Below are 72089 nucleotides of genomic sequence, written 5' to 3' on the forward strand. Positions count from 1 at the left end.
CTGCAGGGATGTAAGCCAGACTCAGGCAATATTCCAGCTGAGTCATTACCAAGCACTGAGTAGAGAGAATGGTCATTTCTTTTGCCTTGCAGTCTATAGATTTCATTATATATATACAAGAATAATATTTGCTTTATTTCTACCAGAACAACACTGTTGATACAAGTCCATCTTATTAAATTAGCTTATTAATCCTCTCATATCCTTTTCTAGAGTATGCTGTGTAACCTTTCATTGCCAGCTGTGATTTTTGAGTCTAGAGACCCACGTACTTTTTAGTAACAGAGCAAATCTAGAAAAGATTCCAAAGAAGACATCTCTCTATATTTTACATGTTAACAGTGGACCATTACTTTGTGGGCACATCAGTGCAACCAGTTTTGCACTGGCCCTATAGTAGCTTCATACAAACCAGTAATTTGAAATTATTGTCTTTAGGCTTTGATATGGGTTGTTTGATAGGGTTTAGACTTGATAAGGTTTAGGCTTGATACGGGGTTCTGAAATGTAGCAAAGAAAAGCAGACATATTTTCTGTAATTTAAATTTGCTACAGAGGAMTGTGAGCCTCCTCAGGGAAGAGAAAAGATTAGAAAAGATTGAAACCCACCCATCTTGGCCATGTTTCCCTGCCTTATAATGAGAATGTCATATGAAACAGCACTAACAAAGGCCTGGCTAGAATCATGGTATGTGGAAATCCCTGCTTTTGCCATCTATACAAGGCCTGTTATCCCTGTTGCAGAAGGAAAGCAAATTGGTTTGACGTTATTTATACTCGACAAATCCATGTTAGCTGATACTCTTTTTCTCTGTCTTCCAGATACCTGCAGTTTGTTCAGCTACTTCCCTTAAGACTTTTTCAGGGACAACTTCTTTTGTTCAGCTGATAATTTCCAGGCTCCTTTCTACACTTTTTAAAGTTAGCATTTAGTTAACATTTAACATTAACGTAGTTAACATTTGACATTTCCCATTTTCTCATCTTCAATCATCTTGTTTGCCTCCCGCCGGTCTGTGAGGTGGCTCATGGTTCTGAGGTTACTCTTGCTAGTTCTTCAGGATCTCAGGTTGAAGTCTGTCAGTTCCAGTCCAGCTGAAAACTTCTAACTTATCTGCATAATTTCTGACCCATTCCTTGCCTATTTTAGTGTGAAAATGTTCCCGTTTGTGGTTGATATTAATGTCTTTAGATACTTGCTTATGCTTAGCCTTTTTTAGTGAAAACTAATTAAAAAAAATTAATATTGTGACTTTCTCAATTCCATATGACAATAGCTTTTTGCCTCCTTTAGTAGACTGATGCTTTGATTGGTCTTTCCCTTGCTACTGATATGTGTCTGCTATCCTTGATGCTTCTTGCTAGTTACAACTCATCTTTACCCTTGTCCTTTCTAATTTTATCACTATAAACTTGTGCTATTGGTTTGTACTGACCCACAGTAACGTGCTCCACTGTCCACTTTCTGCATGCTTCTTTCTTGTGTTTAGGACAAGCAAAGAGCTCATGTTTTAGCCATATTGGTCTCTTGCTATATTTTCTAGCTTTCCTCCAGATTGGAATACTTTGGCTTGTGTCCTTCATGATATTTTTTAAGGAACTACCAGTTTTATTCAACTCTTCTCTCCTAGACTTGCCTCCAAGGAGAGCTCATCTATCAGTTCCCTGAGTTTACTGAGGTCTGCCTTCTTGAAGTTCGTTTTTTTTATTTTTCTGTTTTATTTCCTCCTCATCTTAAGGAACATGAATGATGTTTAGTTGCTTTCCCCACCTGCCAGATCAAAACATTTTTTACCATTCCCAGAAACTCAGAAAAGAGGGAATCCTATTCGCCAGCATATTCATCAACTGATACCTCAAAAATAAATTTACAAGCCACCTTCTAAATCATATATCAAGAGCGAGGCTGTACCCAGAGCAAAAGGCAAAGGAAAGGGAGCATGCAGAGAAGGCTTGTTCAAGCAGGCAGCCCTCCAAATTAGTGATAACAGACATGGGGAGTGACAGTTTCACCTACAATGAAAAATGTAAGGGATGAAATCAAAGCTTAACAGCAAGGCTGTCCTCAGAATTTCATGAGTTATGGTAAAATAAATGGACTATTGTTAAGAAGGGAGATGTTGCATTTCTGAAAAGAAGAGTAGGACTCCTTATTGCAAGACTGCAAGGAAAGAGCTGCAACCTGAGGCACATGGAATAGGGTTTTTACGGCACAGAGGGGATGACCGAGGGCTCAGCTGCTGCTGCAGGGAGTGCACCCTTACACACTCCCACTGCCTCCCCTGTGCCAACATTGCTGCTCAGCTGATCCCATGTGGGGAKCAGGATCAGGAAATGGCAACAGCAGAACCGGCAGAACCCTGACCACAAAAAGAAAAAAATGAGGTGGTTCTGCTAGTATAGCTTCCTACACTGGCTCTCTATGGGATTAGATGAGCACCAGGCCAGCGTAAGGTGATGGGGGAGGAGGGTGAGGCTTGAGGGGGCAGGACTAACCTTTTTGGCAGCAGTTTAAGGTTGAATTAGTTTAGCTGGATTATGAAATACAGTCCCTGAGGCCCAGTGGCTATCTTGCTGTCTCAGCTGGGAAATTCAAAGTCCTCTCATAAAACCAGCTCAAATATCAGTCCAGCAAGAAAAGTTTCTAGCCAAATCCTCTACATAACAATGAAAAGGAGAAACAATGGAAGTGACAAGGAATGCTAAGCCAGGGAAGGTGGAATGGGGAGGAAGCCAAGCAATCACCAGCATATTCTTGCAGGATGAGACTGCAAACTGAAAAAGACTGCTCAGGAGAACAGTGCGGTCAGGTGAGATGGAGACAGCACATTTGTGAGTAATGATCCTGTTGCACTCTGCAAAATGAAACTTTCACTAATTTGCATGCAGCCTAATATGAGCAAATTGAAAAGACCAGAAATGCAATTTCACAATATTCTTAACTAAGACTAAGTTAAAAGAGACTGTAATAACTCAGTGAGGGCCAAGCCCTGCCTCATTTCCTAGRCATTATGCAATAACTGAATATAGGAGACAAAGGCAGCCTTTACTCCAAGAGTGCCTGGAATATAGACCAAGGATCTTCAACCCACATAATCAAAAATCATCTCCCAGTCAACAGAAATCAACTCTGTGGGGGAACCACACGTTTTTTAGGCAAAAGTTGCATGTTTCACAGAGAATAAAGGAGGAATGACAAGGGTTCATAGCCAAAACACACACAATTTGCAATCAATTTACCAAATTCTTCGCCTAACACTGACAGCCAGAGAAGGGACAAAACCCTGCACTGCTTCATCCCCCAGAGGTTCCTCTTTCTCTCCTTAAGCCTCAGGATAAAGTCCTGGTGATAACTGAGTGGCAAAACTTTTCCCCACGTCTCTTTCAGATGGCCTGAAAAAGGGACTAAAAGACCTCGTGAAACTCAAGCAGCAAACATAGTGCTGGGTGCCATCCCGGGAACACAGCTGCTTGAGTTAGGAATCAATGGAGAGAGAATCAAGTCCCGTTCAGTCATTCCAGGTCCAAAGCTGAGATACTGTGAGGATTTTCATAGAATTTGGTGAGTCACTAGTGGACACACATTCTGCAAAATGTAGTTCCAAGAAGAGCTGATCACCAAAGGCCCTTGACAGACCTACTTGCCTCATGCCTGGAATGAGGCAGACAGGAGCTGTCATAGCCATTCAGGGGGACTCAGGAGCCAAGTCCAGACCACTGATTTCAAAAATCCGTCATCCCACATCTCCTACAAGATTGTTTTTCACTCTTTGGTACTCTTGTCAGTGCCTAAGATTCATGAAGGTTTTTTGTCAGCTCCAAGGCCCTCCAACCTTCTCCACACTGTGGCAAAGACCCAGGGCCRTCTGCTCTGTGTTGCTTACAGAAAATGAATATTAGTTTTCCTACTTCCCAGCATTGCTTAACTAGAGGAAAAACATCCCTCAAAGCAAACTCATCTTTTTAGGAGAAATCCCAACAGTACCAAAACAAGGTATTTATATAAGGGGAATCTTTAAAATGTCATGGGAAGAAAGGTTTGGAAAAAAAAGAAAAGCTATCATGTACCAGTCCAAACTTTTATCTACAGCTCTGTTGAGACAATAAAGCTAGAAAATAAATTATTTACAATTGCTCTAAAACCTATGCAATGCACAACAAACGGAGTGGCACTAAAACTCAGTGAGTTATACTGTCTTTCCTCAGGGTTGAAATGTCACCAAACATCAGCCAAGACTAAATCACCGAGAAGAGAGGATGTAGTTCCAAATGTTTCCTGTGTAACATCTACTTAAGAGTGTTTCAAATCACTCCCCCAGAATAAAATATCAGTCATTAAACAATTTGCCAAGAGAACAAATTATCCCTATGGAAGGAACATAAACATTAATTAAAGAAAAGATGATGATCAAAAGAGGAACTCAAAACACCAATAAACAACCTGGAAAAACTTCCTGAACAGTAATCAAATCAAGCCAGAGCTGCAAGCTCCACACCACAATAAAGAAAAACTTCCTTTCCCTAGTCAGTAAACCAGTCAGTTCAAATGTCTTTACTCAAGTGCACCTCTGGCACAAAACATAAATCTATCGCCTCTCAGAACAGGCACTATGAAAGTAAGAACAGTCTCTCTGAAAAGACATATGTGCAGAGACCCAAACTTTGTACTGCTCACAAGAGTGACACTTATTACAAAAACTGAAAAGGAGCCAACTACCAAACCTCAGACAAAATACTGAAACCAAAACTGCTGATAGTCACTAATCTCTGGCACCATCACTGGTCCAACATGCACTGCTGCCATCACCCTCTTTAGTCTGTACCATTTCCATTTGTCAGGCTTTAGGCCCATGATATACTGATGAGAGAACAAAAATAGGGTAAAATCCAGAAACACCTCAATCCTACCTTCAAATTCATCCAAAAACATGGTTGGCGATATTTGGGCATATCTTCCTCATGGCAGAGTGGGACCAAAAGCAATCCCAAGTCCCTGCTCCCATTCTCAGAGGTGTAATCCCTTGCCAATACAGACGTTGCTCAGACCAACAACWTGCAGCTCACAAAAAAATTAGATGCTTACAGAGTGGACACGTGGAGAATATTTTCATTAATATTAATTGCAAGAAAATTTTCAGAAATGGCAACCCTTGGCCTTGCCATTAAAATCAGACCTCTCACTTCTCACATGTCAGGACAAGCTGTGGGGGTTGGAGGGGTGCTGATTGCATGGTTTCTCCGACATACCCAGCACCAGCTGCTGTCAGAGGCCAAGGGACCTTGGGCCTCCTCCCATGCAGCAATTCTTGCACTGGAAGTTTGCCTTGGAGATCTAGGCAGGACATAGCACCAGTTGTTGGTTAAAGCAATGATGCTGATGTGTTGGTGCAAGGATTTGCTTGAGTAAACTCATTTTAAACCTTATCATCACAGCAGCAGATAAATGAACAGCTCTTAAACCCACACTTAGTGTAACTGCTTTCCTGAAACAGGGCTGAGAATAACCACGTACTTCAAGGTAAGCACTCAGAAACACCGAGGTGGGTTGGAAAGAGAGAAATGCAAGTGGTAACACCAAACACTATTCTTTGTGCCAGCCACTACCTCTGTTTGTTGTTTGGATGATGACATTTGGCAGATAAGCCAACRTGCAGAAAAGTTTGATCCAATACAGACAGGGAGTTGGATCAAGGAGTATCTGCTCTGGCACCAGAAGGCAGTTATCACTGTTGGAGGATTCACAGGGTGAAAGCCAGGTGGATGACATGGGGCTAGAGTTTGGTCCAGATGGATTAAAGTCACATGCTAAAAGGATTAAAACTGTTCATGACCTAAAGGCACTCAAGAACTACAAAGCGGCTTGGAACTGGAGATATTCCACRCAACGTATTTCATGCCATGCTAATAGAGCAAGGCCATCTCATAAATTGCCTGGATCTTGACTGTGGCATGCAGATGTGATATACACCAATAATCATCAGACCACAAATGAAGACGGCTTCTAAAGGAGAGAGAGATGGAAGATGAATTTGCATCAGTCTCAGGTCCTTCCACTGAAGTGTCCTGCTTCCACATGATATAATTCTTACTGCATATTAACTAATAGGACAAAACTTATTATCTAGTTCTGTTTAAAAATGTGCTAAACACATTGCATATTAATGTGTATCACTGTTCATTTGAACACATCTGTATTGCATACTGTTTTGGTGGGTACTGTCTCACATTACTTTGCATCCCACCAGGACCAGCTCTCTGTGTCATACCAGGGACATGCTGATCCAGTTCACCTCCTTGTTTACACGCTGACACACAGTCAGGTTCAAGCCACTACTGGATAAGTGCTATGGGGATCAAACACAGTGCTGTACTACAAGTGGTGCAGGATACAGCATTGGTCCATGCGTTGTTCCCCTTGGCGCTTTGCAGAGGTCTGAGGTCTCATCCTGCAGCATCTGAGAAGAAGCCACACAACAAATCTAGCAATACATGGGTGAAAAGGCAGAGCCTCTGGCAGGGCTTCTGCCAGTTGTCTGTGCTATCAGGAGGATTTACCAAGGGCTGTGACTGTTGAGCTGTTGTTTATGTATGTCAGACAGAGCTGGGTCAGTCCAGAACAGCTGACTGGGACTGACAGACACGCTAGGGAGGGAGAGAGTCATTTAAAATCCAAATTCTCTTGGCCATGCAAAAGCCTGTGTAGGTCCTATGGCAGTAGACACCTATGTTTAGGGATCTACAACACAATATTCTTGTGCTTCGCCATTTCCTCTAACCTCAAAATGATACCCTGACTCAGGGTGGGGAAAGAGCTCAGAAATGCCAGTACCAGTGTTGCTCCACCTCTGGGCATGGCTGTCCCTCCCAGCAATCCCATCTCCCTCCTGGCTGCACACTGTGGCAGCCCCTATTCTGCTTACATTAGTGTGTATCACAGTTTAATCAAGTCTCTTCCTAAGGCTATAGCTGTCAGGACAGCTAACAAGGTGCATCTGACAGTATTGCCTTCACAGGACTTTACAAGGTGTTGTTAGGCTTGTTTCCTGCCACAAAAAACAGTATTCGAGCAGGACATCAACTCTTCTGACAAAACCTATGACAAACTACAGAGGTATTGAGATGCCAGTAATAAAAGAGATGTGGGGCACAGTCAAACCCTGAGGGTCTGACCAGTCATTGCAGAACTCCATTTACTTCACAGTGAGCTTGTGCATGTCCATAGGGCACATAAGCGTGACTTCATGGTACAGTGAGTTCTCTATCACAGCTCTTGCAGTTGGGGCCTGCAACTTCTGCCAGCGCAGGGAGCTCTGCTCTTGCCACCATGCAGAGCATTTGAGGGGATGACAGTGTGACTTGTACCAGTGCCAGGGTGAGGCATTCCTGCAGCGGGCAAGTGCCTGTTCCAGATATCTGTGCATGACTGATAGAAGGGGAGGAAACCATACCTCAGAAGATTGTCTTGAAGATACATTAACCTCATTGCTTCCACACTTCCAAGGCAAGAGTGAGACCAGAAGATCCATATCCCATAAAAACCCTGGGTCCTATCAGTTAATGTTTCTACTTTGAGCATTTTGGGGGTATGAGACCCTGAAAAAAACCAGCAAAATCTATACACACTGTCTTGTGAGGGTAGGGTTCTCCCTAAAGGAAAAGTGTTCTTCTCAAGTTATGCCACAACCTCATTTTGAAAAAGAACTTCCAAAAAGTGTGAAGCTAACCTTTTTTGTCAAGGAATGAATGTAAGATGAGTGATTTTTGAAAAAAGACAGAAACTCTCCTAAAAGACATAAAATTGTGCAGTGCCACTATGATACATAGGAGAATTCATATTTCTTAATTTTTAAAAAGAGCAAAACACTTTCCATGACAAAATCAGGAATCACGAATATCACTTTTAATATAATCATTTTGTTTTCCTTATTTTTAAAGCAGTCAAATCATACTCATTCCTTCCATTCATGATTTTTTGTTTTTTGAGGCTGTTTCCAAAGAGAGAAGCTTAAATTTATAATAGTGAAGAAATAGATGAAGTGCTTATAACATAAAGATCAGACAAGGTGTAGTAGCAGCAGGTTAAACYAAGGTTGGTCTGCAGGCTTCTCAGATAGCAATGGTAGATGGCTCAAAGCAGACATCAAATCTTATCATATCCATCTAGTTCAATAAAATGAATTCAAGTGATCAGCACCCTAACCACTATCATGTTTTCCAGAAAAGATAAAAGAACAAAGAATCTTTAATCAATATGGAAAGAATGGCAGATGTTTAGACTTAAGCAGAGACAAGACACAAAGTCTTACAAGGGAAATGTGATGATTTCCAGGCTGTTCTCAAGGTCAGCTGGATAAGATTTGTGATAAGGAAGTTATGTAAAAACAGGGCATTTAAAACATTTGTATCTGTCTTGTACCCATGGAAGCCCTGCTGGCAAAGATTAGTGTCCCTACTTCCGTAATACAAAAACTAACGGGGGAATTTCTCAAAGAATTTGTCTGGCTTCCTAAAGTAAGGACATCTGAGAAAACAAGTAATTACCCTAAAGGAACCTAGCCCACATGCTGGGAGGTCTCAATGCATGAGGGCACAAAATCTGGTCAGTCTCTCTGAGCCTTATCTCATCTGAGCAGCATCTCCACTCAAAATGTGGAGTCCACATTGTAGTAGGGCCTCCATTTTTAGGTCTCATCTATGCTAAATGCAGTTTTAGACCTATTCAGACCAAGAATATTGAAATGGATTTCAGATAGAGCCTTGATTATAAAAATGACTTGAAATGTGCTGAGGGAATGTCATGAGATGTTCAGTCTGGAGCTAATCGGCTAACTTCAGCTGATTTTCAAGCCCAACCCATGCTGCTCTGGAACAGGGGGATTTTGCAGATCTCTCTGACCAAAGGGAAGGACTGAACATTTCCAGCTGATTGTGCAGCAAATGAATATACAAGAGTCACTTGAGAAATGTGGTGCTCTCAGCAGGTGCCCCAGAAGGGCGGTGATGAAAAAGAAGTCAAGAGGAGCTCTACGCAGCCTGAAATATCTCAGACTTACAGATGGGGATGGAACCTGCTGTGGGAACATTAGAGCTCAGGATACTTTTGTGTATAATTCTCAAGGATATTGAAGTGGATAAAGTTTTTTTTTGTTGCACCCATGTTGCTTTCTTTCCTACTCTGTTATCCTGGAGGAAGTAAGTGATGAGCTGCAAGTTGCCATGCATAAGTGGATCTGAGAAATGCAACTAGGTAACCAGAAGGCCACTGGGCAACCTGTGGCACTAATTTCAGTATCTGGGAAAGCTTGTGGGGTTTCACCTCCTAAAAAAAGGCTGGCAGAAGGCACCCTATCCATTACAGCTGAAATCAGTGACAAGCTGTAAATGCACCCTGTCTGCCTAGAGGCACACGGGCCCTTGCTCAAAGTTCTGGGAATGGCGGGTGGATACTAACCCGGGTTCAAGCAGTCCCTGATGAAGATAGTTCATCCATCCAGAAATGAAGATGAACTGCAATCAGTTCCTTGGTATCTGAGGTGTGATAAAAAAATCAATTAATGGAACGATTCAGCCAGCTTTATGATCAAGTTCAGAGCTAGTCAACAAAGAAATTTCCATTCCAAGAGAAATTCTTGCATTTTGAATCTTGTTTTCATTCTAACTTAGGATGAAAAGTCAAAAGTTAAAACAAACAAAAAAACCTTATAATAAAAATTCCTTAAAAAAGAAAAATTGATTCAAAGACATAGAAACCACCTTATAATAGCATTTCTGACACTGTCAAAATTTGTAACATAATAATCAAAGAGAAATGAGATGACTGAAAAGAAATTGAGAGAGTTGAGCTGCAGTCTCCAATTTTCATTTTAAATCATTCTAATATTAATATTTCGAAATTTTGCATCAGAACTGATGCATTCCCATTAAACACTGAAGTTTCAGGGAAATTAATTTCCATCTGTTTTCCAAATAGTGGAGGGATTCACAGCCTTTAGTYAGCAATAACTGATAAAAAAGATGCTCTTTAAACATGCATTTAAAAATATTGTGAGGATGAAACAAACTCTTTGGAAGCAATTGATTTTCATTGAGCAAATCCCTGCCCTGCCAGCTGAAGCCATAATTTGGATCAGATGTCTGGACAGTTTGTAGCTAGGGGACAGACAGAGAATTGTTGAGATTTGCTTTGAAACACATGATGGGGTGAATTTCAATTGTCAAAATTCTTGTAAAGTTGAAGCAGGGTAGATTCCTGCTGACTAGATATTCATGAAAAATTGCTAATTGTAGAGGAATGGAAAAAAAGAGTGGCAAAATGTAAACCAGGGAATATAGCAAAAGCTGGAACAGGAAACTGAGCCATTGAGGAATGTTTTGACACCCAGAGTATGAACCCATCTTTAGTGGAATCTGGTGTCCCCACATTGCAGGCCACAGATGCCACCAGAGCAGCAAAGGTTTTACTTTAGAACATATCAGGAACCTGTTGCTCTTCCCTGAAGCAGCACTGTTCCAGTGCTAAAGAGAGAGACACAAATTGTTAGAGACAGTCGGGAGCCTGCAAATGAGAGATGTACAGCCTTCACTGGAACGTGTGATGACAGCTGAGTGTCGCTTGATTTCATAATTATCTGGGCTTTTCAAAGGCACCTCAAGCAGTTAGGTACCCGCTTCCCACTGATGTCCAAGGGGCTCGGACGCCTTGCTTTCCTACACTCCTTTGAATCATAAATAGTGATGAGTGGAAGAGACGATTCTTTTTTGAGGGGAGGGGGAAACCTGTTTCATTCTGACATGGGAAAAATGTTGCCTTTTAAAAATTCTCATCAAGGGAGGTAAAACAGCATGGCTCTGGAACAGTTTGGCCACCAGGGTGCCCTGGATCCAAAAGCTGCTGTGTGCGTCGGTTGGCGTGGAGGGCTGCGGTCACTGCATTATCCCAGAGCTGTCCCTGTGCCTTGGGTCTGGGCAGCCCTGGGCCCCCCACAGCCTCCTGGCAAGGCCCCCAACCAAGGTGCTTGTGGGGAGGGAGCCAGAGGCATTTCCACAGGAGCCAGCATGTCATACCTGTATTTCGTGAGTCACTGCTCCAAGCAAGAGAAATATGAATCTGAGGTACACTGACACCTCCTCCTGCACACATAGCCCTGCTGGACTCAGGTTGGACTTCCTCAGAGTTTGCCGAGAACACAAAAGAAAATGCTTTTAGAAGCACTGTTAATTTCACAAACAAACAAAAGACTTAAGGCATCCTGTGTTTAAAATCTGCTAGAGCTAGAAAATCTTCCCTACAGYTTACTTTAGCATCCTACCATACACATCACAGAAATTACTAGAGAAGAAGAAACTGTGGCTACAATTAGGAAAATTAAACTTATATTTAGAGGAGGAATTTCTTTAACATTTGACCTATAACAGTGATTGTTAGATGCCAGTCACTCAAGAAACGAAATTTATTTGCCACTTTTCAAATGAGAGAAAAGTATGGAAAATGCAAAAAGAAGATGATAGCAAAGGAAACCTTATTCAGTCCATATTGGTAGTGCTATGCTAAGAAGAAAAGTCTTCACAGATTCAAAATCCTTTTCCAACGTGGACCCACTATTACTAGCCATGGTCACATTCAGCCAAGTAATTATGCCCTGAAATTTCAATTAAATTTTAAATAAATTTGAAATCTGAAATAAACAACAATTTAGATGACTTTTGCAGAATGCCTGTTCTGGTTTCCATCCAGCTATAATTATCTTATGAATTTTTCTACAGCAACATTTCTTTACAGCTGAACCTGCTTTTTGCCATGAACATAAATGCAAGAAGGTGGTGAGTGTTTCAATTGATTGTACTACTGATGGAAAAAAAAATTCAGTGACACCATGGTAGAATGTCTGTCTAACTTGGTCATGTAGGAAATGAAAATAAAACACAAAACATAATTATTCTAACAAACAAAACACAGCAGGTGCTTTAGATCTACAATGATTTTATTAAGTATTGCACCAAGAAAAGAACCACGATTATTTGCCAACAGATCCACATTTTAAAATTAATGAGTTAATGGTAACATTCACCTTTTTTTTAATAGAAAAATGTTTAGAGTATTTTTGTGACCTCTCAATAGCTTAGAACATAAAATCAACAACCCACACTGGCTGAAGTTAGTAAATACAATAACATAGTATAGAACAGATTGGTGTGTTTTTAAAACTTGTTTTTGGTAATACAGAATTAATTTTCAGTGCTGACTTATATGATGCTTTTTTATACAGAATTCTGTACCAAGAACTGTTGTTAAAGAACATAGCTGAGAATGATATATCTCTGCTGTCTGATCAAAAAAAAAGAAACAAACTCATACCTATATAAAATATATTCTTCATATCATCTTTCATTGCTAAATTCAAAGTAATTAAGAAAAAAATCCATTTTTCATCCAAAAGGAAAGATGCAGAATAAGAAGAGAAATGGGCCACAGATAATTTTCAAAGCAAAAGCAACAATAGAGTGTGAAAAAGGATAAAAATGGTATTAAAACTGAACCAAAGAGAGCAGGAAATGTCATGCAGCAGCCAGTGCTATACAAATAATTGGTTAGCAGCTTTTTTCTTTTTCAACAACACAAAAACTAGTGAAAATGAGTTTTTTATGCTTTGTAGTTTTTAGCAGCTTTAATATTAATATCTTTCCGTTTTTTAAATGAGAACATGCTTTTGAAATGCATAACTGGTTTATTTTGACTAATTATTTTTTCTTCATTTGCTTCTCTTTTGCTGGAATGCTGAATTGAATCTGAAAACATGTTTCTATACTGCTCTCCCTGAATTGTTTTAAGCTAAAAGATCAACAAACTACTGCAATAGTCCCTGATGCCAAGATTTTTCAAAACTCTAGTCTAGTTTCGTAACTATTGCATCCCCCCACTTTCCCCAATCCCATATTGTAGACATTAAATGGAGTGTTAATAGTGCTGTTACCTTCAGAAACCTGATTTTCTCTGCTTTCAGGGAGATAAGGTTTTCATTAAGTAGAAGTTTGAGGAAAATATTTTCTGAGCTACAGTACCAATGTCTGAAGAATGACCATGAATTGTGGAAGACAGAAGGAAAAATGGAAACGTGTCAGGACATGGCTTGAAGCATTTCAGAAATTTCTGCTTTGTGTTACCAATACATATTGCGTTTTAGAAGTTTCTAAAGGCAAATGCCTACTCGGTGGGTGGCAGAATAACAGAAAACTCCTTCCCAGCAGAGTACAGGAGAGAAGGAGAGGTGATTGCTCAGGGCCTCCATCAGTCAGGGAAATGTGTGAAGATGTACTTTTATCTTCAAAAGCAAGGCGCAGGGGCGTTGAATGTGCCACAGTACTTCTTCATGAATCAGTTTGCAAAAAGCCTCCAACCCATTTTATAAACTTTAATAGATTGTTATGGCACATTATCAATTTTGAAGCTGCTGTACATGTGTTGTTAATATGCTATGGTATTTGTAATTGAATATGACCTCCTATGACATTAAAAATTTGACTGTCCATCCCAAAAGACATCCACATGTTTTATGAAGGACAAGTGTGCTTCAATAAACCTTCTAACCAAGAACACATGCTCAATAAACAAAAAGCTTTTATTGATTTCATAAATAGCAAGACAATGTCAACACTGAGCCAAACAAGCTATTGCACAGATTACTAAAGCACTGTGGTACATGTGTAATGGGGAATCGTAGATATGTGCCAATGGGACCACTGCTGGACTCCTTGTCTTGGGATGGGACCAGTGAGAATGCTGTTGCTCCCCCCACTCCTGTGCAGGCCTGCGGGGAGCTCCCTGCACAGGAACAGCAACTAAGGAGGAACAGGAGTAAAAGGCTCTTGTGATCTCTAGTGATCATGTCCTGCGTCTTTCCCCATGTCTCTTTCCCTGTATACTCACTGCATAGATACTCCCTTGACAGCATTTCAAATCCTCCTCCAGTTCTTCTGGTTTTCATCCTGTAGCATGTATCTTGTCCTCCAGTCTTTTAGTCATGTTTGTCATCTCCTGGGAATGATTTGTGAGATCAACAAGCTTTTTTATATAGGCCATGCACAGTCAGAGGTTACCAGAACAGAGAAACCACACAGTTACATAGCATAACAATGTTTGCCAACTGCCAGCATAGATAAAATGTTATTTTCCCTTAATTTTTTTCAGTTTTGGAATTTAATTGCTTTCTGCTCTTGCCATTGTGAGGAGAGCTTGAAAATGGAAAGGCATTTTTCCAGTTAAATCTCCTGGCAAAGCTTCTTGTACCATTGTGTTATGTGCCCTAATTTAACACTCCTTTTTAAGATGAATTTTACTGGGGATGTTCTGATGATGATGACTAGATGACATTATCCTTACATTTTTGTACAGATCTAATGCAATTCACTGGCTTTGTCACAACACCTGGTGCATTTCAGCAGTTTTTTTTTTTCTTTTTCTACATATGCTCTAATGCTCTTGATAGAAGTCAACATTCTGTGAATGCTGGGAAGAAACCAACAGGTGGGCCCCTTCTCCATGGAAAGACCCCTTGACAAATTTTTACAATACAGTGTGATCCTCCATAAGTTCCTCTATGAGCTCTTTGGCATATGCCAACAACATTCAGAGAAAAGTGGGACATTCAGCCCAGGTAGTGCCAGAACAGCATAATAAGGCAGGCCCGTCCTTGTAGGATGGCAGAGGGAAGATCAATCACAGCACTTACTCAAGCTTGGATATACATCAGCATGACATTCTTACCTATTTTGCTTTCAGCTCCTAAAAAAACAGCAAAGTTCTTTCCAATTATTTTGATAGAAAAGATGGGGTAAATTGAAAAAAAAAAAGACATAGGGGCAGGGGTGAGAGGAAAGTAAAAAGCAGGAAGAAGGTGCAAAGCCAGGGAAAACAAGAGCAGAGAAAAGTGGGAAGGCTACTTAGAGATATATTAGCAGGCCCCATAGAGAATGAGACAGAAGCCAGTCAGAGGGAATAGAAGCCGCAGAAGAGGGCCGGGCTCTGCAAGAAGGCTCTCAAAGCAACAGAAAACACATCCCTATAGACCATGGGGCTGACCCCCCTGTTCGTCTTTCTTCCCGTTCTCGTGGGGTCTTACAAATATCTGTGGAGTGTACGAGTAGCGTGGGTCCTCCCTCCCTACTCAGCAGGCAGCAGGTCTGCATGGAAAATAATCTGACAGTTGTATCACTAGTACTGCTAACTCAAGCAGCAAAGGCACGTTCATTTACTGTGGCTCTGTATACCCCAACTGTGCTGATGGCCTCTGCTTCAGCTATCTTAGCTCCACTTGAAAATGCTAGTCTTTTTCAGTGTTTAAATTAGAATGTGATGCTTAACTCAGTTTTTTTTTTTTTTCTCAAAGGCTTCCAATAATAGTGTTTTAGTTCCAGTTTGGTTCCAGCTCCTATACCATCCTGTTCATTTAGTTCGTAATGCTACCAGAAGCTATCTACTGGCTATGTGTATTAACTAAACTACAGCCGACCTATGTGGTTAGACATCTGGCTGGTGACTGAACAGCCAGTCTGTGTCTATGCCAGTCCAAGAAAAGTAGAAGTGTCTGTATTCAGTTCTGTCTTATAGCAAGAAAAAGGCATGGTTCATCCTGAATCAATGCAGCAGGCCCACAGGTCACTCAGTCATTCACTTCCAGTAACAATAAAGAACCAGGTAAATTCAGTGGGACTGACAGGATTTATACTAAAAGCATCATGTAGAAACACATATTTATAATCTCAGATATTTTGAATTATCTATGTATTTGTCAAAATAAGTGCTATTTTAATCTTTAAAAGAGGAATTCAGAATGTTTCTTCTGTCAGAAACTAAAACTGATCCAAAATCTTTCCTGGGTATACACTAGTTTAAGTGATGATTCTAGTTCTAGAAATTTATTTTAGTCCATTGGAATCCGTATTCCACTTCTTATTACAGTTAGATATTTTTAGAGTTTTCATGAAGCGTAAGTAGACATTTGCTAATTTTCAGAAATGTATGAATTTTGTATGCTTGCCAAGATGTAGAACTTCTAAGTTACTGGACTTGGCATATGGTTTAGTGCAGGGAAGGCTGCTCCTATTCTGTCACTGACACCGAGTGAAAAAGCTCTCAGTTTGTTCTTGTTCTCTATGTTGGTCAGCATTTCAGCTATAGTTGCCCTCTAGTTTTGGCAGAATTGTGTTGATCTTATTCTAATTCTCTTAAAAGCCATAAATTTTGATTTTAGCTCTAGTTAATGATAACAATACTACTTTTAAATTGAACAAATGCATGTGTACCATCAAGAGAATGGCAAATGCCACATTTCTGACACAGAGCCCAAATCCAAGTGCTCCCAATCTGCAAGTCCCAGTCTCCAACCGTGGGGGGCACACAACTTAAAGAAAATGTCGCTAGAATACTCCCAAGTAGAGGTCATGTCCCCTGCTTCTCCACCAGCCATGTCAAGTCTCAGTGTGCTGTTGAGCTGTGTTGATTTTGGACCAGGCCCGTAAGCTCACTGTGAGGGAGAGAGCAGCCTGATAGAGAGGCGATGGAGGGAAGACACAGACCCCATCACTGCATCCTGACAGGAGGCTTGGGAGGGAGGGCCACTCTGCTCTGTTCTGGCATTCAAGCAAGCTAAGCCTCTGGGGATGGGGGTTGGYCACCCTGTTTTACACAGGAGGAAATCTGCTTGAAGGGGGCAATGCGGCTTTAAAGCTACTACTCCAGAGATACAATTTTTAGTTCGTATGTTCCCCTCCCTCCTGTTTCTCCCCAGCTCTCCACTGCATTTTCTACAAGGCTGTGGGGGTTAGCGAGAGAAATCAGGCAGTGAACCTTACCCAGGGCTCTGCAGTAGGACTGCATGGGGTACAGACACAGCTGAGCTGGTGTCAGTGTGAGCTAGAAGGGCCCCTGCAAAGGTCAGGGTGGTTTATGTTCCCTAGATGGATGGCAGGATAGATGGTGCCTCTGGGCATCCTCATGAGACATTCCCCAAGAGCACCCTAAAAAGGCAATGTAAGCAGTCAGTATAAGCTTAACATATACCTCTAGCTACAGCAGATCTTTTTCTTAGGCATGCTCAGCAGCTCCAGAAACGGTGCAACTAGAAAGGAACTGAATGCTCAGAGTATTAAACATACAGATTTCTACTTCCTGTCCAATAGTCAGGGCAACCTGGCAAAAACCTGGCAAAAAAGAGGTAAATGGTATTATGGCCTCTCCATTACCATGTATGAACTTGCAGACCCACATCATCTCCTTCATCACCATTGTGGCTGCATCCAAGAGCTAGCAGGTATTTTGTGGGCTATACTTAGTCTTCATGTGCTTTCAGCTGGAGTCATGCAAAAGGAAAACACTGAAATAGGAGAACTACCAGAGATGTTTAAAATGTAAGCGAGAACAATGACAAACTATTCCTAAGAGAATACTGCCATGGAATTTTAAACTGACATGGGTAAAATTAAGGTATTATGTCTCAATAGCAGAGTCACAGAATCAGTATGGTGCATGTTTTTTAAGGTCAGGCCAGGAATATGTCAGCCTCACAAACTGTGAAGTCAGAAATGCTTTATCACTGGTATAGTCGATTTTATTTCTTTGCTTTGTGCACCAAAGCACATGCACGTGCTGTGCCATGAAGCACTGCTGCCAATGACAAGCTCTTGCAGGGTTAATGATGCATACTTCCTTAGTTTAGTTCCTTGTGATCTATTTTAAGCAAGTAGCTCATAATATTGTAGTGTTGGAGAAGCTCATAATCCTGAAAACACCAACCTCCTTACAAACCAGGGGATTATGACTTAACACAGTGCTATATTTGCCATTTTACAAAMCAGGGACTGAGGGAAAAAGTGACTGAGTAACTTGCTCAAAGCTACCTGGGGCGTTTATGGCAGACCTGAGAACTGACTGTAGATTTCCCAAGTGCTGGGTAAAATACTGAACCATCCTTGCTCTTGCTAAACTTCTATTGTCTGCCCAAGTATATAGTTAGGACAACAGCAAAGTCTGAAGAAACAATGTGAGAAAATACATATGTCCCCAAGGTCTTTTCTTGAATGGTACTGTTTAAACCTAACACAGAAGTGTAGCCAAGGACTAGTATAACATGTGCTTGAAATCTAAGAAAAGGCCACTTCCAAGCTTGCTGAAGTCAATGACAGTCTTTCCAAGTAACCTCAATGAACTTAAATGGTGCCCTAAGAACAGGGCATGTAGCAAACAGAGATTAAGAGTGTGTAGAACAGAGGTGATGGTGATTAAAATATGAAAACTAAAGACATACATAGGAAAAAACCCACAGTGTTGGGTGTTATCTTACAGGTCAGAAAACAGCCATGTCACCTGTTTACCTTGTACTGAGGACCTCAGGACAGGTATTTCAAGCTTTCTGGTCTCATTCAGAAATATATTTAACCATATGCTCAGAACATGGAGGCATCTGTTCTGCCCCCATGTCACACACCTCTCCTTCCTCACATGTAGCTGCCTGCTGTTTGCTCAGTCCACATCCAAACTCCCGTGTGTCTCCCCTCCATTTCCTGCTGACATTTCAGATGCTGGGCTGCAGATCTTTAGCAGTAATGACAGAAATCTAAGCTGCCTTTTTCAGATTCCTGTACAAAGGTAATAAAAGGATATGGGTATCTTTACCCAGATGGAGGRTTACCCAGAGTCTAACTGCCAGATGCAATTCATTCTCATTCTGCATGATACATTCATAAGGGTCTACCCGCTGCTCATTATATTGCCAAGAGTGAAAGTCAGTAGAAATTGGCAAATAGTGATTCTCCAGCCAAGTTTTTAGAAGTCACAGCATAGAAACATGTGGTTTCCTGTTACTAGATTAGTGCCAATACAGTGAGTGAGCCAAAATAAAAACAAACTGTGAGGACAACAAAATAGACCAAGAGGCAATTAGAGGTAAAATCAAGGAAACTGGCTTCCAGCAGACCAAGTAACACAAGACTGTGCTTTTCCAACTTCTGCATTGCACAATCTTTCCTGTCACCACTACCCTATTTAAATTAAGTGCATTCAATTATTTAAAAGTAGGTATATAACCATAAGTTCCCATTTGTGTGCAACAATCCACCTGATTACTTGATCACATACCCTTTCTCAAATAATCCAGTACAATGTTATCTTTACTGTTGCTGCAACCATCATTTCTAATTGAACCATTTACCCCAGTAAACCAGTTCCCAGTTCAAGTGACAACCTGAACTCTAAAGGCTGGGCTGGTAAATGTGTGTGTTGGTAGTTGCACTGGTGGCTTTGTGCCTGTGTTTACTTTCTCTGGCTTCTGCTGTAGAAACTCCTTGATGCTCCCCACATGACAGGCGGAGGTGGCTGGTACCACTGGCATACCACACTGTACCAGAGAGCATTTTGTTTCCAGACTGTATCCTGACTTCTTGAATGGCCACAGAAGTGTGCCATGTTTGTGGTATGAGCAGTACAGCTTTGCAAGGTAGTGTTTATAACCAGAAAAGAAGTGGATTTATTAGATCCAGCAACGGTTTCTTCATGTTTTTCACAGATCCACAAATTTCAAGGCCAGAAATAATCTCTAACTCATCTTATCCAAGCTCCTAACAGAGGCCATTGTATTCTGTCCAACTACTCGTGTATTTAACTCAATAATCATACTGACCTGAAGCATATCTTCTGGAAATGCAGCCAGTCTTAACTGGAAAGCATTAAGCAATGGGAATCAACTACTTCTCTTTGGCAGTTTACTCTGTGATAGACATCTCCAGTTTTAAAAATATATGATTGATTTCTATTTTGAATGTGGCTGGTTTTGAATTCCAGATATTGGGCTTTGTTACATATTTTTCTGATAAATTAAAGAGTCCTTTAGTACCAAGTATTTTCTCTCAATGAAAGTACTTTTGCATGAATAGAGTCACCTCTCAATCTAAAGAAATAAGTAACTTTAAAATATTGCTATATGAATTTTTTCAGTCCAAGAGTCATTTTATAGCTCATTTCTGCACTTTTAAAATATCCTTTAATCATGTCAGTGACAGATTTAGAAACAGAATTCTCCTTGTAACTGTCACCATCACTGATAAATACCATATGGCTTTAAGAGTGCTCAAGGTAATTCAGAGGAGGGTGAAGAGAGTTGAGAGGATGAAACTGGAACTGTACTCTGTTTCATGTGAGGTCAGGAAATGAAAGTCCTCATCTTACAGGATCTCCTGTTATGTCTTACCAAGAGAAAGCAAATTCATTTGAAACAGTTGTTTACACTCGTTTCAGAGAAAGAAACAAGGTGTTTGATCCTACATAGTTTGGTGAAGACCAAACTTTCAAAGGATGATAGGAAGGCAAAAATCAACAAGGAAATATCCTGCCAGGTTGTAGGCAGGATACCTGTGTTCCAAGATTCAGCTTAACACATGGGGCATGAATGTCCCTAATGGCTCTGCAGAAGATGGCACTGGAATGACAGGCAACCATAATTACTCTTCTTGCTCAGATACATGGTTCAAAGAGAAATTTCTCTTTCACTATTTGCACTCTCTGCAGATTTGGCTTACTAAATTATCAGTTGTCCTGTCTCTTAAACATAACAAACAATAATGTGTTGGTTTCATGACTATCAAATTTGTTTTAGAAACTGTTACTGGCTTCAGAATGATGAAGAATCTAGTCTTTCATTAAAAATAAATGCATTCTCCTACCTTTGGCTGTGTCTATAATACTAAATTGGATGACCTGCTCCTGGGTGGTGGAGGACAACTGTTAAATTGCTAGAGTGGTCCCTGGCACAGCTTTGGCCTAGACCAAACAACACTCTGCTGGGATTCTCAGGCATGGTTTGGCAGATAGCATAAGCAAGGGACTGTTCCCAACAGACAGCTTGTGTGCAATTGCCCTGTTTTGGAGGATAGGAGAGTTTAATAGTACCAACCTAGGCAGTTTTGTGCCAGCTGGTCTCAGTGATGGAAAACAGTCATGAGCATGGCTAATTTAACAATACAGTTTGCAAGTAACCTTTGAACATTTTTTGAGTGCAGACCAATGCAGAAGTAGATTCTGGAGTCTGCAGGCTGCCTGGAGTATCATCACAACGTGCAAACTGTCCCATTCCTCTCAACAGGCACCTAAAGCTATRCGTGGGGATTGCAATTCACATGCCAGTATTCTCAGCTGCTTCACTAATGGTTGTTTTGGCCCTGATTTAGAAGAGATTTACGCACTCACCCAAAATAAACAACTTTTACCCATGATACAGCATTATCATTTTAATTTTATTGCAACTTTTACTTTAATTGAAGTCTGTCATAATGCCCTAATTGTTAGAGTCAAGAGATTATGTGTGGACTTTAGCTTCGTTCAAGTCTTCTAATCTTGGCACAGTAAACAATTGGAAACAGAAACCATGAAAGCTCAGCAATCTTTATATATAATGTGATTATATATACTGTGATTATTATCATTTGCATATAATTGTGTGATTTTAAGACAATCCTCAATGACTTTGGGGCACTGATTTTTTAATGCTCAAAGTGAATAGTACTGCTTGAGTTGGGTATGTGTTGGCTACATGGCATTAATGAATCAGGAGCTTTTACCAGGAATATTATGTGTCTTAGATATATTTGCCTCAATGCATTTTCCAAAAAAAACCAAAACAACACACTGCAGGCATCAAAGGCCAACTTATCTAACTGAAACCCTGAGGCTATTGTTATCTGTCAGTCAAATATCTCTGAAGACCAATGGCCAATCAAGAGGAAATCCTTTATAAGGAATCTGGGAAGATAAATGTGGTCCTAAAGAGATCTTAAAGAGATGTGATTATTCCATTGACTACAGCAGGCCAGGTAATTGTGTAATGTGTAACTTTTGCAATTGCATTCTTTGTAGTGTCATACCTCTTAAAACTTCCCTACTTCTTAAAACAAAAATCAGTGGGAAAATGAAAATGAACTGAAAGCATGAAGAAATGCATCCAGTTACTGAAATAAATGTATTAGTAACATTCAAACCATTAGCAAATAGTTTACTTGGTAACATTCATACCTCAATTTAAAAGAAATTGCCACAGAATTTAGAGCTGTCTTGCCATAGAGTAGCAATGGGCAGAACACTAATACCAGTGTACTATCACAATTCTGAGGGTTCGAGATTCTCTACAATACAAACAGATGACCACATAGTAATATTCATGACAGTGGTTTTGTACATCACATTGAATTACCCCAAGTAGCCCACTCTGCCTCTCTGTGAGTAAGGCCTAGGGCTGCTCTAGTTTCCCAAGCTCCCTATAGTTTTCTGGCATCTGAGGATTGCTGCAGTTCAAATCCCACCTGTGAATCCTCCTTAGTTATGGAGAACCTGCAGGAGATAATTTGGATACTGGAGTGGCTGAGAGAAGCCAAAGCGGACCTGCTGTCTTAGTGCGGTGCAAACAAGCAGACTGAGACAGCACAGCCAGCTTGGAAGGTGTGTGCTTCTTGGTGAGAAAAGAAAACTCATGCTCCTTAGGAAGAGCTACAACTGCTAGATGTTTAGCAAGCCCCAAAACCTAAAGCATTAGTCAAATTTCATGTTTATGAACTTGCTGACAGTCATAAGAGCTCAGAAACCCAAATTTCCCTAACTTACCTAGTTGGAAGAAGACCCTACGCAGGCAAGTGAGGCACAAATATGTAATGGCAGGACTTTGGTACTCAGGGTATATACCTCAGCCAACTTCATATCAGGACACCGGCCCTATTCCACCCAGGTTGTGTCCCCTTCTCAGGCTTTTTATTTCCATGGAGAAGAAACCTAGGTGCATGGGAGTTGGGGTACACTCTACATGGGTCCCCGATTTTAACAGAAAAGTGCCTAGGACTACCAGAGAAGACATCTGCTCTGCAATCCAACATAGCCTGAGAGTTTCCACAGGGTCCCACATCACTGAGTCGGGAGACATATGTGGGGGAAGCAACAACGATGATACAGTTGCAACCTCTGCCACTAAGTTTGGGCAGGAAAATGCAGCAGCATATGGGTTGCGCTACCTCACTTGTTACTTTCATACATTACAGGTAGGGGAAAAAGTGCTAGAAATTATAATGGCTGCCTGGCATTTCCCATTGTTAGGCCCCTTCTTAAACTGTTTATAACTTTACCAGCTTTAACCATATGGACTGCAACTTTCCAAGTTTCTTAAACTTCTTGGAAAATATCAGCCAACATTTCAACCATTTCTGGGAAGACAATAACTAAAAATGTTTAAAAAATAGTGACATTTTCTTTGAGCTGCTCTAGCACCCCCAAGCTTTGGAGAATCCGCATGAAATTTGGCAGGAGACGGCCTTTGTGTCTGGGACAGGCCAACAGACATGTCTTTGAAAATCTGTGGTTTATGATGATCAGGAGAAATTTGTTAGAGCGTTATAGCTAAATTCCCTGGAGATACTGTCTGAAACAACAATGTCCCAGCTTCTGGTGAGCACAGAAACTGCAGTTCTGTGCTTTGTGAACTCAGTGCTTTACACCAGATATTAGATGAGGAAGATTCTCTTGTGCTCCTCAAGCTCCCCCTGCTTTTCATTCTATGATTTTCTGGCTCAATTTCAATGAGCTAGACAGTTAATTTGAGTGTTTCCTCATCTTGTAACATTCAGATGCTAGGATGTTTTAATACTAACAAACTGGAATGGGTGGGGCAGTGTGGGTGTAAAGATATTATCTGCCTTCTCTGCTGAAAGAACTGTGTTCTCAGAGATCAAAATATGAAAACCAGACAACACAGTAAAAAATGTCACCAGATAAAATAAGATCAATTAAAGGAGAGAATTGGGGGCCTGATTCTGATCCCGTGGCTGATATATATTGATGCTGTTCAAGAGAACTTGAAGTGAAAGGAAAGTCAGCCTTGAAATTTTAAGCCTCTCCCTATTGTTTGTGGGCTTTTCTTTGATTGTCATAGTTTTTATTTTCATCCCAGTAACAATGCAAAACACTATTAAAAATAATTCGTTGCAAAACTCTGTGTGCACTAGGTTAAAGTTAATCCTGCAAGAGATTTATTCCTCCCTCTTCCTACACCCTGGTCTAATTTGCTGTCTCCCTAAAAACCTACCTTTACTATCTTTTCACTCAAACTGTACTTGCTTAAGTGAGTCTTTCTAGGCATTTGCCTAATGGTAAGTAAGCATACATAATGAAGTGTTATTAATCAACAGTTGATCACAGAGTTTATATAGAGCAAAGGTTTGCAGATGAGGCCTTCTTTGCAACTAGCACCGACTGTTCCCCCTCCCACAAATACTGTGTTTTCAGAATTGGCTTTCAATCAACTTCTGTTGGGATTTGGTGATTTTTTATAGTTTTCTAACATTCTTATACTTCCATCAGTGTTAGGAGGGCAAACAACAGCAGGTTATTCATTAAATTTCATAAGCCAAACTAGTGCACACTTCTGCAGGTCTAATCGCTTTTCCACACTTGCTTGCCCAAGTCACAGAACAAACCTTTAGAAATGTAGTTTTAGTAACCACTTGTAGTTTGTTTCCTACTTCTTTCACTGAACCAACATCTGTGACCGAAGGAAAATGAMAATATTTTTCTCTTCTTTTCATCCACTGGATCTAACATGTGATACAACGTGACAGTAATCCAGCTTTGTATGTCAGTAGATGACAATTCCTGCCAAGCAGTGAAAGACTACTTGTGACTGGGAGGGAAATGTCTGTATCAGATTATGAACTGTGTTCTTGCAGGTTTACAATTACATGAGGATAGCACAATAGAAAGGATGATGAGGGAATGAATAGTTTCTTATTCAGCACAGGGTACATATGGTGTAAAGCAAAGTGGCAACAGCAGCTGATGGATGCCAATGTTTCTCAACTCCGGTGCAGCTGAATTCACATCAGCATTGAAAAGAGATTTGTTCAAAATTGCGCCAGTCCGCATTTACCTTCTGGGAGATCTAAGAAGCTACATTAGGCAACTGCTCATCTAATTGAGTATCGTCATAAATTCAGAAATTCAAAACTTAATCCTGCAGCTCTTCCTACAGATTATACATGTGCAAATGCAAGGGATTGCACAGCTGAAGGTACTTGCTACACCCAGCTCTATGTCCTCTTGGTAAAAGTGACAGATCATTTTTTACTTCCACTGTGCTCCAATTCTGGTTCAGGAGCTCTTTCAGGTAAGAAGCTACTCTGGGCTGCAAATCAAGAGGCAATCAAACAGAGCTCCCCTATTCCTACCCAGAGCTACCAGAGCAGGGACATACATGCTGTGATCAGAGGAGGCACAGACATGCCAGAAGAAGGCATGCTATGCTTTGGGAGTGCTCCACTCCAGCTATTCCGGGATTCTGCAATGGCCCGTAATGATTCTTGGTTGCCTCCTGAATTCAGGGGAGAGACCTATAGTAGTACAAAACCACCTTGATTTCCACCTATAATTTTCTTCTGAAAAGCCTCTTAAATCACAGACCTCTAGATTTATAAATAATGCCGTTTTTCTCTAGATGGTCTACTTATAAATTCCTACCTCTGCCATAACTCATTTTGTACAACCCACAATTCAATTCTTCAGAAGAGTTGGATTTTTCCCTTCAAAGGTAAAACAAATCAAGAGTTCTCAAGTTTTATCAAATATGTAAACAGAACTTAGAATATCCTTTTTTTCCTCTCCCTTCAAATTAAGCAGCACTGCAAACACCTTTCTGTTCAAATATTTTTTTCAACAAATACACCCACTGAATTATTTACTGCTGAGACATAAAAAGCATTCTGAATATCTGTAAATTACCAGAGGACAAGAAGTCTCAATTACATGGACTGTGTTTTGTAGCTTGATTGAGCTGGCTTGAGACAATTTCAGAGCAAGATTCATCACTGCCTGATGCTCCTTTGGGCTAGTGAAACTGACATCCGCTTATGCACCCATGGGAAAAATAAAGCGTGGCTTAAAATAAAGTTTTAGTGGTTCTGTAGAAACCATGCCTTTTCAGCATGGCACCTTGCCATCTCAAAACCTGTTTACGCATACAAAGAACACTTCTGCAGCACTGCTTTCACCTCATCACAACCCCTGACCTGGTACTTAGGCAAGAAGAATAAATTCTCAGGGGAAGATTTCCCAGTGGTTGAATGTGATGAATACTCATGCAGGGCTCATTTCGAACAATGAACATACACACTGTGGTTCTTAACTTAGAGAATTGCCTATCTACAGAAACAACTTCAGAGCTCTGACTTATATAGCAAAGGTGGGATTCAGCTCTCCTGAGATATTTGTCTAGACTTTCTTTAGTGCCAATGGACAGAAACAGGCTTTTCCAGGGTATGATTCATTTGACCTGTTTTATTCCACCTTAGGGAGAGATGAATCACGCCTTAAAAGTGCTCCCTTCTCTCCATGGACTGGAAAGGGTTTCTATCTGACCAGCTCAGATAGAGGTGTTTGCTTTTTAAACATCAGATGAATTCCCAACCCATTTGTCCTTCACAGTAAATGAGAAGAACTAGTCTCCTTTGACTTGAATACAAACAACCAGGATGATGAGCAGGGGACTACCTGCAGCTACCAGTGCTGTATTTTACATCACAGCCTCTTCTATTTCTTACACTGTCTGCGTCTCCTTTGGAGTTTTAGTTTGGATGTGTACTTTTGAAGTGGATCTCCTAACCATCTCCAACTACTGAGCTTGGTTTGCTTCATGGGCCAGTTTCAATGTCCACCACTGGTTTCCTTTTAGATGAAACTAAGCCAGAAGATGCACTTCATGAGTGCACCTAACATACTCCTGTCACTAATGTGCGTCCAATTCATGGAACCAGACTAGAAGTACTTTGAAGTAAGTCCCCCTGAAACTTGTATACTGTGGATGCTGGGACCTCATCTCCATTTGTCACACTACAGATCCATTTCTACTGTACTGCACTTGCTAATACAGACTAAAACCTTTCCTAGAGGGAACTTCCTCTGCTGCTGATTCACAGCCAGGAACCATATCTTGAATGTAAGTGCCTATGTCACAAATTTGCCACCATTGATACTGTTTGATGGTTAACATATTTGGCCCAGTTCTGGGCCATACCAGCTAGCCCCCTTTTACACACACCTGGGAGATGGCACTTGCCAGAGACTGTCTCCAACAGGCAGCTTGGAGGCAGATACGGTCTTCTCTTGGGGAAGAATGTTTTGGCATGTGGATGTCAGCCATGATATGCCACACCAAGGCCAGAAAAGCCTTGCTCTGTTTTACTTACTAGGATAAACATGGCTTTAGTGATTACAGCACTCAGTACAGACAAGGGAGAAGCTCTCCATGGTTGGAGGAGCTCTGCTCCTCTGTTTTAAGTAACTACCCCCTAGAAGAGCCAACGTAACAGAACAACTTCTTGGACTACAGGATAGTCTGTAGCCTGGTGGTTTGGTCAGTCTCTGCAGAAAGAAAATCCCCTTAAACAGAGGAGACAATTGAACTCAAGTCTCCCATACCCTGGATTAGCACATTCACTGGTCAGACATTGGATAAAAAACAAACTACTACCACTTCTCCTGCTCCACAAGGGTTGCTTCACCAGTATTTTGTGTGGTGTCCCATCCTTTGCTAAGCTGGATCTGACTGCTCTCTCAGGGAGGCTGCAAAATGACATGGATGCAAGCATAACTCATGGCCTTAAGCTGATGCGCTGTAATGGCCAGTAACAATATAGGATGTAATGTCCTGTTAGCCCTTCTGCAGTAAATTAGTGCCCTGAAAATCTTTACCAAAGGAAGATCCCTGAAAAAAATGGTCGAAGAAAACACTACTTCCTGGACTATATTTTCAGGCAAACTTTTGGCAAAACTGCTTCATGTTGTTGAGAATGAGGTGTTTCTGAGCACACCCCAAACCGAAGCTTTAGGTGTGTTAGGACCTAGACTTGGGGCACTTACAAAGTTTGAGCATGTTCTGGTTATGCCAAATATGACCTGGAGACACAGGTTTTGGACTGGGTTTCCCTAGTCCTACTACGGCCATGAACATCCTTTCACTTTTATCTGCCCTTTAGCATCTCTCTGCCTTCATTCTCCATCTGTGAGAAAAAGTAGTACTTCCTACTATCAGAGCACTGCTCCGTCAAGACACCACAGATTATCAGCCAACCACAATGTGGCATTTAAGGCGGCAGAAACACTACAAGTTGAGTTATCATTACATGGCCCGCAAATAACCCCGTGCCTAGTGACCCAGAAGTCACGCAGCGGTCTGCGGCCGAAAGATGCTGTCAGCACGGAGGCACGAGCAGGTGAGCGACTGTCAGCCTGCACCGGGTGAATCCTTGCAACACCTCCGTGGGGCAGAGGGAAGGAAACATCCCCTTTCCCGTTTTACTGAGCAACTTCTTCTTGCTGGAAGTCACACCGGGCGTCTGCGTGCAGRAGCCCGCTTCCCCGGCCCCCAGGCTGCGCCTTCACCCCTGAGGCGCCCTCGCCGGCTGCGTGGAGCCTCGCGTCCCGTCAGCGACCTCCCTCGCGCCGGCCGCCAACCGCCGCCCTCGCAGCCGTTACCCGCGGCGCGAGACCCCACACGCCGCCCAGGGGGGCCGCGCCGGGCGCAGGGGCCGGCGGAGGGGACGGGACCGGGCCGGCCGCGGGGGGCAGCTCCCCTCAGGGCAGGGTGGGGCGCCTCGCCCGCGCCGGCAAGAGGGACTGCGCCCTCTGACGAGCCCGGGCGATGGGAGGCAGCGCGGCGGGGCGGGGTGACCGCCGCGGCTCTAATAAGGCCGGGACCAGCGCTGGCCGAGGGCTGTTCGCCTCGGTGCCCCGCGCTGCCCGGCGCCCCTGCCGCCCCCGAGCATGCAGTGCTTCCCGAGCCTGGTGCTGGCCCTCAGCTCGCTGCTGGGCGCCCTGGCGCTGCTGCAGCTCTCGCTGTACCTGCGGGTGCCGTCCCGCTACGGGAAGCACGAGGAGCGGCTGTGCCGGCCGCGGGGCCGGCTGCCGGCGCGCTGCGCCTGGTTCCTGCAGGAGCTGCCCTCCTTCCTGGTGCCCGCGCTGCTGCTGGCGCTGCGCAGCCCGCCGCGCCTCGAGCCGCTGGGCTGCCGCCTCCTCTGCTGCCTCTTCTGCTGGCACTACTTCTACAGGTACCGCCGCCGGGCAGCGCTGCCCCGCTCCCGCGGGCGCGCTCGGGGGCCAGCGGCGGGGAGCGGGGCGGCCGCCCCCCGGCCTGAGAAAACACGGAGAAACAGGACGCGGAGCGAGGCTGCGGCAGCGCGAGCAGCCCGGGCCGGGTGGGCGGCGGGGCCGGCGCAGGATCGCGCCCCTCCGTGCGACACGCGGCTCTTTTAGCGCTGCAAAACGGCGCGGGGGGGGCGCCGCCGTGGTGGGCTCCACACGCAGGAGCCAGGCGAGTCGGCTCCTCTCCCCCGTCCTAGCAGCCGGGGCAAGGAGCAGGTGGTACTCGGATGCTTTAAGCTGGGAGAGATGATGTATGCTTTAGATGTTTAGTTTAAAAAAAAAAAAAAAAAAAAAGAAGAAGGTTGCGCTAAGCTGGAGCAAGGGGATGAAATTAATCCAACTGTTATGTCAAGGCACATGCGAGGTGCGGAAAGGAGAACCGCAGTGCACACGCAGCGCAGGGAGCAGCACCCACCGCCAGTCAGAGACGTGGGAATACAAGTGAGGACAGCCCGAATGCAAAAACAGTACAGCACAGCTGCAGTAAGAGAGCAAGTACTGAATGAGCTGTATTAATGTGTATTTAGCGTATGAAAAAACAAAGTAACTGAAGGCTTTCTATACCACAACACAAAAGTTGGTTTTTTATGCCCAATTCGTTACTCCCATTTTACTACCTACGTAGTGGTTTCTCTTGGTCCATAAGATCTTTATATTCACAAATTCCACCGTATCAGATGTTGCTACATGCTTTGTCTTTGCAATTAATTCTATATGTACTGATCAGGAGCTCCAAGAAAGAGTAAGGTCTGCAGTCAATGTGACTTGGTTCTGAAGTGCCTGGAGTATATCACAGGAATATATCTTTCTACATAATGAGCTGTGTGTATTTTATCTTCTGTTTCACTTCCATTTTCCACAGAGTACTCTCATAAGGAATTTGATTTTTTTTGATTATCTGTTCATGAAAAAACTGACTTTTCACAAATGGCATGTGCATGTATCTGTGTTATGTCATTATGTAGTAAAGAGCTATCTAACTTCCAAAGCAAAACTTTATTTCTGAGCTGGTTTGCCATTTTTATCCCAATTCCTATTTCTATGTTTATTTTCTTTGCCAGCAATACAAAACATGCATATAAGAATTGATTAAAAATGATTATTTGCATCTCAACCAAAATCAACATGTTGAAAATCCAGCTGCAGTGTCTCTGGAGTTAGGGAGACAGTTTAGGGATAGAAACTCTAGGTTGTTGTAGGTAAGTTCAAAATAGGAGAATGGTTTCAGGTGCTAAAACATAGTCATGTTACAGATATATTCATTATGATTAGTGTTGTTTTTTCCTTTTTTTACTCTAAGTTAGCTGGAAGACACTACTGTGACACATTTAGCTCCCACTTAGCCAGGTGTGTTAATTATATGTAGTCATACTAAATTTACTTTAATTCATTCTCCTATTCTCAAGGATTTCTGATAGTTTCAGAAACACGGAAATCAATGACCACAACTAGATAACTGAAAGAAATGTTACCCTACTCTGTATGCTTATATTTGTTGAGTCAGTGGTTCTTTTCCAATGTTACTGCTAGACTTAAGCAGAAGCACTGTGTTTTCACACATTTTCTTAAATAGTTTGGGGAAGTCTTCATCTCTGGCTGGAGTATTCTGTTTCCCGTCTGAAAATTAAAGCCCTCATTTTAACCAAGTCTAGGTAGCAGACTATTTTGTTTCTAATACAGTATGTTATTCCAGTATTATTTTTATAGTGTGCAGCCTTTTCTCATACAAGCCATTCTGAGACTCTATTGAATCAATTCGTATCTGAAATATTATATTAAAAATTAGTGCTATATTATTAGGTAAAAGAGGAACAAAAAGAACAAATGAGGAGTTTTTCCTCATTTCATTTGCTAGCCAACTGACATATGGTATTTGAAAAGATGTTCAGCATTTTGAAATAACAACCAAAATGTATCTTGATATTTTTAAATTTCTTATCAGACACAAAGACCTTTAATAGAAATAACCTAACAACAGTTTTTAAATATTTTCATGATTATACTTGTCTGCAAGTATAATGAGTAAAATGTACATTACACTTCATCAGTAATAAAACTACATTTACTTAATGGATGTACCCTGCTGAAGTTTTTCTCTCTGACTCTGGAGTTTTGAAGTGAATAAAGCTGTGCCCCTTTTAATTCTGAATCTGTTTTTGTTAATCTGCTCCTACTTTTACTACTGATCATCTGACATCTGTATTTAAGCATTCCTGTATGTTTCTTTGAAAATATACTATTTTGTACAGAGAAAAGTTACTTCATGCATTCTTGCAAAATTTAGTGATGTCCTTCTCTCCACGGGGAAGCTTTTGTCATTCCTAGTTGTGTCACACCTCTTACACCAAACATCCATGTATAAGAAAAGTTTCGATTAGATGTAGGCATGGAAGGAGTGCATTAGAGAAACACAGATTTTTAACAGATTGCTATGCTATCTATTCTGCCTTTCTGTATATTATGACTAGCTGTGCTGCCCCAGTAGTTTGTGTTTGGATGAAGCATGTATTTCAGAATTTCTTCAAGTCTTGATTTGAAGACTTCAGAAGATAGAGAATCCATCATTTTCTATGGAGAATCCACTGTTTTCTTTGGTAGTTTACTCTTGTAGGTCTTCACTATTGCTTAAATAATGTGTTTAAAATTTCTTACTTGAATTTGATTAGTCTCAGTTTCCTCCCAAAGGTGCTTGCTATTTCTCTGTGCTAATTTAAAGCGCCCCATAGTATCCTTCAGTATTTTCTTACCATGATGTCACTTACACAGTAATCAGATCATCTTTCAATCTGCTTGTTACAGAGCTGTCAGGACCTCCATCTGCACCAATGTGATCCAGATAATACAGGAGCACATGATCGTATTTCTGATTAATTAGCTACTGCACACGATATGGTGTTTATGCTGGGTTATGTTTTTCTGGMGGCTTTAGGCTAGCTACAGGGGAACAGACATGAGCTGATCTGACATCGAATTATAGTGGTGCAGACACATGATACTTCACCCAGCATGAAGTCTGTCAGGATAAAGTTACCTTTTCATAAATTTAGGAACAGGTTTAAACTTGCAAAATGACTTTGTCCTGCTTTTGCACGTGGTGTCATGTAGCTTCAACATTTTTTATTTGATCTGAGGCATCCTGAAACAGATTTATCATGTCATTGAACTGCAGCTGAAAGCCCTCACTGCAAAACATTTTTTCCCTTAGCCCTTGGATGATTTCTGTGGCTTTTTTCCTTTCCTCCTTTCCTACATCCTTTTGAAAAACGAACACATCAGTACTGGATGTAGATTACAGTATCAGAGTTGTAGTAGCATATCTAGAGACAATATCACCTTCCCAGTCCTGTGTGCTGCTCCCATGCTTACAGATCAAAATGATGCTTTTTGCCTTGGAGACATACCAGCAACCCCTGTGAGGTTCCAGGCTGCTCTGAGCACCCATCCCACCCTGGTGTCACTGCTTTCCAAGGTTACAATCTACCACTCTTTGGGGATGGCTTGTATTTATATGGGCTGCATTTGCTTGATTTGAAAGTAATTTTTCCAAATGGGCTTAATGCTCAGTATGGCTGTCCTACCCACATGGATATTCATCCTTGTCTAGAATGTGTGCCATCCGCCAATTTTATCAGTGATGATTTTATATTTATTGTCAGATCATTGAGGAGTATGCTGAGGAGTGTTGTAAGGACCTCTGCAGTCCTCTGCTGGAAACTACTTGGGCTAATGCTGATGACTCCTCTTTGACAAGGACTTTGTAGGATCTCTCTGGTTGCCCAGAGCCCAGCGAGCCAGGTTTGGCATGCTGCATGCTCCTGTCCAGCCAACTGCAGAAGGAAGTGGGAGACTGCCACCTAAGCAGGGACTGCTGGCTGAAGAGCCAACCCCTCCTCTAGCATCATCTAATGTTCTGGGATCTTCTGTCCCAGAGGATGCAAGAAGGAGGTCTTGCCCCCTTCCCTCCTTGGCCCAGGAGCAGCAGCCCAGCTGCCTCTGGTGAACCGTAATAGCAGTACATGCTTCGCCCTGCTCTGCCACCACTAGGCAGCAGTCTCTCTCTTTGTGGCAAGCACAACATGGTGCATTCCCTCTGGCTTTCATGAAGGGTTAAAGGCAGACTGCTTTTACTGCTGCTTTTGCCGTGGAGGGGAGGGAACGGAGGAATCTCAAATCCCATCCCCTGACTCTTTGTCTGCCATCCTTAGTTAGCCAGCTCTTCGTCTTCCAAATGTGCTCTTTATTACTGCAGCATGGTGTGGATTTAATAAAATCCAAATGCCTTGTGGTGCTAAGGCAAACATCCTATAAAAATCTGAGCTTCTTACATCTGTTTTAGGTAAGCTATAGCTTCTTCACTTTCATGAAAGTCAGGACAAGTGTGATGGTAGGGCATCCAAAACTAATGAGATGGAGAGGCAGAGGGAAGGGGGAAGAAACTGAGAGAAGCACTTAATGCCAAGTCTGCCATCTGTATATGCAATCTCTATGAAAAGCTGGCCGTGAGCTGAAAATGATGAGTGGTATAAGATGTGTGTAAAGGAATTCGTCTTGTGAGAAATGATTTATAAATTATTTTGGTTGGAATGTGGTTTGTAATACAATCCCTCCTGCTAGAGGGGCTGTGCTGGTTAAGGAATACAGTGAGAATGCCAGCTGAAGCCCTCAGGTAGCAGGGAGAAGATTGCTGCATTCTTATTTTGCAGTCCAACTTTAAGAAACAAAGGAGGAGAATAAAATACTGGATGAGAGAAAGACATCACAACCGAATTTCATATAAACCCTAATGCTGCATTCCTGCTAGAACTGGAACCAGGCAAGAAGTGAGAAAGACAGATGGATGAGGGAGCAGAAGGGATGCCACTTTGAACAGTGGTGGGGATAAAGTCTTGTCTGAGTGAGCTACAATAGACAAGACAATCCTGGAGATATTGGAGTGAAAGACAGAGTGCTGCATTTGGTCCCCCTCTCTGCCCCACAGTAGCAGAGGCACCAGCAATCTAAGGAGGCATTTCAGTTTCAAATACCATCTAGAATTATATTTTATTATCTATTTTCTTCTCTTGCAACTTTGTTTCCAATTTTGTAGTCAGGAGTGTAACCTTTTACTCTGTTACCATAAAAAATAATCTTTAAATTTGCTGTTTTCGTTTTGAAGAACACTCAAGTAAATCAGACAGGCATTAAGCAGCTGGATCCCTCCAAAACCCCTTTGGTTGCAGATGACCCATCTGGTGTGCTTGTACTTAATTTTCTACAAATTGAGACCTTCCTAAAAAGATCAGGAAAAACAGTTTTTTATGGCAAAAGAATGGGAAACCAGGAACATTTGAAAACAGTATTCCGTGTGCAGTTTTCCTTTTACACACCTCTCTGTCCAGTTTCCTTCCCTCCAAAACTGAGTTGGGGAGGAGAAAAAAAAAAGATGCTCCCTACTCCCAACTCCGCCTAGTGTGGCTTGTGTACTCCCTTTCAAAGCCTACCTGCACTGCCTGGTTGGTCTGGCAGTTGCAGCATTTACCTGGACACACTGGTTATTTTCTTGTATAGGTGCACCTATTCATGATCAGTGAGAAGAGCAGCTCAGGCCTCCAGAGAAATGCAGATGGGTGTAAGCCCTGAATGAGTAAATCGTTTATAAATTAATTTTGCTCATAATTTTTAAAGGTATTTCATATTAGTTCGTGTGGGTTTTTAACTATGCTTTTTGAAACACCAAGTAGATAAATAGATGTTAGATTAAATTTGAAGTATAGATTGCTAAGTGGGACTCTCCTTGCTAATACTGAATATAATCAGACCACATAATAACCAACAGCTTCCAAATCAGAAATTAATTTTCTCCATCAAAATAGTTATTTTATCCTTTGGTCTTAGAAAGTMATTATCATTAAGCATCAAGAACTAAAGATGTTTTTAGTAGTGGCCTCATGAAACCTCTGTCTCCTAACATCATTCATCTCCCAACACACAAAACACAAGTATCTGACAAGTAACTAATCTTATTCTCTGATTTGCTTCACTTCAGTGTTTTGCAATAGACCCTAACCAGACTCCTCTTTGGGCTTCACTAGCTATAGAGTAATACATTTGCATGGTGTCTTGTGATGTTTAGACCTATCAGTAACTCTAAATTTGGTAGTGACATCCCTAATGTGGGCTGGCCATTCGCCTTACCTTGTTTACATATTCCATGCTTCCCAATCAATCAGTTCAACTTTTTGCAACTCATCCCCATGGGTTTTAGTAATGCTGACCATTTCTCATTTCTTCTTATCAATGAAAATATTAGATTTATTGCTGTTTTTACCCAGGCTCCTCAAATTAATGTATGAATAGTCAACAAAAACATCTTCTCTTCACATTCTTTGCCACAGAAGTTTAATATGTTCACATATCTAGTGCTGGTATTGAGTTTGCTTCCTTGCAGTCTCCTCTAGCATTAGTAAATACCCTTCTAATTGTGCCTTCATAGTAGACTAGTTGATTGTCTTCCCAGCTAGGAGCACAAATAGTCCTATCTATACATTCTGTTTCTACTGGAATATGGCCTAATGTTTTAGAAGCCTGTAGTTGTTGCCCAGCCCGAAGTGTACCCACATAATATTTCTTTTTCTCATTTGTACAGGAAGAATTTCCACAGAGATAACTTAGACTTTTATATTCCTTCACTGCTTTCAAAAAAACCATGTCTGTTAACATTATATTTCTATATGATGCCTATTTATTTGTGCTGTTTTATCATTACCAGTGAAGATTCATCTGGCAACTTCACAATCCTTTAGAGTTTTGCAGTTACCCCCAAGGTTTTCTCTCTGCCGTTCTCCTGCTGTCCATTCCCCATCAGGCCATGCCCCTCCTATTGTGTCACGTAAGGCAATAATTCCCAAATCTGGTTGTTCAGGAAGTTTTTGTGTTCTTGAGAGCTGCACAGTATTAMAATTTATGATTCCAGTATTATAACTGATGACTAGTTGTTGCCTTGCAGTCCATTGGCCTAAGCTTCATATACCAGAAGTCTTTTCTGTCCTCCAGAAGAAGGGAAAGAACAGTACATGCGGACCAGGTCACAGAAGTTTTTTTTTTTTTGGTTCCATCTTTGCTACCTGGAGCAGGGCCATAGCTAAAGCAGTATTCATGCTCCCTCTGAAACACCTCTGTCACTCTTATTTGCCTGTCCTTGATAAATACACTAAGGTTTGTTGGGTGCTCAGTCCCAGCCGGCTCTGGAGAGAGCGGTTCAAATAACAGCCCCTACTTCTGGTCAGAGACCTGAAGTCCTGGCTGCAAGGCTGCCACCAAGGTGCAGGCAGGTCCCTCTGACCTTGCCTATGTGGGGTCTGGGCCAGGCATGGAAGTTATAACACTTTATATCCTGAGAGATTAAAGTCTTATTGAAAGATACATTCTGAGCACTGAACTGCATAGGCTACTGAGCTTTGGCAAGACTGATGAGGATGTAAAGACCTGGATTTGCATTACTGGACTCCTGCTGTCCATATTAGAAAAGCAGAGTTATAAAGGGCTATACTAAAAGTTTAAATAATATGCAGGAGTCTTAGTAAGTGTTTTTGCTTTAAAATAATACTGCTTCTGCCAAACAAAGAAATTACTTGCTTTAACCATGGGATGCCTTTAGTATTCCCTTACTAATGGCTAAATGCTGCTCTCTTAAGTAGGAAATAAAAAGCAAGAAAGAGATGTTAAGGTTCATTTCATATGTGCAGCAGGAAATTTTGTTGTAGATTTTGCTCTTTCAAGGTCCACAAATCTGTTTTTTTTGGCATTTCTTACCTAAGACTGTAAGAGAGGCAACCTCTATGGAGAGAGGTAGTATTTTTTTATTAAGCCACCAAATATAGTTGAACAAAAGGACAAACTTTAACAAGGCCCCTTGTGTACTCAAAAGCTTGTAATAGTATGCCACTTCCCAGTTTTGGGGAGGTCAGATAAGAATAAAAGTCTATGAAATAACCTTCTGATATTACAACTATAAATATATGCCCATCCCAGGTGCTCCATCTATTGAATTTCCTCTAGTTTAAGTTGTATTCTTGGTACCTCCTTCAAAATTAAAGTCATTTTGCTTAAGAATAATTATGATGAAAAAATACTTTCAATCTATAAATAAAGTGATCATTCTTAAGTCACATACCTTTAAGTGACCTTCTCTCCCTCTAGGTGTTGATTTAAATGTGGCAGGCAAAGTGATCAGTAGGGTCATCCTTACTGATTTTGGTCAAATAATTAAAATTCCTGAAAATCATGTGCATCCACACTTGTTTGAACAAAGGAACTATGTTAGTCTTTGCTGCCTRCTTAGCTGACATTGTAATTATTTTGGAACATCTCATAGATACAACGATAGCAATGAAACTGAAATGATCTCTTTTAAAATATCTATTCTAATACTAAAACTGGGTTAAAATATTCTGTATGGGAAGGTGGGAAAAGTCAACTAACAGGAAGAAAAATGTATACATTTTTCTATAGATCCAAATTCAGTGATCAGTCTAAGAACAGCTAAATTTTCTCTTGTGCTGCACTTTCAAAACCCTATTCCCTACAGTTTTGATACCTAAGGACCAGCAGAAAGCTCTACCAGTCCCATAAATGTACACTGAAATGTGACCAGCAATAGCAATCAAAAAAAGATCACAGTTGAAGGAAGTTGCTTTTGACCTCTTCCTTCCTAATTCACCTTTATGAACATGTAATAGAGTAGCAACAGTCACAGTCAACATTTGCCATATATGACACTGTTTTGTTTACAACTTTGCTAGTTTTCAACAGCTTATTCCAACACTTTCCGCTAGGATACTGCCTCACAGAAATGTCGTTAGAAAATGTCACTGTATCAAGGTGTCTGCAAGGAATTGTGCTGTCTGCTAGAGAAAATTTGTTTGTGTATCTGAGATGTTACAGAGCAGATCACTTCCTATGCAGGACTGTGCAGGAGCAGGTCCTGGGACAGAGAGAACGTGTGGTGCTTTCTCATACTGGTAAAGATGGGTTGGGCTGCTTTGCTAGAAAGCCAAATCCCCTTAAGCTGGGCCTTCATGTCATTGTTTGGAATGGGGCAGAAAGACTAAAGAGAGCTCTGACCAAGCTAGCTAGACTACTCAAAGCTGTCTAGCCACATTAGTGTGGTCTCCTGGTAGATCTACACATGCAAATACCTCTGGAAAGTTATCCTAAGTAGACCTTCCAGTGACTGCCTGTCACACGTCTGGGGCAGGACAATGTACATGCATCTATAAAACTTTTGCCACTCCTGAAAACAACCAATGAGAGGAAAATAAAGTTGGATTTGCATTATGCTGTTGGGTTCTTTGTGTTTGTTTGCTTCTCTTTATAACCTTTTTAAACAAAGAAGCATTAAAGCATTCATGTTTTGAAACTTGGCCTGGTTTAAGGTTACTAAAGTGGAGGGATGTGTCTCTGGCTGTTCCCAGAAAAAGCAATCTAAACTTGGCAGAGCTGTTTCTGAAAAAAGCATTTGTATTTGTTCAGGGACATAAAGTTTGTCAGCTAACATCTTTAAAGAGTCCACCTGCACTGAGCAGGTGCTGGTTCCTCTGAGACTATAAGCAGAACCAACATGTGTGAGTCTTTGCGATCCAGCCAAGCATTCTCCAGGCCAGGACTGGAGGGGCAGAGCTGGACTTTTCATTCCAGTCATACTTCTGGCTAATAGAGTACTCAACAGAGAAGAAATGGTCTCCCAAATGGGGTCCTGGCAGCACAGGCTAGGAGAATACAATCTGTCTTGAATGCAGAGAAGTGAAAAATGCTGTGAAGCTTACWGTCAGGAGTAGAGGGTAGGAAGAGATAAAAAGAAGGTCAGGTAAGGGCAGTATCAGGGTAAACCCAGAGCAAGGGACTGCAATACTGATGCTTTCTATGCTTTTAGTGTTTGATTAGTAACTTTCAATGTTAGGGAATTTTTAATGTAATGTATGTATGGGGGGGGGGGGGACCAAAGATGACTGTGACTCAGAATCAGCCCAGAGTAGCTCTTTTCTTTAGGAAAAAAGGTAGGATATTAAGTCCTCTCATCATTTTTATTGTGAGCACAAATTCAGGACGTGAACTGGCTATTTTGAATTTGGTTCCTCTTTATATGTATGTACTGCCTCGGATCCCATGAGGCCATACCACTTCAGAAGGAATTTGGATTACTACCTTTCCAAATGTAAGACATTTCAACCAGTGTTCTTCAAAATGTGCGCCTAAAGGCTTGGAAATGATAATTTTTAACATTAACATTATTTACCCTTCTGAAAGATAAAACAACTTTTTGGTTACCAGCTATAGAATTTGGTGGGATTAAACTACTGATAGAAGGGCGTGTCTGAGATCCTGACGAATAGTGTCAGGATGCTGCAAATTACTGGGGGATGGATGGGGGTTATTGAAAATTAATCAAGTTGAACATACTCAGTAAACCTTGAGACCCAAAACACACGCCTGTGCAAACATGACCTTAAAATATTTCAGCGTGGAGCCGACTTCCTGTAATTTTTAGATATGCAGGTTGGAGTTTCATGTTTTTGTTAGTGATTTCCATTTCAAACTTACGTAGTCTACTAGTAAAAATGATTACACTCATCAACGTGCCTTCAAATACAGTGTCAGCCCCAAGAATGTAAGTTCCTTACTGCTTTACTTGCCTTACTGCTATATCAATAGTGATATATTTTGGCTTTCAAATTTGTCTTCCTTCAAAAATCATGTTCATCCTTACTGCTTTTGAATTAGTTTGAAATATAGACTTAACAGAGGACAGAGCTTGGTCTGACAAGTGCAATTTACTGAGACATCATGTTTTTAATAACACTCACCCAAGACATTTGTTTTAGCCATTCTGAGTGTGCAAAACTATCAGAGATGAAAAATAATTTTAAATGTTGCAATTGTTTAGTTAGATATGTTGTTGAATATGCACAAGGAGTAAGTCTATTAATAAGGTTTGAAAATTTCCTTTCCAAGAACTAGGCTCAAACTTTGGTGAAAAAATATATGTAGTGTTTCTAGCCATTATGGTTATGAAGAGGACTTTCCCAGAATGCAGCAGGCCTAAACTGCTGCAGAGGTTTGTTGCTGAATCTTTCAGCTTCTTAGGGCATTTCACTGCATGGTAACAAATAAGCTAGAAGATGACCCAGTGCTGCACTTCCGAACTCTGTGGGAAATGATGAAATAGTCAAAAATCCTTCTACTGTGATCCTGGTGCATGGTGAAAGATGTAAGCCCTATCAGCGAAGGTAGGGCTTTGAACTGTTGTTGATGGGAGCAGCTGTAGAACAGGGCTAGCAAGAAACTGCATTTCTCACAGATCGATTTTTTTGCAGCAACACATAGCTTACAATCTCAAACTGCTTCACACAGCAGAATAAACACCCCAGATGTGTCAAGTCGCTTGTGCTGAGGGTGAGAGTCCCACAGCTGGCTCCAACCTCATGTGCTCATGTCCTTGGGTYTGTATCTGAGTTCCTGTAGCCCCGAAGTGTCGTTCTTGCTCTGTGACCCTCATGCTAGAGGCAGCTGCTTGGCCTGACCAAGGCAGCTGTGAGCCTGTTGGCTGTGAGTGGGAGCAGTGAGCACGCTGGCTCATGTGTACCCAAGAGTCGACACCCTCCCCAACTAGAGCCTGGCACTGGAAACCCACCATTGCCAGGTACTTGGCCCCTTTCTCCCTCACACAAACCAATTGCATGGGGATGTAGGGGCAGAGAAAGAGGAAACCTGAGAGGTCTGCACCTCCCCTAAGGCCCAGAGGCACACAACCTTGCTACTGGAATGAATGGCCAGCCTCTCCCTTGGCAACTGTATAGATCAATGCTGCTATATTTTCCAACCATGCAAACAATTTGTAGTTTATTGAAAACTGCAACTGTYGAGACAGTGCAAAGACAATGGAATTCAGGGTTAAATAATACAGGAAGCATGATGCGGTTCTAGGTATAGGTCAGTATAAACCATACTAATCCTGTGTCATTGCTGAGTCATTTCCCGCTACAGGATTCAGAAATGTTGCTGCAGAGGGAACAACGACCTGCTAGGAAGCCTGAGGGGTACAGTCCTGTTGCTGAAGATGAACAGCCATAATTGCAAAGAGAGAGGGACAAAGGTGAAAACACTACAATGAAGGAGAGAAAGGCAAAGTGCAGTAGTAGTGCTGCAAGAGATACGGTGCAAGTCTTAAATGGAAAAAAGTATATGAAGAGCCATAAAAGAGGTGTGAGTCTGAAGAAGGAAAGACAAAGAAAGGACAAAGTGAGGAAGAGGAAGATCAAAATGGAGAAAGAGTAGGAGTTTAGACATGAAAGAGGACAAAGAGGGAATCACTAGAGTAGAAAAAGCCAGTTAAGTATCTTGTAAGGACTATTAGCAATCTCACAACTCTCCAAGAACTTTCTCAACAGATATAAAGTCTAGTTTATGTCAGCAGGATACATTCTGATGAAGATTTAGCTTTGGAGAGGGATAGCTTACAAAACATCTGGCTCTCTTAGGTCATTGCTCAGCCACATGTGGACCACTCATGGAAAATAATTACACTTTCTCTGATAAGCGCATTGTAAGAGCAAAAATTTGTACATGCTTGGAATTCATACTATTTTTCAAGTAGATATGTCCTTTTGTTCTGCTCAGATTCTGAGCCCCTGTGAACTTTTTGAACTCTCTRCTCCAGTGGAGCAGTGAGGTTTTCAAAGTGCTAGCATAGTGTCTGGTTAAGTTACTCTGGCACGCTTCATGCTTTTGGCAGACACCCGTAGTCTAGCAATAGGAACAAAGTGATCTATCTTCATAAATATCAAGTGGTTATTTCTGGAGAAGAAAAGAGTGAGATACCTTGCTGAAATATACACTTTGGCTGGCTAAGCCTTTGACACACCATTGCTTAGATAAAACAACAAATATTCTCATAATCTTTAAGCACTACTGCCCTTTGGATATTACCAAGTAGCAGAGGCAAGCATGAAGCACTGTGAAATCTGTACATTTGTCTGAACCACAATCCATCTAGTCAGGTTGACCCTAGTCCTGTCCTGTACCTTTCATCTAAGCATAAATCTGGACCAAGTTTAGTCAGGGTTTTGATGGAGATAGCTGGCCTGGCATTGAGCTCAGTTTGCACCCTGAGCAAAAATTTTCCCTGTACTAGTTTCTTTGCTCTCAACTAGTTCCAGATCTCTTTCCTGCACCCCGGTTCCCTGTTGGAGCCTTTCTCTCACCAAGATAGCTCCAAGTTCCTCTTCCAGACAGTTCTTGGCCACATACAGTTCTTGATTTTTCTTCTCAGTGCTTTGGCCTATAAGAATGAAATTAGTGAGAGCACAGGAGAGACCTCTGTGAGTTCCAGTATGCTGTAATGACCTGGTCTGCAACAGCCCAGGATTGCAACTGCAGGGTAAACTACATAGACATAGAAAGACTACATAGAAAGATTAGTCTAAGGATCAGTCACATGTACACCGTTCCTGACAGATGTTTGTCAGTCGTAAACACTGCCAGTGATAGAGATTCCTCCAACCCTTCAGCCAATCTGTTCCAGTGCTTCACTGTCCTTTCCTGAAGTTTAAGATAAATTTACCATATAGCAGCTTGGGCCAATTACATCTTATTGTGTTCTCAGTAGACAGGAAGAATGTTTTATTCCTTTCTTCTTTGCAGCAACTTTTTATATAGTTGTAAATTGTTATAATGTCATCCATTGGTTTTCTCTTAGGTTAAACAACCCCAAGTTTTTCAGTCTTTTTTCATAGGTCCCATTTCCTAGACTGCTGTTAATTTCCTCTGGACTGCTTCCACTTTGTCCTTATCTTTCTTGAGGTGCAGAGTTCAGCTGGACACAGCCTAATTTAAGTGCCCGCTACCACCATGCAGAGTGGAAAGATTACTTCAGGTTGTTCTCCAGCTTGTCTTTTACATTTGGTCAGTCTTATCCACGTATAGTATTTTGCCATTGTATTTTTTGGATCAAATCTACTGTTTTAAACTATGAAACCAAGATTTCAAGATTATTGTGAATTCTAGCCCCCACTCATGGTGTGCTCAACATCTCCCAGAGCTTTGCCATCCACAAATATATTAAGAATACTCATTTTTTTCAAGATGCAAACCATTTATGGAAAAACTAAATAGTACCAGAGAACTCTTTTGCAGAATCTTACTCACAATATCCTTCTGGTTTGATAGTGGACTATTGCTAACTATTTCTTGATATAATATTTCAACCAATTTTGCAACCACTTCAAATAGCATCCTCTAAATCAGGAATACCCAAGCTACTTATGAGATTGACATGTGAGACTGTAAAAAGTTTTACTAAGGTCTTACTAAGGTCAAGACATGGAATGCCTTCTGCTGCTACCCTCTTTTTCCCATAATATATCCAATTTGTGTCAATACCTTCAGTCAACAAACCTATTTTAAGAAAATAGGGTTACCTAAGTTAAATATAGAAATGAGTCCTGCCTTCTGCTATTGTAGACATATAGCACTCCCAGATTAGGATGCTGTTGCAGATATGAGACTTTGGCTTTTTAAACAAAAGAAGTCTGTCATGTTATACATCCTGGACTCCAGTCCTTCCCTGTGTAGTGTCTGCGGGCAAACTGCAATCTGAACAAGATGGTACTGATTCCAGCAGGAATATGTACACAGGCAGTAGTTGCTTTATTTTATTAGCTTCACTTTTCCATCTTTGGTTATTAAAGAGCAAAATATTTGAAAAAAAATCACAGTTCTTCCAAATAATTTGCCCAGTTTGGCAGGTGATGGTGAGAAAGATTTCAAGCAGCTGCTAAGCTCTTACTTTATTCCCTTTTAGTTATGGGCACTCAGTCCATTTTTCCCAATTTTAAGTTCAACTTTCATCCAAATCTACTTTCAATATTACAAATGAACTGGGAGACATCAGTTGTTAGCTAATAGCAAGCATAAATAAAATAATATTTCATAATTAAGGGGATTTAAAACCTATTTGGTGTTTGTACTCAAAAATGGAAATATTTGAGAAACAAATATACAAATATAAATGTGTACTGATTGTAACTTGCTGATGTAGCTTGTTAATGCACCAACCCCAAGAATTCTATTCTTGGTTTCCCTTTAGAAAATGCATAATAGTTGAAGTATAAGGCCTGTTTCTATACCTGTTAAGGTCAATAGAAAAGATTCCAGTGATTCAATGCTTTAGGTTCATATCAGTAAAAGGAAGAATTCTTCTTCGCTGGTTCTGACTAGATGCTGGTAATCACTGGGAGATAACAGATTTTTGCCAGGGACAGCTTCAGAAATGATTGAAGAAGAAGAGGAGCAAGGGATTAATTTATAGGCAGACTTGGAAAACCCATTTGAAACCTGTCTGCTGTTGTAATGAATTTAAAAGAGCAAAAATAATTCTCTTGGAGTCAAGCCCACATAGTTCTTTACTGATTAAAAACAAATACTCATTATTAGGTCCTGTCCTTTTACTTTTACTTCTTGTTTTCAGCTGCTTTACTAATCTACTAATACTTATATGCAATGTGAAAAGGACTTATTCCTTTGCTAATTCTATCACATACATAAAATTTGTAACAATCAATTAGGCAGTACTGACTAGTGCTAGATTGTCAGAATGACTGATTTACAGTGTTAGAATTCATCATTATGTTACTCAGATTCCTTAAATTTATCTGAGGTTAAATGCATCCTATTTTTTTTCTCAGCAGTGATTGACAGCAATGTAGAAGCAGCATTTTATTTTTAGTCATTCACATCAGATTAACATGTTTTTGCAAATATTTGTAGATTTTTCCTATCACCCCACTTTATTCAAATGCTGTTGTAAGCAACTGATCTTTTCTAACACAGCAACAAAGGTTCAAAGGGCAAAAGTCAAGCACAATTGTGGATTCCCTTTGTCAGTGTAAGATGCAGTTGGCTTCTGCAAGTGCTACCACCCATGGTTTCAGCCTTTCTGGGACAGCGAGTATCTCTCTGGAGCTCTGCTCCTAAACGTTAAGCAATTGCTTATCTCTTCCAGGGAGTTTACTCAGTCATTTTTAACTTGCTCAGTTTGTGTGCTATGTTGTTAGATGAGATGTGCGACATTATGAAATACTGAAGTTATCATACAGGATTAGAGCGGAAGTCCATCATAGTCAGTATCCAGTCTCTGGCAGAAGCCAATAATGGATCATTCAAAGGAGAGCGCRGTAAATGGTGGGCAGTCGCCCAGAGGAGAGGCTGCCTTCTGCATCTCTTAATTGGAATTTGATTTATCCCCTGAAATATGTAAATGAATGTGCATTCCAAATGCTTAGACTTTTTCTCCTCTTTATTAAAGGAACGGCCTGTGTCTGTAACCAGTGGTAATCCCTCTTCTTCTAGTCCTACTGAGCTCTTTACTTCAATCTTCTTTGTGTATTGCATAAAAAATAATTCTTTTCATTGCATTTGATCTTACTTCCTTTCAGTTTCATCAAAACTCTTGGGCACTGCTATTCAGCTCCCCCAGATAGATTGTTTTTAATATTGCCTGTTACTTTTTATCTGTATTATGTCTCTTCTTATTATCTCCAGTCCAAATTTAGCAGCCTTAATGGTTCAGTATGGAAGACCCTTCCAGGCCTCTTCTCATGTTGCCTCTCATCTCTGAACCCTCCTACATTTCTGCTGGCTTTGTTTTAAACTAGTGCTGCCCAGCCTTTCTGCTCTCCTTTGCCCTTTTTCTCAAGAACTTATCAAATCCGAGCATGGTGCCATCTGTCTCAGGATTTCCTCAGTCCTCCCATCCCTTCATCAGATGCATGCCTGTGTCCCTTTCCCAGAAAAGATGAGTCTGCTCCTGCCACAAGTCTTTATCCAGCACAGAACCTGGGCTACTAGGACACCCCCAGGAAAGAGTGACTTTAGGAACAGGTGCCTTGTTGGATGAATCACAAAACAGCCCAAGCATAGACTGAGTTTATCCTAACAAGGATAGACTGAGCAAATTTTTTTTAGACAGAATAATCAGAAATGAACCTGACATTACAGGTTTACCGTTGTTTTATACAGTTGTATTGTGTTTCAGTGCTATGTATATCTTTCTTGTTCCTTAAATTATAATGACCAAAAGTTTATCCAAAGCTCATTGGAGGAACATGGAAGGAGGATGTCTTGGATGTGGTTCTGAAGGGAGAGCTGATTCTAACCTTGTGTAGCTAGATATGTTAATCTTCCCGATCAAAATAAAAAGAAAGTCCTCTTGTTCCCACCACAGTCACTGGACTATGATTTAAGAGGAGTTTACAGAACTGGGCCTTAGACCAGCAAGTGATTGTATTTATCTGATGGTTTTGCACAGTTCCAGTGATGCGGGAACTGGAAGGGTCACAACTCAGCCTAATGGGTGAATCCTGCCATGAGTATGCACATACTCACTACTCAGTGAAGGATTTTCCAATGTGTGTCCCCAGCGGGCCATGGAGTCAGCTCAGCATACAAGTGGGCTGCAAGGGCTCTGCAAGTATCCCCCTCCTGGAGCTCTGGCTGCCTGGGCTCAGGGCCCTCACGTGGGCTCCCAGGACTCCTCACCTTTTTTGATGTCATATCTTCATGTGTCAGGGGGATGGGCAAGGAGCTGGAGTGTGTGGAGTCCTGAATGCTTAGAAATGTTTCCAAGGCACCATTCAGCATGTTGGTTCATCCTTGCCAGTGATGCAGACCAGGACCCCCACCTTTGCAACATCTCAGATTCCTGGCCCCCCATTCATCCCAGTTAGCCCCTGGAGAGGGTTTGGTGGCAGAGAGCTAGGTGGCCAGGTACAGCAGTAGGCTGGTGTCCCACTGGCTGATGCAGAGCATGCATGGGAGGGAGCCAGGTGTCACCCATCCCCAGCCGCCAGCCCTGAGCTCTCAACTGGCTGCCCCAGGTATAAACCACCTATTGAGAACTGGAAACACCTACATCCTCTGAACTGAAAAGCATGAGCTGCTACTCTCTGAACTACTGCATCCAGGCTCTGGAGAGGAAAAGGCATAGCAGCTGCATAAGTATCTCTAATTTACAAGCTGTTGGAGGAGGGCTGAGAGCCCACTGTTAGTGGATTATGATAATATTTGTAAAAAGACTGGCATCTTTTGTGGAAAGAAGAACAAATCTATAATTTCCTCCAGTCTGGGTGAGGGTCTCTGGTGTTTTCAAGGGAGCTGGACTAATATCTRTAAGATGAAATTTGACAAGCTGTCAGTGACAGAGAGCATTTTCTTATAATTTTCTCTTCAAAATCTGTTCTTCTGGAAAATAAATGATGGAAACGAAGATGAATAATTTATTATTCACTCATGTAAAAGGAAGTTGTTGGCAATGCTTTAGTCAGATGCAGCAGCTTTGGCCAGTACAGATGATAAAGGACTAAAGGATTAGTCATCAGTACTGTAATGAAAGAAAAAGGTCAAATGTGTCTTTGGTCCAACTCCAAAAGGCCAGTTTTTGRTATGTATTCTAAAACAGTGGTCTTGGATCTTCTTTTGATTTGCACGCTGCAAAATAATTCCAGTAGATAGGCAGACTCTTGTATGGAATATTTAAACCTATTGAATGTGCTCACTTTTCTCAGTAGCCTTTTCAAAATCCATTGGGAATAGTTTGTGCACCCTCAAGTAGCTATATACTACAAGTTGACAAGCACTGTATTAAAACAGAGGCTTCATGGCATTGTTCAGAAATAGAGAACAGAATCTGGCCTGTGGAAGTACAGTCCCAAGCCAATTTCCTCGGAGAAGTTGCTCCACAACAAAGATTTTTGGATGAAATCCTGACTTGGACTTTCAAAACTCCCATGAGGCAGGATTTCAGCCATGCCAGCATTTTAYTCCCTCGAAATAAAAAAAGCTGATGCCTGCTGTCTCCCCTGAGATTGTCCTTACACTTTGCATGCAGGTTCCGTCTGTCCTGCATCCACTGCATCCACAGTAGATAGGTCTATGTCTCATTTTTGCCCTCCTGTTACTGTAAAGTCTCCTGGACAAGTCACCACCCAAGGGTGTACAACTTTTATATTGCAACAGCAGAATCAGGAAGCATCATGGGAACAATCAGCTTTCCTGGGAATTGAGAAATGCCAGTACATGCTAGAAATAGTGAAATCTGGGTGGCACAAACATCCGTTCACATCAGCTATAAAAATTAAGAGATTCTCCAGCATTCCTGTTTTTGACAAAGGATGAAGCACTGTGAGTCCCACTCCAACCTCCTGTGTAAACTGTCCTTCTAAACTCACTGTGCATGGTTCTGATATCATCCTTTCTTTTATACAGTCTGCTTTCCCGAGTTTCTATTTGCAAGTTTCCCACTTCTTCTCATATCTGTTCAGATCCAGTTTGTCAATATTATTTCAACAGGCAGGTTTGATTGCTAAAGCTGACCTCGCTTACTTATAATTCCAGCATCACATTTCTGAAGGGCAAAACCAATAATTGCTAACATTACTCCAAAGAGCATTCCTTTCCATGCTGTAGTAAATACGACAAATGTGATACCACAGCCTGAAAAATATTTTCTGTACTTCTTTGCTTTCACTACATTTAGAAATATTTAGCACTTCTGCATCACAACTACTGTCTTAATTGCCAGAAAATTGACTCACCTTGCTTTGGAAAGCAGTGAATACATTAACATGTTGTTGCTTGTACTCAGCTTACTCACTTCTAGACATGCTTGATACGATTTAAGCTAGATTTATAATGTTGTGACATTTTATGTCTCAGCTTACTTTAGTTCATATTGGCAACCTGGGATGTGGATAACCTATCAGTAGCACTCATATACTAGTATGATAAGCAAAATGTAAAGCCCAAGAGGGCAAAAGAAAGAACAGAAAGGGTTTAGATTTTACCACACACAGAACTTAATTGGCCAGGTATGAAAATACCTAAATTTCATGAATATAACGTCTCCAATTCACTCCCCCAAGGATAAGCTGAGGTTGCCCTGAGAGGCTTACCTGAACTGAAGATAAGTGAAAATTAAAATTATACAATCACAAATTATTTGTTCCTACAAATGTTAATGCTGGTCAAAGAACAACTTTTGTCTGAGAAAGCCCTAGTCACTGCAGATCCATGAAAATCTTGTCATTTGGCATTTTAAAATTAGGTTTTTAGCTCTTCTCATTTTAGAGGAAGGTTTGAAAGCAGGGAGGAGAGGCAGGGCCTGGGGGCAGAGCAGCTCTCCCCAGCAGCCAACAACACTGCTCTGCCTCTGCGCCAAAGTGCCTGAGCAGAGCAGAGCTGCTGTCGGTCAGGGCTGAGTGGGGAGGTCTGTGAGAGGAGAGGGAGAGGCCAGATGATGTGCTGGGAAAAGGGATTATACCTCAGGCTAGATAACTCAGGGAATAGGTGAGCCAGAGGGGTGTCCACACAGCCATGGACTCCATCCACCACCGGGCACAAAGGCCCTCAGGGACAGGTCTGTGCAATATTGCAACTGGCACTGCCCCCCACTACTGCAGTTTGAACACCAGGGTGCCCATATGCCTCTGCAGCCTCCTTCGCTCAGCCCTCTGCAACGCTACAGTGAGGGGCAGCAAAGGTTTTAATATGAAAGTGCTGCTTGTGGGCAACGGTTCCTCATTTTACCAACAAGGGCAAAACAAGGCAGAGAGATATTCTCAAGGCCATGGTGACTCTGGAGTGGAGATTTCTAGCTCCCCACCCTGTGTTCRGTCCAGGAGGACCAGTAAAATGTGGGTATCTGCAACATTTCACATTCCTGTTAGTTGTTGGATAGTCTGATTTTGTTACAGTCGCCTTCCATTTTTTTAATCTTTATTGACCTTTTAAATATTTTATGTTTTATTAAAGATTTTCTTCCTCAAACAGAGAAATTGCAAATACAATGTTATCATGTGTAATGTGCTAACATTTTTTTTCTGGTCTGACTTTGTTTTCTTATCTACCTTAGGACATTTATTTACCCCTTCTTCACTAGAGGCAGACCTTTCCCACTGCAATTGCTTTTCTTTGGCACGTTATTCTGTATCTATAATGGCTTCCTTCAGGGGTACTACCTGATTTACTGCGCTGAGTATCCAAATGATTGGTGCACTGACATCAGATTTACATCAGGTAATTACAGCTGCAGGATTCCCAAGATCTAATCTCCAAGCAATTTGTAAGCATTTTGAATTGTGTCCTAATCTTCACTGAACATGTGAGTCAAATCAGTTGTGATAGAAATCAGCATAAAACCTTCCTGCTGGCCTAGATAAAATAATCAAATGCACAATGCCTTTTTTTCTTCTTTTTTTGCTAGGCAGCCACCTTTGAAGGTGCACGATGTAAGATATGAGAGCACAGTCTCAAATCGCCAGCCTTGTTTTACTGACACCACACTAGAGTATCCTGCTGCTTTGGGCTCAGGAGATGCAATCTCAGGCCTCATCTGAACAGGGGTTTGCCCTTGTTCAGCCAGAAATGTCTACCAAGCAGTGGCCGTGCGCAAGTGCAAGCTGTGGCTTGGTTTTCCCGCCGTGGAGGTTTGAACTTGATGCAGCTATTCTGASTAACAGAGAAAAGAAGGGCAAAACCCCAGCATAAATGAGACTTTAGAGAAAAAGGGCTCTTTTTTTCTTGTGTAAGGCATATGGGCAGATTAGAGAGCATGCACAGTCAGGTTGTATGTTAATACAGTTCCTTTATATTCAGTAGCTTAATAGCCTAACTGAATTTGGCCTTGTAAATTCTCTGAGAGAATAACTATGATAGAGCAGCTAGGTGGCATTACACATATGGTGCCTGCATAGCGGGTTGATATTTAAATACATGTGTAGAAATGAAGGTTAACATAGAAGTCTGAGGAAATGTTTTGGATGTCACAAGTATGAAGTGACCAAGGTACTTTCTGTACACTGTTTCTTGCTGTGGATCCAAGATCAGGCTTTTCAGATAGCATCACATTTTAAAAACTCTGGGTGTTGTTTAGTAACAGCTTCCATAGCCATCAAAACCCCCCACCACACCACACAATTTGCATGATAAATAAAAATATACATTCAGTGCAAAAAAAAGGAAATCAGTATAAGCAATACTTGAAATATTAAATAACTTTTAAACAAAACAATGAGGCTAGCAATGTACTCCTCTACAGACTCTTATCAACTTTCTGTTGCTACCAGCATTGTGAAGTATTACCAGCACTTAGTCTTTTTTCTACATGTCATCCTAGCACACTCCATCTCTATTTCTTTCCTTACTTCCTGATTGTTAAGGATGGTTTCCTCAGTGTCTAATGTGGCATGAAATGTAGGGCATGTCACCTGCGGAGTTCCTCAAGCAAATGCCTCTAATTTTGCAGCTAAACAGAGTCTGGTCAATGAATCATTCTGGCCAGCAACTGTCAGCAATCTCCAGTGAGCGGCTAACTGCTCTGTGCGCGTGCATATAGCCCTATCCAAAGGGCCTCGCTGCCAGTGGACCGAACTGCGCTCAGGCGTAGGTTCCCTTCCTGGCTCCGGTGAGGTGCTGGATACATTTGTGCTGTTTGTGCTCCTGTTTCTCCAGCTGTAAAATGAGAATAATGAAACTTGCCTACAGCTCAGCAGTTACTCTGCTGAATACTCTGAAGTAATGTCCATAGCTGTGGCTGACTGTCATCAACGTGGATGTGGTATATAGCCTGCTAGCAGGCTGTCCACTACTCTTTTCCACTTTTCCCTGCTCTAAGAGATGCCTCAGGAAGAAGAAGAGCAAGCAGCAGCTGGCAAAGAAGCYGGGGGCAAAGTACTCTCCTCCAGTGGGGAGAAGGATGGCAGGGCTCTCCTCCAGTGACAGGCAGACGATCCCTTTCCTGCCTTGAGCTGACCTTTCTGGATACATACCCACCTTGTCCTCAGCAACCCAAAATAAGCCGCCATCTCAGATCCTTTGCCTATTCCCTTACCTTTCCGTTCAGCTGCTGTCAGGATCTTGTCAGAAATCTCAGATTCCTCCAGCACCCACTTCTCTTTGATGTTTTCTTTCCCAGTCCCCCCCCTACTCCCAAACACCCCATCCCATCCCAATACCATCTGATATCCCTGGGGACTCTCCATATGCAGATAGCTGCTCAGCCCCCTCCTGGACACTGCTGAATGACTGAGCTCAGTGATACCCTGATAGCAGCAAGTCCTGAATTTAATATTTCCTTTTATTAATTTGGAATCTTCTTAGCTAACTGAATGTTCCTTTTTGGTGTTTCTCCTTGCTGTTCATTATATTATATATTTTCTCACGTCTATAATGGTTCCAGTCTTTCTTTATGAGAACTTTTTCATGTCCTTCTCTGTTTATTTCTCAATATTGGCCAGCCAGCAATGCCTTCCCGCAGTGTAGATGGGCCAATATCTCTGATTTGAGACAACTGAGAGACAATTTGAGACAATATTCAATATTCTACTCTACTCCTAATATTTTTTTTTACTACAGTTGCAGGCTTTTTTCACTAACTGCCTGAAAGGAAGAAGCAGGTTTAGAACCCAAATGCTGTATGATTAATGTGTTTTTTTCCTAACTTGCATTATTTTGGGTTACTGAATTCACTGCACTTCATTTCAGTTGCCATCACACTGCCTGCTCACCTGCATTTTTATCTCTGAGACATGTCTTTGCTAGTCTTTAAGGGACTTTGTGTTATCTGCAGCTTTGCTCATTGCTCATCCCTCTTTCTAGATCATTAATGAACATACCTGTGGGACCCAGTAAGGAACCTTGAGGCATCTGACAGTCATTCTTTCAGCAGACAAAAAAGCAACTGTCCTCACCTGAGCTGCTCTGGCTGGTGGCACTCAGTAGCACCAAGCTCTGCTCTTCAGCTGAGAATGAGACATAGAGGTTGACCAAAGCATGATGGCAAAAAACCTGATGAACAATTGCAGTATCTGCAGATCTGTGTGCAGAGATGTTTCTTGACCCTTTTGTCTTTTAGTCTCTGTCTCTGTGATATCTGTGCTGACCCAAGTCCTTCTTGAAAATTGAGTGTTGACCTGCCCTCTGGTTTTGGAGCGCACACATGTTGCTTACCCCAGGGAGCCACCCAGCATCCCCTCCCTTAATCATCCTTAACAGCTCTGTTTTCTCTTACAGCAGTCAGACACTTCACCCTCCCATTTGACATTCAATAAAAGGTGAATATGACCAGCTGGGAAGTCCAGCTTTCTCTCACACCAGCAGAAAGTTGCCCAGGTTTCACTGACAAAACAGCACGCTCAGGGTTCACACCTTTCTGTGCAGGATTGCTTTCCGCACTGAAGCTATCCAGTGCAGGTGATCCCAGGTGACTCTGATCCCACAACTGACACAGAGATATACATTTATTTTGCCATAACTCATTTTTACTTTTCCAGTTCAGTAGCTTTCTCAGTAGTATATCAAAAAGCACAACTTTTGTCTTGAAAAGGAATCCATCCCATTTGGCTTAGGTATTATATCTGCTTGCTCCAAAAATGAACCTGACAAATGTGCTTAAGTCCCTGGAGTAGGTGTAAGTGGACAGACCAGGAACCATCTTTCTAACCCATTTATCATTTCTGTTTCTTAGGCCTTCTCTTATTTTTGCTTGGAATGGGGATCAATATTCACAGTGATCTCCTGCTGCGCCAGCTGAGGAAACCAGGCGAAGTCACCTACAAGATTCCACAAGGTATATTTTTGTCCCCCTCCTCCTTAAAGAAAGTAGGACAGATCATGTTTTCTGACTGAAGAACAATACACAGCAAAACAACAATAATAGCAGTAATGACAGTTTCACTCAGGTACTTGGTCCAGATGTCCTTCTGAGTGGCAGGGACTAGTGGAGGCTGGCCAGAGAGACTCCACAGGGAGCAAGAAGAGCGTCTGGAAAACATGAACTGTGATGAAAGATTGTAGGAAATGGGTTGGGTAATTTAGAGATGATTGAAGTGGGACGTAATAAGAGGTTTTAGCCATGTAAAAGGCAGCTGCAAAGAAGGAAATATTCTTCTCCATGTCCAAGAAGAAGAAATGGACTTCTTACATTGCAAAAGGGAGATTTAAAGTGTAAACTTTAGGGAAAAAAAATAACAGTAAGGATGCAAGGCATAGAATTTCCACTCTGTCTCCTTCAAGGCAGGGCTTGGTGAGGAAGAGTGGCCATGGGCCAGAGCAGTGAATTAGGAAATCTCTAGCTCTGTAGAGAAGTAGGTATGGGGATCCAGGAGCTTCCTGGTTTTGGTCTTGTCTCATTCTGCTGGCTTGTAATGGATAGTAATTTCTCTCCTCCAAATATCTCACTTACCTCCAATACTTGCCTGCCTCTTGTAGATTCTGTGATTAGCTAAGATCCAAAACTGAGGCCCAGATTTTGCATTCCCCAAAGGTAGTGGAGTTGCAAAATATTTTTAAGGCCAGAAGAGAATTCACTGAATTCTAATTTTAATAATTCTGATAACGGACTTCGTTATGTCCTTCTCTAAATGAAAATGAATGATTGTGAAAGTGTTGGAAGCCTCTGGGTTAGAATCACCTCTGATTCTTGTACTTGTACAAGAGCCCTGTACAAGATCCTCTTTGTACTTTGGCTTGGCTCCACTGGCTTCAGGGAAGTGATTTTAGGTTTCTTTTATGGGCTCTGAATAAGAAAAGTACAGTGCTTTGTTGCCGACTTTATGGGAAAGGACTTTTCATGTGCATGAGATGATTGTGAAAAATATGTGTTTTGTCTTTCAATGCAGGGGGACTGTTCACCTATGTTTCTGGAGCCAACTACTTTGGAGAAATTGTGGAATGGTTTGGCTTTGCCATAGCGACCTGGTCCCTACCAGCTTTTGCCTTTGCCTTTTTTACTCTTTGCTGCATTGGGCCACGTGCTTATCACCATCACAGGTATCAAAATCCAAACTGTTTCTTGCAGTATGTTGCTGCTTGCTCTTGGAATTGAGTTTGCAAAATGCCAGGGAGGGGCACAGGAGCAGGGCCAGAATTCAAGAAAAACTGAAATTCAATATTATGTATGGAAAGTTTATCGGCCTATTTGTGACTGGCTAAAAGTACAGCAGTGGGCTGGAACTCTTGTTGAGTGAATATGATAGTCATTTAATCTAACATGAGTTACRTTACTGTTTCAGCCATGTCAAGGCCTCTTTTTACTGAACTTTGTAAATGTGGACCTGTCCTAGGGATCCCTTTGCAACACTGGAATAGATATGGTCCTATGCTCTGAACTCCTAAAGTTTCTACTTTAGGTCTGTTATAATCTTAATTTTATTACCAGTTTCCATTTAATTAAATAACCTGGTGTAAATCTTTTGGGACAAGTCTTTTGCAGAGTAACTCATACAGGTTACAAAACGAGGTAGTTTGGAGGAGTTTTAAGGTTCTTCAGCTGAGCTATATTGAAACTGTGCAGTTTTCTTGCATGTATGCAGTTTCACTCTCTTGCTTATTTTCTTTCAGGTACTACCTCAAGACATTTACGGACTATCCAAAATCAAGGAAAGCCTTGATTCCTTTTGTTTTTTAATGATCGGAATAAGGACTCTGTTCTACTTTTATAGGGCTTTTTTCAATTCCTAATTTTAAAGTTAGATCTGACTATAAATAACCATACAAATGGTAACATGGGGTTAAAACAAGCAGGAATTTGAAACTGAAGTTCTTGTTTTTAAGTAGAGGGGAAATCACAGATAGCTGTGGGCAAAGGGACCCCTGGACAACATGTCCCCTTGTCAGTGGCATTCTACCTGTGGAAAATGGGTATAACTCCACAGACATCGGAGAAAAAGCATTGGCTAAAAACTGATACAGAGAAGGAGAGAGTAAGCTTGTGACTTGACAAGAGAAAGTCTTCAGCAGCCATTCCAATTGATGGTACTTCTGCAGCTGCTTCTTCTTGTCCCCGTGCCGTAGTGCAGCTGCCCTCAGTTCTGCCAGCACTTCTCCAGGTGTTGCCGGACTGTAAACTGGTATAGAGGTCTCCTTTATCAGATAAACAGCTCAGCCCATTTTTTTTCTTCTAAAAGCCAGGTCAGCTCCCAGAACCATAATGCGACAAGAGGAATACTTGTGCCAGCACAAGGCTGGGAGCAGTGTGCCATGGCACAGAGGCAGAACAAGCAGTGCAAAGTGAGGGGAGATGGAAGTACCTTAAGCTGGCACTCACAAGTGCAATGTCTGTGCTACTTCCTTAAGCAATACCCTTCTCACTGCCAGATGATTAATCTTTTGCCACCAGAGATTTTTTAAATGCACTTCGTTAAAGCAATCACAGCTACATCAGGTTTTTTTTTTCTCTTGCGCTTTTCAGAATAAAAATCTGTCTGTTCAAGAACCCCCAATTTTTACTCATTAAAAGACTTGAGATAGTGATGTATGACAAAAAATAAAACAGATAAAAAGCTTTGGGTTGAATAAAATGTTCTCTGACATTGGCAGTACATTTTGTCTAAGAAGAACCTTTTCAGATACTCATATTAGAAAATGACACAGAGGTATTATTGAATTTCCACAGAAACACAGTTTGTTTCTTCTTAATTTCGGGATACAGTTAGGAATTTTCCCCAAAATGTCATTAACCCCAGTAGGAACAGAGGTCCCAGAGGATGCTAATAGTTTTAGTTACTCTTTAGAGCATAAAATCCTGCTAAGAATTATGCTGAGTAGCTGGAAAGAGAAAGAGCAGACCACACATACTAAACATATGACATGCTGCTGAAGTAACCTGATTGACTGTATGCAATCTTCTCCAAAGCACAATAAAGTTTATGTAAAACACCAAGCTATGCCAGTCTCTAATTTACTATTTATACAAACAAGTCTTTGTGACTACAAAGTCCTGCTCATACTGGCTTCCTTCTTGCAGGCAAAGCCTCCCTGCTTTGTTAATACCATTAATTGTCTCTATTACAGCCAAGGCTGGGTGCCATTGCAYTAGGCATTGCAGAGTGCACAGGGAGAGCTGGCCGCTCTGCCAAAGAGCCGCATTGACAAGGGGAAGGGAGGGATGCAGTAACGCACAGGCAGAGTTGTTGTTGTGCGGGCCGCAAGCTGCACGTTAGCGCTGCAATTGTGTTGTTCCTTTTGTTATGTTATCTAAATCCTTTCTGTGGAAATACACTGGGGAGGCGGCTGCTAGGGGCGATGGTGAAGTAGGGGAGCAGAACGGCTCCAGGGGCGTCGGGCAGGAGAGAGAGACCTCTTCGCAAGGGCGGCGGATATTCGGGGTGAGTCCACCACAGCTCGAGCAACAGCGTGTCCAGAGCTTCTGCCTAAAAAGCTCCTGAGGCCCCTGCACCAGCGCCAGTGTCTGGCCAGTTCCTTCTCACATTTTTTTCCCCCCAAAGCCTCACAAATGATAAGAGAGCAACCTGCCTGTGGGTGCCATTCCCTAACTGCTGTCTCCTCTGTATATCTCTGAGGCTAGAGAGGGAGCAATGACCAACTTGTGCCTCACCTTTCGCCTCACCGTTTGGAACCAATGTTTTGTTTTGGTCCCTCTGAACTGTCACTCTTGTTAGAATAGGATTATTCCCTGAATTTTTTTTCTCTTGCTCTCTACAATCAGTTTAAAACATCCTCACCCACATCCTGCTGAGTTCCTGTCACCCTATTCTAATATTCAGCCTAGATTTAATTTCATTCTGCTGCCATAACTATAAAAATCTTGTCCCATCCAACCCTAAGGAAGGTTGATAAAAGGGCCATTTTCTCAACAGTATTTAGAAAATTTTACGGCAATTATATATGTCCTCCCCTCTGGCAGCATTTGGAGAGCAGGAGGAACACYGTGGTCTGCGCTTCCCTTCACATGTGCACTGGAAAACACCAGCAAGCAACATGTTGCTGTTAGTAGTGATGGAGAGGAGGAGCAGGCTGTCCTGCTGTCGTTTCCCAGCGGAGCTGATGGCAGCTGCCACCTCTGCGAGGATGCCAAGCTGCTTCCCCAGGCAAGGGAAAGCCCTCTGGGGAGCCAGCCCTCCAGGAGCAAACAGGGGGCACGATGCTCCTGATAAACTGCTTTCATCCCTTATTTTCTGAAGAAGAATATATTCCACTGTCTCTAGGAGAAAAATACAGGGGACATTTCCATATCTCATTGCTCAGGCCTTTAGCGATTGTGCCCATATTGTGATTTCAGACCCTTACAGAGCTGACCGCAAAGTGTTTTGAAAACAATTATTTTTCCGACTTCCTTTTGTTCTGCTGAAAGCTAACACAAGCATTTTCTACTGGTAAGCTTTCTAAATAATAGCCCATTCCTTTTCTCCCCCTTGTGCAATAAGGTTTTTCTGTTTGGTTTCTTCCCATCGCTCACATTTTAGTTTATGTTAGAAGAACAATTATGTTTCGATGCTGTTCCCCTGGGGAGAGCCTTCCTAAGGACACCTCTGAGCATTGCTGTTCTGCTAGAAAAGACCTGCCCTATGTGGAGCTGATATCCAAACCTTCATCCACACAGGCAGCCTGCTGGGAAAATTAATCCTTTATCCCCAGGACTCTTGTTAATTTAATTATTTTTGTATTGTTCAAATGCTTTTTTCAAAATCTGACTTTCCGTAAACAAGTGCTATACCGCTGTGCTAATACACAAATGGCTTAATCATGCATCTGAGAGTTTCCTCTGTGAAACACATTTTCTGCACCTAAGTGATCAGACAAACCACTTATTGATACCAGAATTTAGCTATCTAATCTATTCTGACAACTGAAAACAGAATTAAATGCTGTTCACTAGGAGGCAAAGAGGAACACAATAGGACTTGCCATTTCATATTCTTTTCTCTCCATGCCACACACGCTTCAGCTGCTGCCTGGCTTTGGTCCATGCTTCAGATGAGAGGTCACCAGAGACAATAGAACAACAGGCTCCAGGCAGCATAGAGCATTTGTAACTATTGTATTAAAGTGTATATTTTACACAATATATTTACACAAAAGGCAAAAATCCCAGTTTTGGCCCTAGAATGACTGTCCTCAGGAAAAGTACTCATCTGGGAGCAGTATTTCTGTTCCCATTACTCTTTTGGAACACAAAACCCCTCACACTTGGCCAGAAGTTCTGCATGTTTCTGCATAAATATCAAGTCACGGCGTATCCTGGAACCACAAAACCCAAGAGCACTCTAAGTATTATGGGTAGATTGCTCTAATGGCTTGGACTCAAGATATTTGTTTTGTACTCTCAACTGTCACTGGCCTACTGACTGAACTTCAGCAAGTTATTCATCACTGTGGTTTGTTTTCCCTTCTATTGCTTGTATCTGGAAATGGTCTTGAAGGCCAGGATTGCTTCTTATTTTACATGTTTTGATAGTACTTGGCAAAACAGACCCAAACTCAGTTGAGGCCTGTAGAGCCTATATAGACGCCCTATAGAGCATTTATAACCTGCTATTTATATAACACAAATAAGATACAGCCAGTTGCATATTGTTGGTAGACAAGGTTAATATAGTATTGCAGAGTATTCTAAAGATATATGAGGTGTCCAAATGGCGCGCTGAGATGCATTTTAAAGAGATATTCCACCAAGGAAAAAGGCTAATATATGTCACCCATTGAACCATAGGACCATTTGTCGGCAGCAGAGGGATTGCCTGCTTGTATTTGAATCACTTGTCCGACGAACACAATCCTTTTTTATGCAAATCACTATAGGGTCTCATATAAATCTAAGCATTGTCCTGGAAGCATCCTATACTCTCTTCTGCCTTCTCTGGGGTTCTCCTGAACCAGCCTCATTTCTCAAAGTAGGCTTTCTAAAGAGAGAGGCCTCCTCTCAAACCCAAACATTGCTGTCCCTGTGGGAGTAATGTGTTTCTAGGGGACACAAACATCTGATATTAATCAGGGCCAGGGCCTCTGGATATATTCCTCATGTGTAGTACCATACTCTGTGAGTAAAGGCTTTGATGGCAAATGAACTGCTCATGAATATGATAATAATATGTGTTCACTACGAATAAAAGGAGCAGGTTTGGGCTCTGTGGGAGCAAAGTTTGTGAGCACACGTCAAAAAGTACCTAAAGCTAATGCCTTGAAAAGTAAAGGAAGAGCTTCAGTCCTGGTTCTGGTTTACGTTACAGCAAGTTGCAAGTGCCCTTCCAATGCCAGACTGCTGTGAAAGGAACCTGTAGATATGGACCTTTCTGAGCTGTAGGTTTAAAAGGTAAAAGAAAAGGACACAGTTTTCAAAGGTGCATTAAATTAGTTCCTTTGTGTATTTAATGGTGAACATACAGAGCTTAATTGATGCAATTTTTGGAATAATCTCACCATTAGGGCTTTTGGTAGGGGCCAGGCCCCCCACCAAGAATCAATACAGACATTAACTCCTCCAGATGATGATTCACAACACCAAAGCTGAAAGCCTACCCAAATCTCACTAATGAAACAGGGATGGTAGAAGTATGCCCAAGTGAACCCATATCCATTTGGTTCATCCCATTAATGGCATATTCGCAGTTTATGGACAGGTGGGTGACAGTTCTGTTTAGGTGGCATTACCGGCAGTTTCATTCCCAGAACCTGAGTTATCCTATTTAACTACTTCTTACATCACCTCCAACATCACAAGCACCTGCTGGTTGCTTTCCAGTTTATTTGCCTACTTTTCCCAAGTTTGCTATATGAGATTACACATAAAAACACACACGCACACATATGAAGTGAATGGAAACACATGTATTTCAGTGTACCTTCCACCATTCACATTCAGACTGGAAAAGCAATATTCTGACAATTTGCTAGAATTTCATTATCTTATTTTTTGCAAGCACTTGCTACACTCTGATAGCAGGGGTGCTAGGAGAGGACATAGCGAAAAGCACTACATGGCACATGGTATTTTAGACTACGAGATGGTGCCTGCCTTACATGTAAAGAAATAAGGTATACATGATGGAGGACCACACTGAACACATGATCTCCTCCTGCCCCCACAGCTCATTTCATCATCTTTCACCACTGTGACTGCTGAACTCTCTGCCTTGTAGGCAATTCTCCACTCTCAGCTATTTATATAACCGTCATAGCCACATTTCCCTACTATATCAAGCACACCATGCCTGTTTCAGCTGAATTTTTTTTCACATTGCAAATGAAACCCTACAGTGTTGCTGCTGTGAGGGAAGGCCCATCGCTATATTGGGAAATGTCACATTTTTGCGCCGCATGGTAAAAGGCAGAGAGGCTGCTGAGCAGTTAATGGGTTCACGGCAGCCTTGCATGGGCATGAACTGAATCCAAGCRGAGTGGGTTTGCCCTGCTCTGCAGGGCAGTGAGAGGGGGAGCCCCTCTGAGAGCCCCTCGCATCCTTGCGCCATTCCCACCACCCCTGCAGCATGGGCTCTGGGCACAAAACCCTCCTCCTCCCGCCCAGCATGGCAAGGCACATGAGCATGCCTCTAAGGGCATCTTTTTGCTGTGATAGAAACTCCTGAAACGACTCCAGTCTCCACTGCGAGAGAACAGCTAGCAGACAACTTGGAAATCTGCCTCTATCAAATGATTTGTCTCTGCCATTTGACCTGAAAATCTGTGTTTCAGAGCTATAAGTCCAGCATGCACCTGACGAGCAGTGTCAGTGTCCTGTTTTATTGCAACCTAGAGGACATGGAGGGCCACACAGCATTAGCTCTGGTCACAAAGCCTGCGGGAACAGAAGACCTCTCCTCTAATTAGTACAGTCCATATGAAAGAACAGTTACAAACTTTGAAAGCACTTAAGTAGAAGAAACCAAGAAAACGTTCAGAGTGGATTTCTAGAGGTCTGGGAAGCTGGCTCTGTCTACAGAACAAACAATTTTAAAATAGCAGCAAACATCACTCCWAGAATAAAAAGCTAGTTTCAAAGAATTAAAATATGTTTCTATCAATGGAGCAGCCTGATCTAAATTCTCTGTTCTCTCAGCTGGGAATTTAGAACTAGCGCTTTGGTAGTAAATATTAAAGTGTATAGTAAATATGAAAGTGTGTGTTTCAGCACTGAACGTACCAATGCTGCCTTCTGTGCAGCAGGGTTAAACCCTATCCTTATAACTTAAATCCTATCCTATAACTTAACCTACTGAAATGATTAGCACATCRGTGGTTAAGTTATAAACAACAAAATGTGGTGACTGCCTCAAAACTGAGATGGATGCTCTGGAGTTGTAGCAATTACACTGGACCGCATTCAGGCTTGGCAATTGATGCTTCACAATATGTCAAATGGTGAAATTCTCCCTGACTTCAGCAAGGCTCTGGTTTCATCCATGTTTTAGCTATTCAGATATATATGTGGCCAGTATCCAGTGATTTTCAACACTGTTCATATCCAGCAATGTGTTAGTCATAACAACTTACACAACTTTTGTTTCATAAGGGAATATTTCCTTTTCCACCATTTCTGACTACCCGTTTTACAGGTATTTTTGGCATTTCTTTTCTGCCACTGTCTTGGTTTCTCTATGCATTATCTAAAAGGAGGAGTAGAGTATATTGTGTTTGTACCATTAAGGCTTTTCCCTCTTTTTGCTATCAAAGTAATGCTGCCCAGTCTGTTTTATCCACCCTCTCGGGTAGAGATAACCACTTGTGCAGCTCAGCTGTGAACATCTGCCCATCTAGCAGGATGGAGGCCAACCCACACAGCACTTTCTGCCCATAGCAGCTGGCTCAGCATCCTCTGATGGTAAAACCTTGGGTCATCTGACTCCATTTAACTAACTGAAAATTTGCATTGGTTTTCTCTTGTTCATGGGACAGACCAATCTCCCTGAAGATTTTTCTCTCCTTCAGTCCCCTCCAAGGCCTCCAGAAATGTGGGATRTAGAGTTTAGAGCGGTGTCAGCATATTCAGCTTCCCATGTCCAGATGCCACCTGAAATGGCAGATCCTGAGCTGTGACTTGACTCTGTGGAGTTAGTGCCCCGCCGCCTCCTCTCGTCCCCCTCAGGTTTTTCCTCTGCTGCCCTTAAAATGGACTCTCAGTAGCTGCTCCCCTTTCAGAGGATTTGAGCTTGAGGCCCTCCAGTATTTGGGATTTTGCCACCCTGGAGATGTAAGTYTGTAACCTACTTACATCTGTTATGAACAATCTTTATCCTATTTCTGTCCAGTGTACAGCCTACAATCCCAGGTGGCAAACATAAGCCAGGGGAGGAAAGAAAACTAACTGAGTTTCCCTCGGTAAAAGCAAGTGGAAGGGAAAGAGACCAGAACAGAGCCAGATTCACGCTCTTCAGCAGGTCACGAAGGAGGCAGACTCTGGGCTGGCTCCCTATACCACGTGGGGAGTTCAAAGGGGTTGGTCCCTGGACCAGGGAACAGACCATGGATGGTGCCTGGCCAGGATGCGCCAGCTTGGGAATTCAGCCCAGGTCAGATGATGAGCGCTGTGGGACGCTCAATGGCAGCATCAAACCGAAAAACAGATGTGCACTGCTGGGGACGTCGCTGGGACTCTGAACAGGGAGTTTCAGGTGGCAGGTAAGGAAACAGGGCCAGTGTCCTCTGCTTAGTGGAGTCAACCCCCGCACTTAGATCTTCGGGCTGGGATGAAGGACCACCTCTAACGTCAACTCTGATGCATAGCAGCGGGCAGCTATATGTGTGCAATGTGTCATCTTTGCTCTCAAACTGGTGTTACATGGTGTTAAGCTGGGTTGATGCTAGCAGCCGCCGCTTGGCTGAGTTGCCTGGGATACCCAGTTGGCCAGGCCTCAGTTTACACCGGTCTGTCAGTGACTTTTCTAGAGTGGATGAATGATTCCTGGCTGGAAAGGCTACCAAGAAAAGGTTTAATGCCTGGGTTTCCCAGAAGTGAGACTTTATAAGATGAGGTAGGTTCTGATGTTGCTCCATACTTTCCCACTTGCCTAAATTCCTTCTGTTCTTGCAGTCGACACATAATCCGGTTATATGTAAGTAATCACTAGCATTAATTTGCAACCAATATTCAGCAAGCCTGTGATCCACACACTGTACAATTTCTGCCGAGCCCTGGCTTTACTGGTCAGCTGACACTGTAGCACTGTGTTTCGCAGTTTTCCCTGCTCCGAGCACATCTTGTCTGAGGTCTGCTGCCACCGTGCCACTCCTGGTGCTCGGAGGATGTGATGAGCTGCTCACAGCCTCAGCCATTCCTTGCTTCCCTTGGCTGAAGCAGGAATTGAGTGAGTGAGGGARTTGAGTAAACCAACATTTGAGTAAATCAGAGGAATGGTTTTGATTATGCAGCAGTAGAGGCCAGATGCCCTGGGTTATTACTGCATTATAGAAAGGAAAAGATCTTAACAACAGCAGTTGGTCTGCCTGGACATACCATAGGATGTTAGCATTTGAATGTTTTTGATGAAACCACTGCATTTCCTGTATCCAACACACTTTTGTTTGGGGTTTCCTGCCTTGCTGAAATTCTGCAAAGAGAAACAGCCAAGGATGGATGACTCACAGCCATGCTGGAGGCTGGGCGATGACTCAGAGGTGGAGCTGGCTCCCTGGCCCGCTGGAGATTCATATTGCAGGGCCTGCACACTGGACTCAGGCAGTGCTAGGGCTGGAGAGTTTCCCACTATGCCCACTTCCCTAGCGGTTGTGGAGAGAAATATATGGACCTCTCCTTGGCATCTTTTAGCACATTCTTTGCCAAGAATATGCTAAATGTTCATCTGTTTCCATCTGCCTTAAGCTTCCCTGAACATGAGTGACCAGAGTTATTCACAGTATTCCAGACAAAGGCTCAGCTGCGCCTCTACACGATGGCACCAAAACCTATGGAAAATGCCTGGCCTGATATATCCTATAACTGTATTTTTTTTTTATGGCTGCATCACACTGGGGAACTCATCATGGTCCTGCAATTGATTAATGCACCTGAGTTTTTCCCAGCAATCCTCACATTTCAGCTCCAACTCTTGCGATCTGGCAGAACAGCTGTGAACAGGATGGTAAGTCAGAGGCGTACAGAGAAGGTGTGAATTGGTATGCACAGCTCATGGTACGCAGCCCTCCATTACAAGCAGGTGGAGATCATTCAAGCATGAACTCGGTGGTGACTACCAATGGCACCTAGCTGGGGCTATGGGTCTCTGTGGGACTTGAAAGTTGCAGAGGCTTCATCCAGCCTAGAGGATTGCTCAGCTTTTAGAAATTTATCCTTGTGAGAAGCAGACGTCGGTGGCGTGCTCCAGACAGAGCTGTTGTAGGGAAGTTGTTGCAAGACCCCAGTGCGCGGTGGCTTTCCTGAGGCGAAGGAAAGGGTCTCCCTGTCCTGCCGGAGATAACCTTTCTGTACGACAACATACTGCCCCACTGCTGTCGGAGAAAATGGCAGGAAGCGTTACCAATCGCTGGCAGACGAACTCAGTGAGCAACACAGACTCCTTCTTCTGGAAAAAAAAATATGCACAGACGAGGTAGGACATGGGTCTGTCTCCCCTTTTTCCTGCAGTTGAGGGAGGTAAGGCAAGTAATGGTATGTCATCTCAAGTGGAAAGGGGAAAGCAAAGATGTTGTGGGCTGAATCCTCTCCAAGGAACAAGGAATGATGAAGGCAGCCGGCTTGAGGAACAGCTCACCAATACCACGTTTCTGAGTCACGCTGGCGAAGAGGGTCTGCTCTTGGTGCTAGGTTTGAACCCCTTTGATGTTGCCTTTAATTTTTCCTTATCATCAGAAGGATTTCTCAATCACAGCAAAGTGTGTTTCGGTCCCTCAGTCTGAGGAGATGTTGCCAGTCTCGTTTCCTACTTCCTGCAATTCTGCAATTGCTTAATGCAGAGTATTGTCACATTACAAGTTTCTCAGACTGTGGGTTACAAGCTTCTAACCTCTAATTCAAAATGATTTTATGAAAATATTGTGACTTTTTTATTGCTATAGCCACAGACATTAAAAGTTGCACAAGTTTTAGGCCAAAAATGCCTAAAAAAAAATTTACTTCAGTAAAGTTACCATAATTAAATTGTATCTTTTTATTTGAGAATGTGTTCACACAGTAAGGAATTAACTATTTCCATAAAAAATTGTTTATTGCCAGTAAAAGACCATTATTTTGACCTGCACAAATAGTTGCTAATAATTCAAGATGGGGAGGGAGAGGAGCATGTGTCTGTATCAGCTGCTATTTTGCTCTTTCCAAAAAGCATAAAGAACTTGCTGGCAGTCATTGTGAAAAGATTTTCTTTCTTCCTCTTCAAGCACAAGTGTAACAGCTGTTGCCTCTGGCAAGTGTAATTTTGGCCTTATTTGTGCTCATCCCATGAAGAATTTTATAAAAGACCAAACAAACAAACAAAAAATGGTAAAAGTCATGCAATGAATCAAACTCATTTCACATGGTTGGAACAGCCAAGTTAGAAAAAGAACAGTTTGGCCACACAAAGACATAATGGCTCTGAAACCAGACCTGTCTGCTTTAAAAACCTAGCAAGAAGTCCAGCAAAAGAAGAGGAAAATGTCACTGCTTGTCACCCCGCAGGACGCTGCCTCCGAATTCCTTCAACTTCATTTCTGTTGCTGTATAAACAACTGCGCTTCTTTTCTATTTTGGCAGCAAGTCCCTTTCTTGATAGAAACTTTATTTATTTGTTCTACACCGAGCTATGAGAAAGCGCCTGTCCTGTGTCAATTAAACCGCGCTGCAGGGATCCCCTACGCGTGGCTGGTCGCCTGCTCCGCGCTCTGCGGGTGGCAGGCACTCGCAAGCTCTCTCTGGCTCAGAAATTCAATGCCTCCTCACCTGAGCTGGACAAATAGGTAAGAACATTTTGCCATTTTGGTGGCTTGTGCAGCTTTTTCTTATAATTCTCCAGTGTCACAACAGTTTTCTCACTGGTAGCTTTGTCAAGGCAACCAGGGTAGTACTGCAACCAGTAACTCCTATAGCCCTAGCCACACAGGCCAGCTAAACCTTCACTGAACAAAGCAAAAAGTCACTCAGTATTACAGAAATTACCCATCACTCAGTATTATAGAAAAAAGTCACCCTCTCAGTATAGCGAATCCCTGAGTTTCTGATTTTTCTTCTTTTTTGCAGCCAAGCTGCTCAGTCATCTTCCTTAGCATCATCTCTGCTTCCCCTCAGTTGACTGTGGGATTTTAACAAAATATGTGATTTCTACAGTTCAGTACCTTGTTTCTCTTCTTTTCATTCTGAGGACCCCATCTTTGTCCTTGTGTTTGCCTCACGGGTACGTTGCGTTATATTTTGGTGCTGTCCAAAAACACTTTAGACTGAGCTGAAACAATTTGGATCAGCTCATTGCAAAATAGTCTTAAAAGAGATTGACTATTATAAAGGACTTTGAATTCCCTTGTTAAAAATGCAGTAGGTTAACCACAATAGAAAACCTAAGCACATACCTCTAAGTGCATGCACAGGGATCAAGTATATAAATCTCCAGGGTTGTGTTTCTCAGGCTACAGTAGGTTGTTTTTTTTTCTGACACTCTTAACAGGCAACACCATCAAAAGCAAATGCTAGACCTCATCTTCCTTCACAGGGAGCTGATTTTAATTAAGAAAGTGGAAGATGCAGAGCAGCTAGCATCTATCAATCACATATGCAAGCATTTAAAATAATGTGTGATTCTCTGGAAAAATTAATAGCAACACAGAACTTCTTGTTCACATAGCACGGTGATCTAGGAAAAGCTTTTTTGTGAAGCAGCTAAATAAGGTATTGGAGATAGGGACCATCCATTGGCATGTGTTAGGGTACAGCACCATTACTCAGCGCTGATTTTCTCTGTACCCCTTACCACCACCACTGGACATACTTTGTGTTATAGTTTGGTGCTTAGCCCAAGAGCCAGCAAGAAGCACTTTTATCTGAAAACAATCATTTGCTGTGTGTTGAGAGCTTTATTTACCTACACGTTAGCTCACTTCAAGAGCAATACTTTAGCCCAGTAAAATCTTAAGGGCTTGCTGTCCCATGCCCTTCCTGCCAGTGCAGCGTGCTTTGGGACCAGCATACCTTGTGTCAGCTCCTGCCCGCCTGCACTCTCCTCGTGCCGCACACATGAGGGTGAGCCTGCAGCGCCCTGCAGCCCTGGGGGCAGTTGTGCCCTGGTGTCCACAGGGACACGAGGCAGCCAAGCAGGGCCGGGGGGCCTGGGAGGAGAACTCACACTCCCACAGTTTAATTCCAGCTGATGTGCAGAGGAGCTCTGCTGCCTTACAGACTACAGTAGGATAATTTGTCATTTGTCCAAAACTGGGAATGACTGGGTGAAATTCAGTGGTCTGCTTTTATGCAGAGGGAGAGATTAGAATACCAGATTAGTTTCTCAGAGGTTAAAAATCTAAAATCTATGCATCTTTGTTCTTCAAAGCCAGGGCCAAGTCACAGTGCATATTTTTAGGYAGCACTTTCTGTTGAAACCAACAGTGAATTTGGACTAGAAGTCAATGGAGCCATCTGGCCCTCAGACAGATCCTTGTATGCTGTTAGCTCTGCGAAATTCAAGGAAGGGTAGCATGAATCATCCAGAGAGAGCAGCTACTGCTGGAGCTGTTCCTTGGGTAAAGTGCTAGCCTGCCAGAGACTAGCAATTCCTCTAGTGTATATTTAATTTAGTGGTATGATCTTTTGAGCATGTTTCTTAAGAGGCAGCAGCTACTGTTATGAATACTCAGATCCCTCTGCTACCTACCTGGAGCAAATATACCCCAACAAAGGGCAGCAGGAACTGGGATACCTGGCTAATATTTCTGGGTCAGCATTTGGTCTGTTGCGTGAATTTTGGCAAGTGATTTCTTCTTATTATAACTGTTTCCCTTCCAGTTTGTCAGGCTGCAAGCACTTCATGAGAGGCTGAGTGTAATCCTGTCTTTATACAAGGCCTGATGAAGCAGGACTCTGACCTCAGCCAGTGCATCTAGACCAAACTTACTCAACTAATTTTTCAGCAAGGTACATCCAAAAGGAAGGAGGGCTCAGCACCCTGTCTCCCAGCGGCAGCAGACGTAGGGGCATACTGATGTGACTGGGAGCCTGCAAAGAAATCCAGGCTCTCCTCTGGGACTGCAGGAGATGTCCCATGGCACATCCAGGCCAAATTTGCTCTCAATGAGATCCCAAGCCAGAGTGCTTTCACTAACTAGTGCTGGTCTAGACGCTACCGTACATTCAATGATAGTAAGTGAAGTCACACAACTCGTTCACAGCCAGTTGTGAATCACACAACTGGCAATGTGTGTAACAGGACTGCACTGGCTTTTCCTCCTTTCTCTGCAAATTCCTGTTAGCCTTTAAGCGTTCAGTCCTTTTCCAAATCTTACAAAATTCTGGATGCAAATAAGCCTCCAGAGGAGGAAGCTCAGTAATGTGCAGCTACCTGGCCCAAGGGTGCTGAGCCACGGCGTTGCATGCTGCTGGCACTGGGAATGGGCCAGGACCTGCCCCGGGGCCCAGCCACTCCACATGGGTGCCTGCCAGGGCAGCCAGGCAGGGGTGCGAAACATGGTGCTCCCTCCGCATCCTCCTGCAGAGCGCGGCTGGCAGAGGCTTCTGCGCCTGGGAGCTACTGGGAGACCCTCTGGCTGCAGGGAGTCAGATCATTTCCATTCTGCTGCTTCCAGAAAAGTATTTTTTAGCTTTGAAACAGTGAAAGAAGAGAAGCTAAACAATATTTATTCACAATAAATCTTTGTTGCAGCAGCTTAGGAAGAGATTTAGCAGATTCTCGAGTGATGGATCCTTTTAAATTGTTCACCCCTGAGGTGACAGCAGCTCTTTGCAGGGTGCTGGCTCTGTGTTAGCCCTCTCTGCATGTAAGAGGCTAGATAACCTTTGCTTTTCAGTATGCATGGGTCTGACCCAACAGGGTGCTGGCTGCTTTCTGCAAGGTGCTAAGCATCCTTTGACAAATGAGGCGTCTTAGCACCTCACAGGAGGTGACCAGCATCTGGCAGAATAAAATGCAGCAGGGCTGAACTTCTCAGACAGCCCACAGAGCAATAAATCAGATATAGTAGTTGCTGCGCTAGCAAATGTATTAATTGCTCGCACTCAGCAGTGCTTCTCACACAGCTGGAGACTGACATTAAACCTTACCTGTGCGTGGAAATTACTCTTTCTCTCAAACCATTTCAGGAACTGGTCTCTCACAGATGGTTTGAGGAAACACGGATATCCTGTGCTCCCCAGCACACTGCTATGTGGAACTTTTGTAATTTGCTTCATCTGCTTACAGAGGAACTGCTGGATATTGCGTGCTTTTTAAAAATCTGTACTTAACAATAGTTTCAACATACGACCACGTTCCCTAAGAAAAGAAGTCATATGATTTATTTTCCTTCTTCAGATCATATTTTTCATCTTTCAGAGTTTCTCTACACAAGTTTGGATTTGATTGCTTGCAAGTTTTCTAATTTACACCTTTTGGTATTTTGATCTAAGGTCACACACCGCCAGACAAAATGTGTAAAACAAACAGCTTAAATTGATTTCTTCATAGGTTAAGTTATGTTAAATTAAGACACTAAAATTGAACATGGCATAAACAAACTTACACATGCAGTACTCGGACTGAGATAATGAACAGTAGACACCAAAGCAGAGTGATTTTGGTGCCAATGAGAGAGCAACCCCCCCTTAATTACTGAAGAGCTTTTATTTTAGATTTCAGAAATCATTTGCAGGCTAGTTTGCAGCACATCAGCACAGCAACCTTGTTCTCAGTTTCAGTGCACTGCCTGTTGCTACTGTGCTGCATAAATTGAGTTCAAAAATCCCTCTGCACCAGAAATCATTGGGAAACAGTATTTTAAAGTTAGATTTTAAGTCCGCACTCTTTAGGACTACTTTTTTTTCAAATGTGTAAGCCCATCCTTGCTTTGTTGCAATACAAAAGGTGATGAGGGTCTGTCAGAGCTGTAAGACTAACCCATGGAAAGTTTAGCTGTCCCAGCAGCTGTGGACACCTTCTTCTTTCAGGCCTCCCAATATGCCCTCTTTAAATCTGACAAAGAACATCACACACGAACAGACAAAGCAAATGACTAAATGTATAGGCAAATGACTAATTTTAGGAAGACTGACACAAAACACTATTACATTTAGAAGAAAATCTAATCTGCAACCTGTTAAGTCCTTCGAACTGCAAAAGTGTTTGGCTTAATAGCCATCTTTTGATAAATGATTTTTTTTGCTCATTAGAAAGATCCCAATATACACTTAGAGGATCCTCACCAGGCTACGAGCTGTACCAAACAACTCAGGCGGCACAATAACGGTGCCCAYGGCTGCTGTCAGAGGGAAGGAAGGCAGAGAGACCACAGCAAGGCAGAAGAGGGATAATACATTTCTCTCTGGGATTATCTTGTCTCCAGACATCCATCCTATAACGTCACCTGTAGAAATGTGGTTGAGGAAGGGCAAGAAGCAGCAGCGAGGGGTGGTAACATACTAATACACTTGAACCTTATGCAGAAGATTTAGACCCAAAGCACTTGCAAGAGATGAGGTTGTTGAAGATTATGAATCCTTAGCTTCTCACTGTGCAGATGCCTACTGCTGCTAGCAGAGACACCTGAAAGCCAGCGGTGGGTGCACATTGATCCCTGCAGCCACTGCGCATGTGAGCAGCTGGCCATGGCTTCACCTTCAGCCTAGTAGACATGAGAAGATGATTCCGCCGCTCCCCACTGTGCACGCTAGTAAAAGGCTGAAATTACCTGTAGGCCAGAACTGGAACCTCAGCTCAGAATAATTTTTGTTTTCCCCTATGCTGGGAAAAGCTTGATTTTGGACTAATAAATGTTGGGATGTATCAGCAAAATTGCAGGCATAAAAAACCCTGCTTGAACAGCAGGATTAATTCAGTCACACTGCACACACGCTATGCAGGATCTTCTGTTCCCTTCCTGTGTATGAGAGTACCTGTTGTTTACACTGCAAAGGATAAACTCTAATTTT

General features: G+C 42.2%; 1 protein-coding gene across 1 annotated transcript; it reads left to right on the forward strand.

The window, feature by feature from the left end:
* Window positions 1–28828: 28828 nt before the first annotated feature.
* On the forward strand, window positions 28829–55714 carry SRD5A2 (steroid 5 alpha-reductase 2). Its single transcript, XM_026082439.1, has 5 exons — window positions 28829–29118; window positions 50154–50317; window positions 53766–53867; window positions 54919–55069; window positions 55640–55714. Exons 1-5 carry the CDS (start codon window positions 28835–28837, stop codon window positions 55704–55706), a joined length of 768 nt encoding a protein of 255 aa, XP_025938224.1. The 5' UTR covers window positions 28829–28834; the 3' UTR covers window positions 55707–55714.
* The last annotated feature ends 16375 nt before the right edge of the window (window positions 55715–72089 follow it).

The sequence above is a fragment of the Apteryx rowi genome, unplaced genomic scaffold (genome assembly GCF_003343035.1).
Source record: "Apteryx rowi isolate R43461 unplaced genomic scaffold, aptRow1 scaffold_117, whole genome shotgun sequence".
NCBI lineage: Eukaryota > Metazoa > Chordata > Aves > Apterygiformes > Apterygidae > Apteryx > Apteryx rowi.

Coding starts and splice junctions, on each gene's coding strand:
- SRD5A2 (XM_026082439.1), top strand. CDS start 28,835: ATGCAGTGCTTCCCGAGCCTGGTGCTGGCCCTCAGCTCGCTGCTGGGC. Junction 50,318..53,765: donor TGACATCAGATTTACATCAG/GTAATTACAGCT, acceptor TCTGTTTCTTAG/GCCTTCTCTTATTTTTGCTT. Junction 55,070..55,639: donor CGTGCTTATCACCATCACAG/GTATCAAAATCC, acceptor ATTTTCTTTCAG/GTACTACCTCAAGACATTTA.